At 32.6% G+C, this 72089-nt stretch overlaps 1 protein-coding gene across 2 annotated transcripts; it reads left to right on the forward strand.

The window, feature by feature from the left end:
• Window positions 1–276: 276 nt before the first annotated feature.
• LOC132756248 (uncharacterized) lies at window positions 277–32279 on the forward strand. 2 transcript variants are annotated; one of them, XM_060747267.1, is made up of 16 exons: window positions 277–947; window positions 1480–1630; window positions 3425–5386; window positions 6949–7290; window positions 9261–9325; window positions 10930–11172; window positions 11498–11719; window positions 15238–15265; window positions 15581–16519; window positions 19181–19402; window positions 19811–20527; window positions 26148–26434; window positions 27291–27407; window positions 27527–27688; window positions 28094–28308; window positions 29061–32279. In XM_060747267.1, exons 1-16 carry the CDS (start codon window positions 432–434, stop codon window positions 29209–29211), a joined length of 6339 nt encoding a protein of 2112 aa, XP_060603250.1. In that variant the 5' UTR covers window positions 277–431; the 3' UTR covers window positions 29212–32279. The 2 variants fall into 2 exon arrangements, with proteins under 2 accessions (XP_060603250.1, XP_060603249.1); XM_060747266.1 differs by having other exon boundaries at window positions 279–947; window positions 1474–1630.
• The last annotated feature ends 39810 nt before the right edge of the window (window positions 32280–72089 follow it).

Here is a 72089-nt window from a genome sequence, read left to right on the forward strand (position 1 = left end):
GGGCTACAAACTTAGCAATGCACTGGCTTAGTCACCTCAGATTTGGCAGGGTGGTTGTCCTTGAGTTCTAAATGGCCACTGTTGATTCTGACAAAGTGGTATGCGGGGGTATTCACGCCATGATAGTGGCAGTTCTAGTTTTGTTTTGCTCACATTTTCTATTATTTATCTGTACTGGTGAATCCTGTGTAATTTTTTAACTTCATTATAATGAAAAAGTCACTTTTGTTTAACTAATCCCCTATTTCCTCAACATAAATATAACCTTAGCAACTGTGACAGTTATCTGCATATATCACATTTGCCTATTTACATGTGATTTGGTTGCATACTTTATATTTAATTAGATTATACCTAAACCATTTCTTTTCACAGGTGAAACAACAAAGTGAACATGATTGATGTTGATTTTGGACAGTTTAAACTAAAGCATGATGGATAGGTCATTTAAGGAAAATACTGCACAGGGACAAGTTCATGATTCACAGGCACAAGTTCATGATGAAAATGTTCAAGCTCATGATGTAAGAGGACAAGTAAATGATGAAAACGGAAAAGTTCAAAGCATACATGGACATGATGAAAGGAGACAGGGTCGTGATGCTCAAGGACAAGCTTATGATGAAGGGGGACAAGTTTGTAATGAACAGGGACAAGTTCATTATGAAGGGGGACAAGTTTGTGATGCACAGGGACAAGTTTATTATGAAAGGGGACAAGTTCAAAGTGCTCGGGGACATGATGAAAAGAGACAAGTTCGTGCTGAAAGGAGACAAGTGCGTGATGCACAGGGACAAGTTCATGATGAAAAGGGACAAGTTCATGGCACACAGGTACAAGCTCATGGTGAACAGGCACAAGTTCATGATGCCCACTACAACAAAAAGCAAGTTAAAAGTCAATCAGATAAGAAAGATAAAGTAGATGAGAAGCAGAATGTAGATATGGTATGTTATATACTGTGTATTCGTAAACTATAACAATATTCATCATTTACATACAAGGTTAATATCTATGATATGAAAGTGTTTCACTAAATAAAGAGCCTTATTTAGCCTCCCCAGAAATAATTGTCTATGCAATTTAAATTTAATTCTTGAATTAATTTCCTTTGATATAACATTACTACAGAAATGTAAGAAAACAATATTCTTGATGGCAAAAAATTGCTTTGTTCAATTCTTAAGATTATGGCTATTGCAGTCTTTAGGTGTATTTTATTCATAAATAACAAGTAAATGTACTATACTGTTAGAACAGATGACAAAGCACAAATTTTCAGCTCTACTTTACTTGTCAAATTATTGTTATCAAATAATTTATTTTCTTTTATAATGGACAGATTTTATTGTTATAGGGGCAAAACTACACTTATGAAAGACCAACCTATTGAATGATTTAAGTATGCCCTTGTTCTGTTATTTATTTATTGTTTTATTGCTGTATTATATGATTTTTGATATTTACGTTCAGTTAAAGCTGTCAGTGTCACATATGGGAGACAAATCTCACGGTCATGAGTCAGATGTGTCACAGATAGCAGTCATTGATAGAACAAGAGTACAGCAGACAACAAAGAAGGATGACTCTTATGATGCACCAATACTACTTCCACCTGAAGACATCAGTGGTAAAACATCATACTAATAATACCCCCCACCCCAATGAAAGTTGTTATTATACCTCCCCACACAATGACAGTTGCTGCCCGTCAATCTGTTTTCTGGCCATCTCTCTGTGCTTCTTTTCTTTAACTGCTCAACCATTTTTAATGAACCTTTACAGAAATAATTGTGTAATTCTTAAGGACTTTGATCTTGACTGAAAAATGACCTTTACTTTAAAGGTTAATTGGTTAAAATATTACTTAAATTGGTTATTATTGGCTATAACTTTGTCAATAGATGTATTTAACCATACTTTAACACAACACTCTTTTAAACAATAACTTTGAGTAGTAAAGCTGAACTTCACTTTCACCTAAATTGACCTTGACCCAAAATTATTGAATTTTGCTCAATATCCTTTCGACCGCCATCCGCTATACCCGTAGGACGGCCAAAGCGTAAGAAAACGTATCGAATTTTTACATTTCTGAAAGCCAGTCTTATATTACGACAGACGTCCATAGCGTAGTTAAACGTATCAAAAATATACCTTTCTAGAATCCGTAGCGTAAATCAGCGTAAAATTTGAATTTTGTTTCACGCAACCCTGTATTAACCTCGTTTTCGTACATTCTATTTTTTTTAATGTGTTTATGAAAATCGAAATATTACAAAGCCATACCGTATAACACTGTTAATATTACGTTCAAACAGTCTCACAATCCTTGTTTTCTGAATAATGTATTTAAAACAAGTTCTGAACGTTTTAAAACGGTAAATTTTATGTTATTTACCTATATAGCATTTTGTTGTTCACGACTTGCCTGCGTCCTTTCATACCACGGCCATTAGAATACCATGTTGAGTAAAACGTCCACAACGTTTTAAAACGTAATTATTGAAAATCAATGAAAATCAATTTTTCTCAGGAAGGGTGATTGATATTATGCTTTTCAATGTGAATTGTGTAAGTTCAACTAATTTTTGTTTCAAATAAGAGAACTGCTTACAGAAACTCTGTTTGGTGTATGAATAAATGCATTTTAAAATACTATACCATTTAGAAGATTTTCTTCAATTAATTTGGATATCGATTTGATTACCACATTAATTAAAAAGTGTACAGTATATCTAAACATTTACTGTATCTGTCAATAAAGGGCACTATACAATTAATATATTTGGTGTTTTTATTTGAACAACATTAAACAGAATGAAATAAATGAAAGGTAAACTTCAAGCATTTAGTCATTTAAAACTAAATTTTGGTGGCCTTCCTACGACAAACAGTAGTGGCTTTCAGGAAGCCAAAATTTTATACTGGTTTATTATGTTATAGCCTTCTTATGACTATAGCGCCCGGCTTTTGAGAAGTCGATTTTTCGGTACGTTTTATTAGGCTGTGGCCCCCGAAAGGATATGGCCATATTTTTGTTATTTATAGATGGATTTGATTAATACTTACAAAACAAGACTTGGCATTAAATGCACAAGTATGACTGTAATCTTTAAATGACCTTGACCCTTAAGGTCAAATTGTTGAATTTTTCTAAAATTCGCTATAATTAAGCTATTAATGGATGGATTTTGAGTAATACTTTAACAAAACAACACTAAGCGTATTTAAACTCCCATATCAAGCAAATCATGTTTGACTTTGACCTTTAAACGACTTTGACCTGTAAGGTCAAATTATTGAACATTTCTTAAATTTGCTATTATAACTTTGATTTTATTGGATGTTCTGCATATATTCTTTGTCATTATTTATTTTATTAATGGAAGGATTTGATAGATACTTGAACAATCTTTTAAAGGTATTTCAGTAAGGATATCAATGTGGTTTCAAGATAGTGACAAACAGAAAAAGGTGATTGCTTTTGATGTGCCTTGTACTATAATGCAGTATATGAAATGGCAGTTTATTCTCAATTTACCTCCTTGGCTTGAGCAATTAAACATTCTCCTAAAGAGAAAAAAGATTCCAGGTACAGTTACTTCGGATTGTGTTGTCCAGGTTCAAATGAAAGTTGATAATGAAAAAGTTTTACAAGACTTAGGTACTTCTGTCTTTAATCATGCGATGGATGAACTTGGAAAAAGCCTGTGTGTAAGAGAAATGGTTACAGCATGTAACCAATTTGACATGTGCATGCAACAATTAAGGCAAGAGAAAGTAGGTATTCATGCTGAAGTTTTAAAAGACAAATTATATATTGTATATAGGACATGTGATCAGAAGTCAGTTTTAGAATCTTTAAAAGACGTAAGACTTGCAGGAGATAAAAAAATAAAAGAAACAATTGAGACATCTCTAGTTTGTATTAAATTGGCGCACATGATGGAGCTTGAGAAAACTTTAAAGTTGCTTTGTAGTTCCACCGAACTAAAAATTGTGTTTGAGACATGCCCAGATAAGTTTAAAGTTATCTTTACTGGACCTGAGAGAGCTGTGAATTTAGCAAAGCAAGAATTTAATCGGATTAGCCAACATATTGTGTCAGAAAGATGTACACTTCATATAATAGCAAGGTCTGCCATACCAGAGCTTGAAGTTGATAAGGTCCTTGATGAACATCTTTCAAAGGTAAATATAAAATGTGTAACATTACAAAAGACAGACGATATTTATATATATGCATTGGAAAAAAACAGCTTAAAAAGGGCATCAGATGAAATAGCAAGACTGATTATAGAAAAGACATGTATAATCAAAGGTGACCTTAAACATCAAAAGGATTTACTTGTTGCACAAGTTAAACAAACATGGCCTGGATTAGTAGTCCTGCACATAGAAGAGAGTGGCCATCTTTATATTGTTGGTGTGAAGGATTGTGTTGAAAAAGCAAGTCAGTGGGTGTCTGAACTGCAGAAAGGCAAACAAACATTAGAAGAATTCTTAAGCATGCAAAGTGCTGAGAAAGTTGATAAAGAGCATGATGACGTTGGTCCCAAGAGGAGGCAGGAAAAGCAAGAAGAACTGTTTAAAGTTAAGGATGATCAGGCAGCATTGTATAACAATTTAGACAAGGCAAATAAGGAGACTGAAAACAAGCTTGAAGGAAAAGGAGCTGAATTAGAAAAGACTTCTCTTCCTGATATGAAATATGCCGTTGAAGACAGTGGTGGGAAAAATGAAAAATCAATACAGAAGGATAAGAAGAAAGCCTTGACAAAAACATACCATAAAGATAGTGCACAGCATGTTTTGCATGACATCAAGAGTATTGCTGTAAAAGAAAGTCAGAAAACAAAGGAACATGAAGATATGAAAGAAAAACACATACAGGGTCATACACGTTGTTCTAATAAAGATATCATTGATGATTCAAAGCCGAAACTTACAAAACAGGAAGAAAAGAAAGTTACAATAGGGAAGACAGAGAAGAAATTTAGAAAGGAACAAAATGAAAGGAATGACCAAAAGTCAGGAGAACATCTTTTTTCATCACCAGATTTAGATACTCTAGTTATGAACATTTCTCATCCTAGTCATGTACAGTTTATGACCAAAGATGAGTGTAGATCATTTTTATCAACTTGTGCAGATGATCATAATGTTACAATACATCAGGTCATTGACTACAGGTTAGCAGATACTGTTGAGGCTGCTGAAAATGCTGTCATCACTCCAGAGGAAACAATAGAGCGCTCAGTTTTATGGAAAGTGACTAAAGTGAAGAAAATATTGCAATTGACAACAAAACAATATGATGGAAATGCAAACCCTGGGTCTCGTTTCGTTAATGTGAAGTTCAAAGAATGCAGACATGATAAAGGTATATCTGATATGTTTTACTATTTCTTGTGTGCTAAGATTCACTTTTTAGCTTGACAATTAAGTTGTCCTACTTACCCTTGTATCCTGATCAAGATTTCTGGATAAAGTTTTTCTCAGTAAATATTTTTTTACTCTTTTTAATTGCTCAATAGAAAATATTTACACTAAATTTCAAATATATTTTACTTACTTCATAAATGACAAGGTTCATAAGTATAGCACCAGAATATCTCATAGAATTTCATATCCCACTGATGTTAATACAAATTACAGCTCATAATTATTTAAGGAAACTATCCAGCTAGCTTATAGAATGAAAGAGGCTATACTCAGGTGCCCCCTAATGCCTGAAATAATGCACGGAAGGGCACCAGAAGTCTTCCTCAATCAGTAATGTTGGAAAGTCATATGACAAAGGCAAAATTTTCATTTTTTTGTTTTGAATTTTTCATTCATTATTCTGTAAGTGTCCTCAAAATGAATACACTAGGCAGTCACAGGAACAAAGCTTTTCTCCTTACCAAGAGTAAAATGGCGGTCTCCTAACTTGACTCACGTGGGTTAGGTTAGAGCATTTATATTTCATAATAGTTGTCACAGTGAACTCTGGAAACGTTAAAGAACATGACACGTGAATGACTTAGACTTGTTTCAATCATACACTATCCACAATATCTGTTATTGAGACTTCCACAGTTTGTTAAACTCACATGACTTGTTTGAAAACTATTCAGTGATTTTGTCGGCATCTAAATATTGTTCAAGATATACAAAATCCAAAATATATATAGAATTTATACAGTAATTCATGCTGAGACTTTCATAATTGTCATTTGATGGTGATTTGAGTACATAAAATGATCTTTATATTTTTTTAATTTATTTGCCTGAGTATGTGTGTATACTTTAAAAATTTGATCTTTAAAAAAATCTGCTTCACAGAAATTACAATGCCCAAGACTGTGATATTTAGCATGTAGGATCACCTTGTGGTCCTCTTCAAAACATTAATATATCATACCCTATTGAAAAATGTATAAAGTTTCATCTAACGTATTGTATTTTATGAGAACATTCAAACAATATTTGCAAATTGCCGATGACAACGTACACACTATCGTGTAAAAGTGTTGACGAAACTAAATACATTTTTAGAAAGCATCGGAAGTGCCGCGGTCGGTAGGCTATGTAGCATAATTCTAATCGGCTGGACAGAAAAATAATCACTAAAAAACTTACCTCAGCCAAGCTATTTTGGCCGTGTACGTTGACTTTTGTGGTCACATGACCAAAGTTGCTTACCCACAGTGATAAATGTTGTGTAAATCATGCCCCTGGGGTCAAAATTGGTCCTGCATCAGGGGACACTTACTTTTTATAGACTTGTGTAGGAAAATACATTTAAGCATTTTTTTGTGCAACTGCAATGCTAAGATTGTATATATTGCCTAGTAGGTCTCTAAAAAAGCTATATAAGTAATGCCCCTTGGGGTAAAAAATGGCTTATTTTTAAAGCAAAAAACATATGTTATATCAATTTTCACACAAATTTTGTTTTAGGTCCTATAATTATTTCTAATGCGGAACCAGTATCAGTGATTATACGTTTACCAGAATGGAAAGATGGCCGTGGGAATGAAGAAATTTTGACTGACTTGTTGACTCAATTTCTTTCACAAACAGAGTTTGCGGATGTCAGCCATATTGTCATGCACCTAGAAGCATGTAATGGGTGGCCAATATCTGCCTTCATCAAGTGTATTGTTTCAGAGACAGTGGAAGGCATATTTCTAAATTACATGACAAAGTTACCTCACATGGTAACCCTGATACTGAAAGAAAATGCAAAGTTTGGTGAGACTCTTCATTATATCAACAGGCGCATTCGTAAATATTTAAAAGGTTGGTTTTTTTACATTTTCACATTTTTTTGTGCCCCAACTTAAGGGGGGGGGGGGGCATTTATATTTACCCTTGTCTGTCTGTCCTTCCGTCCGTCCATCCATTCTCTTTTGTGTTGCGTGTAGCTCAAAAGTATTTGACCTAGAGTCATGAAGTTTCAGGAATGTTGATCAGCATGATTAGTTGTGCATCTAGGTATTTTTGTGTGGATTTATTTAGTATTTTTAGAGTCATTGCCCTTTACTAAGTAAAAATTTGCAATTTTCAACTTGTGTCTCACATAACTCAAAAAGTATTTGACCTAGAGTCATGAAACCTTGGAATGTTGCTCACTCTCTGAAGTTGTGCACCTGTGGTTTTGCTTGTGGATTTATTATGTTTTGTAAGAGTTATTGCCCTTGACCTAGTAAACATTTACAATTTTCAACTTGTGTCGCATGTAGCTCAAAAAGTATTTAACCTAGGGTCATGAAACTTTACAGAAATGTTCATCAGCATGTGTAGTTTTGCACCTGGATATTTTTGTGTGGATTTGTTAGTATTTTCAGAGTTATTGTCCTTGACTTAGTTAAAATATGCAATTTTCAACTTGTGTCACACGTAGCCAGAGCTTTATTCCTTCTACAGCAGGGGCCGGTATAGGGCTGCTTCCCCAAAGAAAAATTCTTCAAAATATGCAGTTTTCCCAAAAAATTGAATTTACATAAAGTTTTTTCTCCCCCTTTTGCAAATATTCTGTGTAATTTTTCGCCAAAATTTAGGACAGGGCTGCTTCCCCAAACTGTGAAATAATGCCCTGGTAGCTCAAAAAGTATTTAACATAGGGTCATGAAACTTTACAGGAATGTTGATCAGCATGTGAAGTTGCCCTTGATTAAGTGAAATTTGCAATTTTCAATTTGTGTGGTGCATAGCTCAAAATGTATTTATTCTAGAGTCATGAAACTTAAAAGGAATGTTTGTCAGCATGTGTAGTTGTGTATCTTGGGTTTTGCTTGCGGATTTATCCAGTATTTGTAGAGTTATTGCCCTTGACTTAGTAAAAACCATTTCATAATGTTGGGTTATTTGGTCCTTGAGTGCTTGAGTTAGAATCAACAAGCTTTACAGGAATAATGATCAATATCACTGAAGCTATGCACCTGGGACTTTGCATGTGTTTTTTTTTCAATTTGGTAAGAGTTATTGACCTTGACTGACAGTAGTATAAATTTGCAATTTTCAACTTGTTCGTTCATAGCTCAAAAAATATTTGACCTGTAGGTCTGAAAGATAACAAAAATGTTGGTCAGCATGTGTACTTATGCACATTGGGGTTCAATTGTGGATTAATTCAGTATTTGTAAAGTTCTTGCCCTTTACTAAGTAAAAGAGTTTTAGTTTTCAACTTGTGGCACATGTAGTCCAAAAAATATTTGATCTAGAGTTATAAGATTGACAAAATAATGGAGTGTGGGGGCACCCATGTCCTATGGACACAGTCAAGTACATAAATATTTCTGTGATTAATGGTATCAATTAATGCTTCTTCTCCTTATGTACATTTAGTGCTTTCATGATCAAATTTAAGTAAAATTGAGCAAAATTGAGGTGGTTCTACTTATGTGTCCGTTCGTGCCGGAAAAAATGCACAGAAGGGAACCTGAGGTCTTACTCAATATGTGAAGCTGGAAAGTGGCCATATGACCTATACTCTGTAGGTACGATGTAAATCCAAAAGAAAAAAAGTGAAATTGAGCAGCAAGGGTGTAATGTTCAGTCAAAGAGCATAATTGTATAATCCATACTTTTTTTGCATTAATTGTCAAGCATAAAAACTAGAATTATTTCTGGATGTTCGTTTCAAATTTCAAAATACTTGTTGATTTGTTGTTGTTTTGTATTAATAATTCAATTTAAATGCATTGAAAAAATGCATACAAACAGAAAAAATACAATTAAATTTGAGAGCATATATTATTAAATTTCAGCAGAGAGAGAAAAACAGAATAAATTGCAAGTCGTCTTAATGTCAGGAGAACTTGCCAAAACAAAGGTAAATTAGAATACTGCAGTTTTACATTTTCAACCATATTGACCATTGTTGTTCAATTGTTAATTTCAAATTGTATCATAGTTTGGGGACCTTTCTGTTGAAAATGTGTCAGAGTTAAAATCAGTACAAATCAGATAGCCTCGTGTTTCTATGCTCTTTCTATTACTTAACATTTGGGCCACCTGTTCATGCACTTGTTTACATGAAAGTTTATAAATACATGTACAAAACATATTTAATTTTAAAATGAGAACAAAAGCACTGCTGAGGTGGGAAAATAAATGTCCAAACAATGTTTTTGGTTTATTTTTTCAGAGCATTAGTTTTGCCAATCAAAAGTAATTGTTTATTTGGGGAAGAGACCCATTCACAGAACTTCTCAAAAAATGTTTTATTCTAATAACCCTCTTAAAACTAACTAAAAAACCCAAAGGGTGATATACATCAGTCTATACTACCCTCACCCCAAAGGAGGGCCAACTTTTACCTCAGGGGTATTGTTAGTATAACTTTTGGAAAAAACTACAAATTGATGGAGCATGCCAAATATCAAAGTGCCGGGCTTTTATAGCTTAGGAGTAAATATTTGACTTCATAAACTAAGTGACAAGGGTCATAATTTATGTAACTTTTATGGAGGTTAACGAAGCAATGCTACATGCCAAATAACCAAGCTCTAGGCATTTTTGTTTCACAAAAAATAAAACTCCAGTGTGGTTTCCTATATATAAGACTATATTAAGTAAGTGACCACCGTACGGAGGAAGGGGGTATTTCCTGAGAGGAATGCTTTGTGTAAGTTTTGTGGAAGTCCACAAGATCTTGCTTAAGGCAACTATGGCATTTAGTTTCATAGAGTCTTTCCTATTTAAGTCTAAATCAATCAAGTAATCGTGGGTGGTAGCCAGTTTGGACACGAGGAGCCAAATTAATATCAGTTTTGTAGAGATCCACAAGGTAATGCTACAAGATAAATCTCTAATATGTGGGCATTGTAGTTTTAGACTTCAGATTTAAAAGTATTTTACTATATAAAGTATTAATAAATCAAGTGACTCCTGGGGGTGGGGGTAAACTTGATCTTAGATAGCATAAACCTGCATTCCCACATTGGTTCAAAAGGTATAGAGCCAATGAATTTGATTCAGTGTGACTTTAACCTAAAGTCTGCACGTCTTTTTATCATGATTTATTTTTCTGCCAAATAGTGTCAGTACCCTTCAATCACTTCAAAAGAATCAGAGCATATACAAAATTGCCAAGATGAAGAGATGTCGGATCAAGTAGGGATAAAGGGCCATTTCAATTGTTATTTTCTTTTGTTATTAGAAGGCCATGGCCCCTTATTCTATTGTTCTCTTTTGTTCTGTTTACGGTAAGATGGCACTCTATCCCTATTCGGTAGTGCTGACAAATGACCAAGTGCATAACAATATTATGCCAACATGATTTTTGGCATATAAAGATAAATATTTTCAAAGAGTGTGGGTATGAAGAATTTAAAAAAAAGAAACTCACTACAATGTCTTCTTCCAAATATATATTCTTTTAGGACAAATAAGTAAAAGATTAGAAAATACAATTTTAATCTCTATTATTTATAGACTGATGTGATAGTTAACACCACTTCGAGAGACTTGGATTTGACAAATGGGAAAGTGTCATCAACATTACTAAAGGCTGCAGGTCAGGGTATACAGAGAGAATGTTGGGATAGATATCCAAGAGGCATATCAATATCAAAGCATGAAGTAGCTGTGACAGGTGGCCACAAATTACATTGTGAAAAAGTTTTCCACATTGCCTTAGATAGGTATATACCAAAACAGGAAATGAATACTATAGAGGTATTTTATGATAATGTTTTGTTGTTAGATAATTTACATTTATGCATAATTTACACTTTAAAATGTCTGAATCAATATTTCTATGACCATTTCTGTTCACACATTACGCTGTAGACTCTGACTGACAAAGCATTTGAATGTAGAGGCATTCGACTGTCCGAAGACACATTTCAAATAAACTTTTATTTTAAGCTAAAATTTGCTTTTAATGTTGTTATATTCACTTTTATCAGTCATGTTCAGAAATGATGAGGCTTCAACTTTTTGTTTGCATTTAGAAAAAAAATGAAATATATGTTAAAGTCTTAACACTTTAATTTTGAAGAGTATTCGTACATTGGTAACACGTTGCCTGGAGCAAGCGTCAGAAATGAAGTACAAGACGATAGCTTTCCCCGCTATCGGGACAGGTGTTTTGAGATATCCTATAGACCTTGTGGCAGCAGCTATGTTCGAGAGCGTTGAGCGTTTCAAGAGTGTTTACATGGATACATCATTGACAACAGTGTTATTTGTCATATATCCAGCAAATATAACAGTTATGGAGGTAGGTAATTTTTGATAATGTTTTCAAATTTGTAATAATGTTTTCAAATTTGTGAACAGACAGGGATTCAAAAGATTTCCTGACACTATATTTTTATCGGATTTAATCATATAAGTTAACTTTTAACCTCCCTATATTGAATGTTTTGAGAGAATGAAACCTAAGGTCTAGGTCACATTGACAAATAAGTCAACAATCAATTGGCTTTCAAACCCATTAACCTTGGCCAGTACACAACCCCTATTGATTTTTGGGTCAAGGGTGCAAAGGTCAAAGTCACATTGACCTTGTATATCAAAACAACCTTAATGTGTAGATGGCAGTAAAGGAAGGAATTTTTGCTGTGACCAAATTTAACAGAATTATGGCCTTTTGTTGATTTTTTCACTATATACTATGTAGAAATTTTGTGAATGCAACTCCTCTTAAACCGGATGGCAGATTTGGCTTAAACTTCCAGGGATGAACAACCTTAATGTGTAGATGGCAGTAAAGGAAAGAATTTTTGCTGCAACCAAATTTAACAGAATTATGGCCCTTTGTTGATTTTTTCATTATATACTATGTAGAAATTTTGTGAACGCAACTCCTCTTAAACCGGATGGCAGATTTTGCTTAAACTTCCAGGGATTAACAGTCTTAATGTGTAGATGGTAGTAAAGGAAGGAATTTTTGCTGCGACCAAATTTAACAGAATTATGGCCCTTTGTTGATTTTTAGTTTTCAACTTGTGGCACATGTACTCCAAAAAGTATTTGACCTAGAGTCATAAGATTGACAGAACAGTAGCGTGTGGGGGCATCCGTGTCCTATGGACACATTTCTAGTTTTCTGTGTGTTGCCAGATACACAAAAGCTTGTCCGGACTACTCCTCATAAACTACTGGTGCAATTTTATCCAAACTTTACAGGAATGATCAGTACCAATTCTAGTTGTGCACTGTCCGTCTGTCTGTCTGTCTTTCACAAAACTTGTCCCAACATGAAATTGGCCATCATGAGGCGACACATGTGATCACTGATCGCTCTTGTGATTTTTAGCTCGACTATTCGATAAGAATAAGTGGAGCTATTGTAGTCACCCGAGCGTCAGCGTCAACGTAAGAATAGTCGAGCGTTGCTGTCCAAACGACAGCTCTTGTTGAAATGAGGGCAGTTTCAAAGGTCAAGGTCACATTGACCTGACCTTGACTGTCAAAATGGTTGTTGACCAAATACTCGATAAATCATGGGGCCCCGCTCTCAAACTTTATTGGTGCATTTATGTCTTTGGTTGTAAACGACCCTTTCACTTTTTGGTTTGAGGTGTCAAAGGTCAAGGTAACTGTGATCTTGTATGCCAAAATATTTTCCATGTTGATAGTTCTGTTTATAGTTCATTGTTAAACTCAGGCTTTCTAAATCACCATTGAAAACTTTGTTTTTCACCATTTTACAATTTTTCATTGCCTGGCTGTATTATTCTTGTTTTTCTTATATTTAAACACCTACTTCTACATAATCAGTTTCTCTGTGACTTACATAATGGAAACTTATTCTTACTTATTAAAGTAGAATGTTGGAATGCCATTTTGACATTTCTTGTTTAAATCGGGATCAAGGTGATCATGTAAAACCTGGTACAATATATTGCAGGAAATTTTGATTATGATCAGTCAATTTGTGGTGACTAAAATATTATTGCAATTTTTCATTTAATGAAGTCCATGTTGAATGTAGTTTCTCTATATGCAGTTTCTTAATACCATGTACTTAATTGTTCTACCATTTTTTTATGCCACCGCAGCATCTGCGATGCGGGGGCATATAGCGATTCACCTGTGTGTATGTGTGTGTGTGTGTGTGTTTGTTTGTGTGTGTGTGTGTTTGTTATATAGATTATATAGTGAACTTAAAAAATCTTCTTGTGAAAAACCACTGGTCCAATTTCAAACAAACTTGGCAGGATTGATCCTTGGGAGAAGGGCTTCCAAAGTTGTTCAAAGAATTTCATTCCATGCAGAAATCTGGTTGCCATGGCAACCAAAGGAATTATAAGAGTGAATTTAAAAAATCTTCTTGTAAAGATCCAAAAGCCCTAGAGCTTAGATATTTTGCATAAGGCATTGTCTGGTAGACCTCTACCAAGATTGTTCAAATTAAAGCCCTGGGGTCAAAATCGGCCCTGTCCCGGGGGTCATTGATTTTCACTATATATACATATAGTAAAAACTTAAAATCCTTCTTGTAAAGACCAAAAAGGCCTAGAGCTTAGATATTTTGCATAAGGCATTTTCTGGTAGACTTCTACCCAAATTGTTCAAATTATATCCCTGGGGTCAAAATCAGCCCCGCCCCGGGGGTCATTGGTTTTCCTTATAATTATATATATATATAGTAAAAACTTTAAAAAAAATTCTTCTAGCAATTGACAAATGCTAGAGGTTAGATATTTTGCATGAAACATTGTGTAGTGAACTTCTAGCAAGATTGTTCAAATTATAGCCCTGGGGTGAAAATTGCCCCCGCCCCGGGGGTCTTTAATTTTCAATGTATACATATAGTAAAAAATAAAAAAATCTTATTGTCTGAAGGTACAAGGCCTAGATCTTTAATATTTGTTAAATGATATCATCTATAGGTACTCTACCAAAGTTGTTCAAATTTTGCCTCTAGTGTTAAAATTAGCCCTGCCCCATGGGCCATAGGTTTTCCTTATATGTTTATAGTAAAAACTTAAAAAAATCATCTTCTCAAAATTTACAAAGGCTAGAGTTAAGATATTTTTCATGAAACATTATGTAGTGAACCTCTAGCAATATTTTAGCCCTGGGGTCAAAATTGGCCTGGCCCTACCCCCAGGGGTCATTGATTTTCACTATGTACATATAGTAAAAATTAAAAATCTTCTTGTCTGAAGGTACAAGCCTTAGAGCTTTGATATTTGGTATAGAATATTATCTATGGGTCCTCTACTAAAGTTGTTTTAATTATGCCCCTAGTGTTAAAATTGCCCTGCCCCAGAGGCGATAGTTTTCCTTATATGTATTAAGTAAAAACTTGAAAAATCTTTTTCTCTGAATTGAAAAATCTTCTTCTCTGAATTGACAAAGGCTAGAGGTTAAATTCACTAGACTCGAGTGCATTGATATATTCCTACTCTGATCTTTTATTGAGTTAACAACAGATTTAACTACTAATCTGATATTAAGAATTAGATAGGTCAGGGATCTATGCATTATGACAATCTTCAAAATCGTACAGAAACAAAAAAAATATGTTCCTACACTACTATTTAGTGTTGTATTTAAATGCGGTGGCATAGCATTTTTCTCAAATGCAATCTTGTTTACATACAATTGCTTATTTTACCATATTTTACCTTCAATTACTTATTTTACCATATTTTTACCTGCATTTACTCAAACAATTTTCAAACAATTTCTTATTTTTACCTTATTTTACATACAATTCTTATTTTTACTGTATTTTTACCACTTATTTCAAAGTAATTGTATACTATGAACTTTTTCATTTAGATTTTCAAAAAGCATGAAGAATCACTAGGTATGTTTGTCTATAATATATTCCATTACCTTAACTGACACGCTAAATAGAGAATTGAAATGTATTCGAAAATTGATAGTAATAATAAATAAGATTAATATTCTTTTGAATAAATTTATTTTATTAAATGTATGCTTTTGAATATTCACGGTTCTGTACACATTAAAACATTGCTTTGCATACTTTTACCTTGCATTTTCTAAAGTATTGTCATAGAATATTTGTAGGATGGTAGTCTTGTGTTTTTGTTTTATTAAGTAAGAGTAACAACCTGACCAAATATGCAGAAAGTTGATGTGTTCTGCTTTATTACAGAAAAACCACTAGAAGTTGGCAGACAAAAAGAGGACATTCCTAGAGTTCAAATAAAAATATCTGGTCAGACTGAGAATGTTGAAAAAGCAAAGTCCTGTGTCTTGGAAAGATGTGATGACGAACTGTACAACCCATCAGATAAAATTCAAGTATGTTTCAAACAAGTCACATTGCAAGAGTATTTATTACTGAGGCATATGTATGAGAACCCTTCTGTTGAAATGGAGCACAAGAACGATTGCCTTGTCTTATCTGGTAAACGTAAAGAGCTGAAACGTGCAGCCGATGATGTTGAAGAATGTTTAATAAAAGTGAGAAGGTATGTTTTATGCTCAGTAAGTGTGCAAGGTTGCGATGCCAAGTCTGTGGAAGAAGAAATGAAACTTGTTAATACTAATGAGAGTTATACTTGTATATTTGACAGAATTAACTCTATTGTGTACATATATGCTCTTGAATCTAGAAAATCAAAATCAGTACAGAAAAAAATAGCACAAAAATTAGGTATTGATCTTCAGAAACCAGTGTGTTTCAGCAATGAACAGGCTGTCGCCCAAGAGGCCCAAAGACTTCATAGTGAAGTGAATACCACTTCAGAGAGAAGAAACGTACAAGCAAATGACCATGAGCATTCACAGCAACACCTAAATAAGTCTGTCATATTAAATGATGGCCAGGAAGACAAAAAGAAAACAACCCAGAGAAAGAACATTGTCAGGCAATTTTCATGGACACAGAACACCAAAAATATGAAAGTATATGAGATCAGCGGACTCTGTGTTAGAGTATATGAAGGTGATATAATCGGTGTTCCAGTTGACTGTATTGTAAATCCAGCAAACAGCAACCTTTCACATACTGGAGGACTGGCATTATCCATAGCAAATGCTGCTGGAAACAAAATGGATATTGAGTCAGTGAAAATTACTGCATCTTACGGTAAAACAACTGTTTTTCTTTCTTTTGAACTGTTCAGCATCTTACAGTACAATAATCTTTTACCTTTAAACTGTACATACTTATGAGTAGAAATTTGAATATGAACATTGTTTCGATTGTTCACCTTAAAGTTGTAAAAAATGAACTTCTTTCACAAAAAAATCATAATTTAATTTATCATATTTAAAGGATTGATTGAAAATAGTGCTTTATCATCCCCTGCCGAAAAGGCGGGGGGGGGGGATAATAGAAATAGTCTCCGTCTGTCTGTCCTTCCGTCCATCCGCCCGTCCGACATTTTTGTCCGGAGCTTATCTCAAAAAGTATTTGAGGTATCAACTTGAAACTTCATAGGTGGATAGACCTCATTGAGGAGGAGTGCAGTGCACAAGAATGATAACTCTTCCCTGCATAATTTTTTAGTAATTGCCTTTTGTTATTTTTCAAAATTAATTTTTGTCATGAGCATAACTCAAAAAGCCTTTGAGATATCAACATGAAACTTCATATGTGCATAGATCTCACTCAGGAAGTGTGCAGTGCACAAGAATGATAACTCTACCTTTCATAATTTTTGAGTTATTGCCCTTTGTTATTTTTCATACTTGATTTTTCAACTGAGTGGAGCATAACTCAAAAAGTGTTTGAGATGTCAACATGAAATGTCATTGGTGGATAGATCTTATTGAGGAGGAATGCGGTGCGCAAGAATGATAACTCTTTGCTATATAATTTTTGAGTTATTGCCCTTTGTTCTTTTTCATACTATTTTGTCAGGAGCTTATCTCAAAAAGTATTTGAGGTATCAACTTGAAACTTCATAGGTGGATAGACCTCATTGAGGAGGAGTGCAATGCACAAGAATGATAACTCTTCCCTGCATAATTTTTTAGTAATTGCCTTTTGTTATTTTTCACAATTTATTTTTGTCCAGAGCATAACTCAAAAAGCCTTTGAGATATCAACATGAAACTTCATAGGTGCATAGATTTCACTCAGGAGGTGTGCAGTGCACAAGAATGATAACTCTACCTTTCATAATTTTTGAGTTATTGCCCTTTGTTATTTTTCATACTTAATTTTTCACCTGAGTGGAGCATATCTCAAATGTGTTTGAGATGTCAACATTAAATGTCATAGGTGGATAGATCTTATTGAGGAGGAAGGCTGGGCGCAAGAATGATAACTCTTCCCTATATAATTTTTGAGTAATTGCCCTTTGTTATTTTTCATACTATTTTGTCCGGAGCTTATCTCAAAAAGTATTTGAGGTATCAACTTGAAACTTCATAGGTGGATAGATTTTACTGAGGAGGGGTGCAGCACCTAAGAATGCTAACCTACCCTGCATTATTTTTCAGTTATTGCCCTTTGTTATTTTCAGCCATCAGTATTCTCATAGGTTTCAAATTTGTAATCACTTCAGGCATCAGTTTTCATTACCTCTTAAAATGGAATTATTCTGCTCTACTACATATACATTCTTCCAATGAGCAAACACATTCCGCGGGGGATGGCCATGTTGACATGGCTCTTGTTGACAATGACTTTGATTGGGTGTTCTTTTTACCGGCTGTGGTGATAATTTTGCCTCTTATATGAAAGTTACATTTTTCATGTACAAAGTCCTGCAGAAGTATCAATTCTAATTATGTGTTCATGCCGATAAAGAAGCAGTGGCTTATTCCTACAGAAATCAAAAATGAATAGACAATAGACAGTTTTAATTCATGGAAGCCAAATATTCTTTGAGAGGGTTGCTATATTTTGTTAATAATATTGTTTTTATAGCTGTGTTTCTTTTTTGTATCGCCTCTACGGAATAGTGGCGATATATAGGGATCACTTCTCCGTCTGTCTGTCTGTCCATCCATCTGTCCGTCTGTCACAAAACTTGTCCGGACTACTCCTCATAAACTACTGGTGCAATTTCACCCAAACTTTACAGGAATGATCAGTACCAAGTATAGTTGTGCATATTGTCAGCATTTTCTGGTTCAATGATTTTTGTCAGAGTTATGGCCCTTTAATAATTTTTATTTTTAAAGTTTGTCCGGACTACTTCTCTTATACCACTGATGCAATTTCAATGAAACTTTACAGGATTGATCTGTAGCTCAAGTCCTTGCGCAGATTGCAAAGGTTTTCCGGTTGAATGATTTTTGGCCGAGTTATGGCCCTTTGATAAAAAAGGTGTTTTTTTCTGTGTGTTGCCAGGTACACAAAAGCTTGTCCGGATTACTCCTCATAAACTACTGGTGCAATTTTATCCAAACTTTACAGGAATGATCAGTACCAAGTCTAGTTGTGCACTGTCCGTCTGTCTGTCACAAAACTTGTCCCAACTTGAAATTGGCCATCATGAGGCGACACATGTGATCACTGATCGCTCTTGTAACATTTGATGTTCAGGAAATTAAGGATTTGGTTATGTATAGACGCTTTGATAAATACTATGTGCAATAATGATGCATGGTGCACGGATCTTTTATAATGTAAACTGAGTGTAAGTAGACACATGAAATGACTTGAAAAGATTGGTTTTTATTCAAGACCTTCATTGATTGTTTTTATTCAAGACTTTCATTTGAATCATAGGATATTAATTATATATTTTTCTGCCACATAATCATCTTCATTTATTATGCATATTTTCACTAGGAGGAGCTTTACCAGTTGCAGAAGTTGTTAGAACAACAGCAGGGCTGCTTCCATACAAATGCATATTTCATGCTGTAGGGCCATGTTGGTGTGACTATTCTCCATTAACAGAAGAAAGTATTGGTGACTGCTTGCATCAACTTAAATCGACAACTATTAAATGCTTCCTAGCAGCTGAACAAGAAGGCTTACAGACAATAGCCATTCCTACTATTTCTTCAGGTGAATTATGTATTTTCAACCATTATCCTGCTGAATTTTTTACATGCATGTGTCCAACTTCCATTTATGGAATCATGTATAATATTTTGGGATTTGAAGATGAAAATTTGAAGTAAGTCAGCCAACAGAATAGAGCCTGTTCGGACTACACTAATGGCCTAGCTCTTGTCACATTTGGTTCCAGCAATGTAATGGTTAATGGTTGGAATTTGAAGGCTGTTGTACATAAATTATATTTTATATTGTCCATTGGAAATAATTTCATCTATACCTTTTAAGTTTTCATTGACTGAGAAAATGCTTAAACAGGGATAGATCATCACTATTTATGCACATAGCACCATTAAAAGTAGACATACAACCCATATCAGTTTAGGCATATTTAAATTTATATCTTGTCTGTTGCAGGCTTATTTGGTGTGCCAAAAGAGTTGTGTGTGATACAGTATGCAAAAGCAGTTATAGATTACAGCACAATACATAATGGACTGAAAGAAATACACATTGTTGACATCAAACCTGACATGATAGATATAATACATCATGTCTTTGACATGATGATCGTCCAAAAACAAAATATCAAACTTGATGTACAGAGGTATTGTCAGGTAGTAACTATGGCCAATGCAGAAACAAAACACAATTCCAAAAAGTTAACAGAAGAAATACATGTTAGTAGTCAAATTCATAGTGAAAGAAGTGAACATACAGAAAAAGATATTGGTTGGAATGTAACATATGCAATTGATGGTTCAAAATTGATATGTGTATTTTCGTCCAACAAAGAAGTGCAGATATACCATGGTGATATTGTAAAATTGCGAGGTATTCAAGCTCTTGCATGTAGTGAAAACAGAAAAGGTGAAGCGAAAGGGGAAGTTGCAAATCACCTAGCGGAAACAAATGGAAAAGATTATCTAAAGGAGAAATCAGAAATGTTCAAGTCCAGTTACAATTATGGGGATATTGTTTTTACTTCTGGTGGAAAAAGTTGTTTTAAAGGCATTGTACATGTGATTACTCCGAGGAATGATATAAAAGCACTACATATGATGTACATCAACTTACTTGAGAAACTTGCAAAAGAAAACATTAGCAGCATTGCACTTCCACTTTTTGGAACAGGTATTTCTCTACTTTTAAACAATACAATGTCTGTATGTCTCTTTTTATGTCCTTCCTTTTGAGACTGGTTTACATTGTTGGCAAACAAAATATAACAGACATAATTTGAATACTCATTTGTATAACTGATAATTATTACTGTTTCTTAATAACAAATCTACAATTATTAAAGTCGTAATTCATTAAGATGTGAATACTTTTTAGGATAACTTTAGTTCACGTCAATATGAAAATGACATTTGTTTTACTTCCTCACTTTTACTTCTATGTGAGGAGGTAGATTAGTATTGGTTGTAGCTAAATCAATGGAAGACTTTAGCTTACCTGAGTAGGCTCAAGTTGAGCTTATAGAATCCTTAAATGTCAGTTGTCAGCGATCCTTCCATAATTAGTTCGTAAACACTCTAGTGGTCACATTTTTGCCTCAATTGTCGCCAAACTTGGTCAGGATGTCTGTCCTAGTAATTGCTCGAACAAGCTTATACATAGGTCATCTTTGTCACAGGAGCCAAAAATAGAAAAATCTTGTTAACATTGCAGTGTCAATTGTAAAGGTCAAACTATCCAGGAAATTGGTCAGAAAGATTGTTAAGATGATTTGTAGCTCAAGGTTGAATATGGGTTACCTGGGGTCAAAAACTAGGTCACACAGCCTAAATATGGTTAAACCTTATTAACACTTTTGGTGGTACTGTTTCAGTCCAAATATCCTGGATATTGGTCAGAAAACTTATTTAAATGGTTTCTAGGTAAGTTTGAATAAAGGTCCTCTGGGGTAAAAAACGAGGTCACACAGTCAAAATATGGAAAGCTTTGTTAACACTCTAGGAGCTACTTTTTTGGTCTAAATATCCTGATTTTTTTTAGCTCACCTGAGCATGCTCAGGGTGAGCTTTTAGGATCGATGATTGTCCGTCGTCCGTCCGTCGTCCGTTCACATTTAGTTGTTAACACTCTAGCGGTCACATTTTTGCCTCGATCATCATCAAACTTGGTCAGGATGCTTATCTAGTTGATAGCTCGGATGAGTTCGAACATGGGTCATCTCGGATGAGAAACTAGGTCACAAGAGCTAAAAATAGAAAAACCTTGTTAACACTCTAGAGGTCACATTTTTGCCTCAATCATCATCAAACTTGGTCAGGATGTTTGTCTAGGTGATAGCTCGGATGAGTTCGAACATGGGTCATCTCGGATGAAAAAATAGGTCACCGGAGCTAAAAATAGAAAAACCTTGTTAACACTCTAGCGGTCACATTTTTGCATCAATCATCATCAAACTTGGTCAAGATGCTTGTCTAGGTGATAGCTCGGATGAGTTCGAACATGGGTCATCTCGGATGAAAAAGTAGGTCACCGGAGCTAAAAATAGAAAAACCTTGTTAACACTCTAGCGGTCACATTTTTGCATCAATCATCATCAAACTTGGTCAGGATGCTTATCTAGTTGATAGCTCGGATGAGTTCGAACATGGGTCATCTCGGATGAAAAAGTAGGTCACCGGAGCTAAAAATAGAAAAACCTTGTTAACACTCTAGCGGTCACATTTTTGCATCAATCATCATCAAACTTGGTCAAGATGCTTGTCTAGGTGATATTTCGGATGAGTTCGAACATGGGTCATCTCGGATGAAAAAGTAGGTCACCGGAGCTAAAAATAGAAAAACCTTGTTAACACTCTAGGGTCACATTTTTGCATCAATCATCATCAAACTTGGTCAGGATGCTTATCTAGTTGATAGCTCGGATGAGTGTGAACATGGGTCATCTCGGATGAAAAAGTAGGTCACCGGAGCTAAAAATAATAAAAACCTTGTTAACACTCTAGTGGTCACATTTTTGCATCAGTCATCATCAAACTTGATCAAGATGCTTGTCTAGGTGATAGCTCGGATGAGTTCGAACATGAGTCATCTCGGAAAAAAAACTAGGTCACAGGAGCTAAAAATAGAAAAACCTTGTTAACACTCTAGTGGTCACAATTTTGACTGAATTGTCATCAAACTTGGTCAGGAAACTTGTCTAGGTCATTGCTGGGAAGAAATTGAACATGGGTCATCTCGGATGAAAAAGTAGGTCACCGGAGCTAAAAATAGAAAAATCTTGTTAACACTCTAGTGGCTACTGTTGTGATCCAAATATTCTGTTAATTGGTCTGAAAGTTTGTTTTGATGATTTCTAAGTCAAGTTCGAACATTGGTCATCTTGGATGAAAAAAACTAGGTCACACCGCCCAAATATGGAAAAACCTTGTTAACATTCTAGTGGTCACATTTTCGACTCAATTATCATCAAACTTGGTCAGGATGCTTGTATAGGTAATTGCTTGGATGAGTTCGAAATCGCATGTGGAACTAGGTCACCGGAGCTAAAAATAGAAAAATCTTGTTAACACTCTAGTTGCTACTGTTTTGATCCAAGTATCCTTGAAATTGGTCTAAAAGTTTGTTTTGATGATTTCTAGGTCAAGTTTGAATATGTGTCACCTGGGTAAAAAACTAGGTCGCACTGCTCAAATATGGATAATCCTTGTTAACACTGTAGTGGTCACATTTTTGACTCACCTGTCATGAGACTTGGTCAGAATGCTTGTCTAGGTAATTGTTTGGATGAGTTTGATAAATCAGGTGAGCGATCTAGGGCCATCATGGCCCTCTTGTTTGAAGGTTGTTAAAATGATTTTTGGCACAAGTTCGAATATGGGTTATATGGGGTAAAAAAAAATGGTCTCGCAGCAATAATATGTAAAAACTTGTTAACAAATTTAGATGCCACTGTAACGTTCCAAATATCCTGGAAATTGGTCAGAAAATATTGTTAAGATGATTTTTAGCTTAAGTTCGAATATGGTTCATCCGGGGTCAAAAACTAAGTTGCACTGCCTGAATATAGAAAAACCTTGTTTCAACTGTAGAGGCAATATTTTCAGCCTAAATGTCCCAGAAATTGGTCAGAAAAGTTGCTGCGTTGATTTCCAGCTTGATTTTGAATATGGGTCATCAGGGGTAAAAAACTAGACCACAGACCCAAAATATGGAAAAACCTTGTTATTGTTAACACTATAAATGCAAAATTCATAGCCAAAATATCATGAGAATTCACTAAATGTCAGCATGATTGTTTAAATGATTTCTAGCTTAAAGTTTAAATATGGCTTATCTGGGGTGACAGCCCATATATGGAAAATCTTGTTTACATTTACAAATTTTCAGTTGCAGATATGACGGTTATGAAATTGCCTAGTGGATCCCTACATAAGTTATACAAGTCATGCCCCTTGAGAGCAAATTGGCCTCGGGGATTCTGTGGCCGAATGGTCAAGATTGTTGACTAAAAACCACTTGCCCCACACAAGTGTTGTTTGAATCCCGCCGGGGACTTTGAATTCTGTCATGTGAAGAAGCTATTCCGCTAGCGTACGGAACGTTGGCTGTTCAAATCAAGAGCCTGTGCATCAACAATTGGGTTGTTAACACTCTAGCAGTCACAGTTTTGATTGGATCATAATCAAATTTTGTCAGAATGTTTGTCTCAATAAAAAACAGGGCAAGTTCGTATATGGGTCATCTCGGGTCAAAAACAAGATCACAGGCGCTAAAAATAGAAAAAAGATTGTTAACACTCTAGTGGCTGCAGTTTTGATCCAAATATGCTGATAATTGATCAGAAAGATTGTTTTGATGATTTCTAGGTCAAGTTTGTATATGCGTCATCTCTGGTCAAAAACTAGGTCACAGAAGCTAAAAAAAGAAAAATCTTGTTAACACTTTAGTGGCTGCAGTTTTGATCAAAATGTCCTGGAAATTGGTCAGGAAGGTTGTTTTGATGATTTCTAATAGGTTTTTTTTAGGTCAAAAACTAGGTCACAAGAGCTAAAAATAGAAAAATCTCGTTAACATTCTGGTGGCTGCAGTTTTTATTCAAATAGTCTGGAAATTTGTCAGGAAGGTTGTTTTGATGATATCTATGTCAGGTTCGAATATGGGTTGTCTCTGGTAAAAAACTAGGTCACAGGAGATAAAAATAGAAAAATCTTGTTAGGAAGGTTGTTTTGATGATTTCTATTTCAAGTTTAAATATGGGTCATATCCGGTCAAAAACTAGGTCACAGAAGCTAAAAATAGAAAAAGCTTGTTTACACTCTAGTGGCTGCAGTTTTGATCCAAATATTTTTGAAATTGATCAGGAAGGTTGTTTTGATGATTTCTAGGTCCAGTTTAAATATGTGTCATATCTGGTCACAGAAGCTAAAAATAGAAAAAGCTTGTTAACATTCTAGTGGGTGCAGTTTTGATCCAAATATCCTGGAAATTGGTCAAGAAGGTTGTTTTGATTATATCTAGATTAAGTTTGAATATGGGTCATCTCTGGTTAAATACTAGGTCACAGAAGCTAAAAATAGTAAAATCTTGTTAACACTAGTGGCTGCATTTTTGATTGAAACATCTTGGAAGTTGATCAGGAAGGTTGTTTCGATGATATATAGGTCAAGTTTGAATATGGGTCATATCCGTTCAAAAACTAGGTCACAGGAGCTAAAAATAGAAAAAGCTTGTTCACACTCTAGTGGCTACAGTTTTGATCCAAATATCCTGGAAATTAATCAGAAAAGTTGTTTTGATGATTTCTAGGTCAAGTTTGGTTATAGGTCATCTCCGGTCTAAAACTAGGTCACAGGAGCTAAAAAAATATTGTTAACACAATTGTGGCTGCAGTTTTTATCCAAATATTCTGGAAATTTGTCACAAAGGTTGTTTAAATTATTTCTCGATCAAGTTTGAATATGGGTCGTCTCTGGTCTAAAACTAGGTCACAGGAACTAAAAATAGAAAAATCTTATTAACACTCTAGTGGCTACTGTTTTGATTCAAATATCCTGGAAATTGGTCTGAAAATTTGTTTTGATGATTTCTAGGTCAAGTTCGAATATACATGTAGGTCACCTGTCAAAAAAAAGGTTACACTGCCCAAATATGGAAAAACCTTTTGAATACTCTAATGGTAACATTTTTGACTTATTTGTCATCAAACTTGGTCAGGATGCTTATCTAGATTTAATTGCTTGGAGGAATTTGAACATGGGTCATCTTTGATGTAAAACTAGGTCACAGGAGCTAAAAATAGAAAAATCTTGTGAACTCTCTAGTGGTTACTGTTGTTATCCAAATATCCTGGAAATTGGTCTACAAGTTTGTTTTGATGATTTTTAGGTCAACTTTGAATATGTGTCACCTGGGGTCAAAAACTAGGTCACACTGCCTAAATAAAGATAAACCTTGTTATTACTCTAGAGGTCACATTTTTCACTTAATTGTCATCAAATTGGTCAGGATGCTTGTCTGACATTGCTTGGATGAGGTCGATGGGTCAGTGGAGCGATCTAAGGGCCATCTTGGCCCTCTTGTTGATTCAATTGATCTGAGTTTCCAGATATTGACTTGCTAAATGGTAGCAAAATCAGTGACATTGATATTTATTTGTTCTTCATTTTACAAAATTACAAATAAAAGGAAAGTAGCTTGCTTGATATGTGTTTTGAAATGTAAATTAAGTCAGACAGACTTTCAGATCTGCATAAACTTCTAAGCATTTAAGTTATAAATAAATTTCTTTTTCAAGGTTCAGGCAACTTTTCACTCAGTATAAGTGCCACAGTGTTCCTGGAAGAATGGAGAATGTTTGTAAGAAAATACCATGGGTATGCCTTGACGATCCATCTTATTCTTGTTGATAAGTATACTTCAGACCTTGTTAAAGATATCTTCAGACAACACATTAATGCTTGGAATGGAAATTCTGGTGGGCCGTCATTTGATGCTCAGCAACAAATTGAAGAGAAAAATAAGAGAAGGGAGGAGGACAAGAAAGATTATGAGGATAGTAAAGAAAAGAAAGAGAACAGTGATGTAAGCGTTGATTTAAATGTGTTACTACATTAGAACAAACATTTCGTGTTTGTATTATCTAATTAAATAATACCTCAATAATGTTGGTGCATAGTAAAACAAAGCACAAAATATATACAGTATGAAAATAGCTTTGAATAGCCACTCAAAGCCGCTTGATAATTGTTCTTTCAGTAAATTTCATTATCACATAAACCGCGGCGCAGGAGTGTAATAAAGCCATTTAATAAAAATGATATTACACTAGACAATATTACACAAGTGTAATAACACTTTGACGTGACGTCATTTGCGCTATAAACATAGTGTTAAAGCGCGCTTATGTTAGCGTTACACTATAGACGCGTCAAATAAAGATGACACTTATTAACAGTTTACCGTTCTTATTTTATATATGTGATAAAAAGAATATTATATTCATGTAGATTTAATACTAAATTTATCGAACTCGTTGAATTAAACAATATTATGCTCGCCAGAGGCTTGCATAATATGATTTTATTCAACTCATTCAATAAATTTAGTATTAAACCTACACTCATTTAATATCCTCTATAACCTACACTCATTTAATATCCTCTATTTAATTAATGTGAACAAAAATTTCAATTACTATTGATGGATCCTCTACAATTCTGTTCTTTAATACATATACTGCAAAGTATTTTGACCTATGAATGATTTAACATTCGATTTACTTTATGCATTGTTGTTCATTTTATCTAGTTTATTTGGGGATTTGCAATTTGGAGTTGAAACTTGATCTATTTCATATACCCGAAAAGTGTCATTATTGCCCCATTGTTTCATATCAGTATCATTAAAAGTTATTTCAATCAGATGATTATATTTAAAGGCCGTTTCTACAGAAATTGAAGATGATTGCGTTATATGTATGGACAAAATTGAGGAAGCAGCAAAGCTGAAATGTGGTCACCAATTTTGCAAAGAATGTATTGAAGGATATTTCAAGGTAAAGTTTTACAACTGTTCTCTCGTCTAAAATATTTTGTAATTTTTTTATTTTTTTTTTCAAAAAATTGAAAGAACATTTGACAAGTTATAGAATATTTGTGATATGTATATTTACAGGTTAAACAAGTGTGTCCGACATGTGGACAAGTATGTGGTGTTATCATTGGTGATCAACCTGATGGGACATTAGATGTTGCTAAGATACGATCAAGTTGTACAGGATACGAAGGGTGTAAGACCATAGCGATGTCTTATAATTTTCCTCCTGGCAATCAAGGGGTAATTGATTTTTTTGCATCTTTTATTGTTTAAAAGAATGAGCGTATATAAAGTTCTTACGTCTTTTAAGTACATGTACAAGCAACTGTTTATTTCATAATAATCCTAAATTAAGTTTTTAAAAACCAGTGGTCCTTTTTTCTCAAATGAGTTTGAAGACATATGACAAGTGTTGACGAGTTTTTCTTCCCCTTACATTTAAAACAGACATGTTTAAAAGAAGGAATAGTATTTCACAACAGTGAAAATATATTATACATGCTTTTTGACATGTAATTACCTAAAGTAAACTTTAAATAGCAATACAACTTAACATTATTTATGCCACTATGCAAATATGAAAAGGAGGAAATTTGAATGCTCCTGATGAAATGAAAATTTCAATATCTTGACCTGTTTTAATAGCAAATGCATCCACGACCGGGGGCATACTACAGAGGTATTTGTCGAACTGGATTTTTACCTGACACAAAAGAGGGAAGAGAAATATGTGCCATGTTGAAAGTTGCATTTGAAAGGAGACTGGTATTTACAATTGGAATGTCTAGAACTACAGGGGAAGAAGGTGTTATTACATGGAATGATATTCATCATAAAACAGATCATAGACCTGGTACTCAGTAAGTATCAATTGTATAACTTCTCGTCGTTCATTTGCTATAATTTATAGTTTAGAAATATACCAATAAATCTCTTGTTGATATTGTTTATCACCAAGATGTTTGAAAAAAAAAGGTTATCGTAATTATGTAAGTATCTTATTCACACATAATAATGCTTTCCAGTTGCACTCATATTTAAAACTTTACAAGAAGACAGGGAAAAAGGTACATGAATTTACAAATTTTACAAATGATACCATTTAATGTTACAGCTTTATATTTTAGTTTAAGTAACAACTTTATATTTTAGCAATTTGTCATACATTTGTGGACCAAAATACTGTCTAATATTAGTCAGGTACTTCATACACTAAGTGAGGCAAAATATGTGTCCCTTTATCAATTTGCTAAATGTTTTAAGTCTGAAAATATTTTCAGCTATACAACAAGCAGAATATGTTACAAAACAGCACTTACATTTTGTAAATGAAGGTGTGCCCTAATATCATTTTATTTTGAGATTAATGGCATAAGTTATATTTATTACAAAAAATTGCACAGAGAAAGACTTTTTGCTGACATTGTTCAATTGAACCCTGAATGTAATTTTGATATACTTTTATCTTTTAGCACTTACACTTGATTAATTTTTTTATAAATAACGATTCAATAAAATTTAATAGCAAAATTTAGAACAAACACATTCTTTTTTGTTCAAGTACATCTTACTCCTTGCTGGTTTAAAGCGTAAATATTGATGATATTTACAGGTTTGGCTACCCTGATGATACTTATCTACAAAGAGTGAGAGAAGAACTTGCAGTGAAAGGAGTAACAGAACAAGACATGGACAGAAAGCTTCTGGAAGAGCTTAGCAAGGAAACATTTCGTGCTACGTATAAAACAGACACAACAGTATGATACCTGAGCATGTTATGTTTGTAGAAAAGTGAAATATGAAAGGAATTAGATGTTACATACAAGATTTTATAGACCGTTTCGTTTTTTAAACTAACAGGCAATATAACTTCACAAACACAATCTTTGTTCATAATGAAATGTTATGAAATCAGGATTAAAAAATTCATCAGAATTTGAAATTGAGAAATGGTCTTTATGTGTTCGTTTATTGTTGTTTTAGTATGCACAATGTTAGCAAGTGTGTTTTATGAAATGTTATTTTTTTAATCCTGTAAGGATTTTGTTTTTATTATTTGATATTATTAATTCAAATTTTTAATCAATTGGTTTTATACTGAATGTTCAATGTATATGATTCAAACACATTGATTATTGTATTATTCATTACCTAAAGGTTTTTTGGAGACAATACATTGATGAATACAGTTATTTTGTACTATCTGTGCCAGTGTTCACTAATATTTATTCATGGACTTTCCTGTGTTATCTGTCAAACATATTGACAGACTATTTGTATATGATTGATAGAACAACTTTTTATAATTACTAAGATTGATGATGTAATGTTTAAGTGAGTTTTCAATATTATTGGATATAACGATAGATTTATTGATTATAAATTACATACTAAGACATTAAAAGTCCAAATTAGCACTTTGCAAACGATTATTTAAATCTTATTATCTACTTGATGTGAAATTTTACTAAGATAAATGCATTCTTCTTACGTGTTTTTTGTCTTTAAAAGGGTATTTAAAAAGGATACACTGATATTTTTTGACAACAGGACTGGAATGTAATGCTCCATTGGATGCGAATCTTGTCCACTTGTGTGCGAAATGCCACATCATCCACTCTCTACATTTTTTCCAAGATAATTATTCAAATTGTGAAAAATTGAACCAAAGATGTATAGCACTGTAAGGCATTTCACTCAATTCGGGCTATAAATAGCATATAATACGATTTTCAATTCATTTCCGAGTATATTTCTTAATTATCTTTTACTTAGCCTTTGTTTTAAGAGCCCCAGCTGTTCGTTGTCAGAACTTCAAATTTTATATTTTCAGGTCTCAAAAAAGGGTCTCAGTTTAGTTCCTTTTAGGGGTTTTATAAAAATATATATTTTATAATTTACATGGCATGACATGTATATATAGGGAAATATCATAATATCTTTTATCACTTGTTTATATTATTATGCCACCGCAGCATCTGCGATGCGGTGGCATATAGCGATTCACCTGTGTGTGTGTTTGTTTGTGTGTGTGTGTGTTATATAGATTATATAGTGAACTTAAAAAATCTTCTTGTGAAAAACCACTTGTCCAATTTCAACCAAACTTGGCAGGATTGATCCTTGGGTGAAGGGCTTCCAAAGTTGTTCAAAGAATTTCATTCCATGCAGAAATCTGGTTGCCATGGCAACCGAAAGGAATTATAAGAATAAATTTAAAAAATCTTCTTGTAAAGACCCAAAAGGCCTAGAGCTTAGATATTTTGCATAAGGCATTGTCTGGTAGACCTCTACCAAGATTGTTCAAATTATAACCCTGGGGTCAAAATCGGCCCCACCCCGGGGGTCATTGATTTTCACTATATGTACATATAGTAAAAACTTAAAATAACTTCTTGTAAAGACCCAAAAGGCCTAGAGCTTAGATATTTTGCATAAGGCATTGTCTGGTAGACCTCTACCAAGATTATTCAAATTATAACTGGGGTCAAAATCAGCCCCGCCCTGGGGGTCATTGATTTTCACTACATGTACATATAGTATAAACTTAAAATAACTTCTTGTAAAGACCCAAAAGGCCTAGAGCTTAGATATTTTGCATAAGGCATTGTCTGATAGACCCTTACCAAGATTGTTCAAATTATAGCCCTGGGGTCAAAATTGGCCTTGCCCCGGGGTCATTGATTTTCACTATATGTACATATAGTAAAAACTTAAAATACCTTCTTGTAAAGACCCAAAAGGCCTAGAGCTTAGATATTTTGCATAAGGCATTGTCTGGTAGACCTTTACTCAGATTGTTCAAATTATAGCCCTGGGGTCAAAATCGGCCCTGCCCCGGGGTCATTGGTTTTCCTTATATGTATATAGTAAAAACTTTATAGTAAAAAAAATTCTTCTAGCAAATGCTAGAGGTTAGATATTTTGCATGAAACATTGTGAAGTGAACTTCTAGCAAGATTGTTCAAATTATAGCCCTGGGGTCAAAATTGCCCCTGCCCCGGGGTCATTGATTTTCAATATATACATATAGTAAAAAAAAAAAATCTTATTGTCTGAAGGTACAAGGCTTAGAGCTTGAATATTTGTTAAATGATATCATCTATAGGTACTCTACCAAAGTTGTTCAAAGTTTGCCTCTTGTGTCAAAATTAGCCCCGCCCCATGAGCCATAGGTTTTCCTTATATGTATATAGTAAAAACTTAAAAAATCATCTTCTCTAAATTTACAAAGGCTAGAGTTAAGATATTTTGCATGAAACATTACGTAGTGAACCTCTAGCAAGATTGTACACATTATAGCCCTGGGGTCAAAATTGGCCCCACCCCCAGGAGTCATTGATTTTCACTATGTACATATAGTAAAAAAAAAAAAGAAATATTTTTGTCTGAAGGTACAAGGCATAGAGCTTTGATGTTTGCTCTATAATATATTCTATGGGTTCTCTACTAAAGTTGTTTTAATTATGCCCCTAGTGTTAAAATTGGCCCTGCCCAGGGGCAGTGATTCTCATTATGTTCACATAGTAAAAACAGAAAATAAAACAAATCTTTTCTGAGTAGGAGAAAGCTACAGCTTTGATATTTGACTTGAAATGTTGTTTGGTGGACCTGTATCAAGATTGTTTTGAATTAAACCCTTGGGTCCAAAATTTTGCCTTGCCCAAGGGGACAGTGACCTACTTTCTTGTCCTTTGATGTACAGCAATGAAATTTTGACCATGTGCACAGTTTTAGTTGTAAAATTGAACTTTGATATCAGGTGAACTAGATTTTGATGATGTGACCTACTTTCTTGTCCTTTGATGTACAGCTATGAAATTTGAACCATGTGTACAGATTAAGATGTTAAGTGAACTTTGATTTCAGATGACCTAGATTTTGACAAAGTGTCTTACTATGTTGTCCTTTGATGTAGTCATGAAATTTAGGCTGTGTGAAATATGACCTTCACCACCAAATTCACTAGACTCAAGTGCATTGATATATTCCTACTCTGATCTTTTATTGAGTTAACAACAGATTTAACCACTAATCTGATAATAAGAATTAGATAGGTCAGGGATCTATGCATTATGACAATCTTCAAAATTGTATAGAAACAAAGAAAATCTGTTCCTACACTACTATTTAGTGTTGTATTAATGCGGTGGCATAGCATTTTTCTCAAATGCAATCTTGTTTATTTCTTAGTTTTACTATATTTCTGTTTGATTCAAGGTGCATCTAATTTTTTTAGCCATTTTTGAATTAAGACATGGTGTTTATTGTTTTCTCGATAAAAAACTTAGTCACCGAATAGTAAATCAAGCATAGTGTCCACATAGAGTGTTATAAATATTGACAATTGTCATGTTGAGTTATAACTAGTGTTGGGAATCGGACTCAAAAATCACTATCGATAATCGGACAACCAAAATCGATTGTCTGTCGATAGTATTATCGAGTTTCGCATCTTTTATGGTTTTTTTTCTTTTAAGGTATCAATCCTTGTGTGTATTTTTTATACAGTAGTGAGCACATTTTGAGAATAAATAAACTCTTGTCTCCAAAATTAAAGTAAGATTAACTTTTTGAATTTAAAACAAACAACACCTTATACCTAATACAACTTTGTGACAGGCAATTTTTGTATAATATATACAACTTTATGGCAGTCAATATTAGTAGTCAATAGGTCAAAATATTGTAGATCACTGATTTAAATACATTATATATGTAAGTTTATAATATTATGTTATCACACTCTATAAATTTCTGAAGTAACTTATTAACAATAAAGTATAGGCAATTCAGCGGTGGTAGAATATTAAAAATTAAATAATCGATTTTTAAAAAGGACTATCGATTGTCGCCGATTTTGGGGTGGTCCGATTAGTTATCGATTTTCAGACACAATCGGGACAACACTAGTTATAACCATAAAATAAGCTGCGTTAAGTGAAAACTGATGTGCTAAATAGCTTCAGCAATCTTGGATACATAAAAAGTATTTGTATTTTTCCGGCTAGATGAGCTACAAAGCAAATTTATTTTCTTGAATTGTAGATGTTAATTGTGTAAATTTGAACATAAACACATGTAAACTTTGTTATATATTACTTTTTAGCTCACCTGTCACAAAGTGACGGGGTGAGCTTTTGTGATCGCTTTTCGTCCGTCGTCCGTCCGTCCGTCGTCCGTCCGTAAACTTTTACTTTAAATGACATCTCCTCATAAACCACTAAGCCAATTTCATCCAAACTTCACAGGAATGTTCCTTTGGTGGTCACCTTTAAAAATTGTTCAAAGAATTTAATTCCATGCAGAACTCTGGTTGCCATGGCAACCGAAAGAAAAAACTTTAAATATCTTCTTTTAAAAAACCCTAACAGCTAGAGCTTAGATATTTGGCATGAAACATCTTCTAGTGAGGGTCTACCAAGTTTGTTCAAATAAAAGCCCTGGGGTCAAAATTGGCCCCGCCCCGGGGGGTCATTGATTTTCCCTATATGCATATAGTAAAAACTTAAAAAATCTTCTTTTAAAGAACCCAAAGAGCTAGAGCTAAGATATTTAGCATGAAACATGTTCTAATGGGTGTCTACCAAGTTTGTTCAAAGAAAAGCCCTGGGGTCAAAATTGGCCCCGCCCCGGGGGGTCATTGATTTTCCCTATATGCATATAGTTAAAACTTAAAAAATCTTCTTTGAAAGAACCAAAAGAGTTAGAGCTAAGATATTTAGCATGAAACATGTTCTAATAAGTGTCTACCAAGTTTGTTCAAATAAAAGCACTGGGGTCAAAATTGGCCCCTCCCCGGGGGGTCATTGATTTTCCTTATATGCATATAGTAAAAACTTAAAAATCTTCTTTTAAAGAACACAAATAGCTATGGCTAAGATATTTAGCATCAAACATGTTCTAATAGGTGTCTACCAAGTTTGTTCAAATAAAAGCCCTGGGGTCAAAATTGGCACCGCCCGGGGGTCATTGATTTTCCTTATATGTGTATAGCAAAAACTTAAAAAATCTTCTTTGAAAAAACCCAAATAGCTAGAGTTAAGATATTAAGGATGAAACATCTTTTAGTGAGTGTCTACAAAGTTTGTTCAAAATAAAAAACCTGAGGTCAAAATTGGCCCCACCCGGGGGTCATTGATTTTCTTTATATGTGTATAGCAAAAACTTAAAATCTTCTTTGAAAAAACCCAAATAGCTAGAGTTTAGATATTAAGCATGAAACATCTTCTAGTAAGTGTCTACAAAGTTTGTTCAAATAAAAGCCCTGGGGTCAAAACTGGCCCGGTCCCAGGGGTGTCATTGTTTTTAACTATATGTGTATAGTAAAAACTTAAAAAAAATCTTTTTTTAAAAAGCCCAATGAGCTACAGCTTAGATGTTTAGCATGAAACATCTTCTTATGGGTGTCTACCAAGTTTGTGCAAATAAAAGCCCTTGGGTTAAATTGGCCCTGCAACGTTGTGGGGGGGCCCTATATACAGGTGAGCGACCTCAGGGCCATCATGGCCCTCTTGTATAATTTTGTTATAAATTTTTTGATGTTTTAACACATATGAGTTAGTGCTAAAATAAGTTGGAGAAAAGCGTTTCCAGTGCTTATTGTTAATGTAGTTAACTATTAAAAATGTAGCAACCTGCCCAGTCCGCAAGTTTTGTCTGGTGATGTCTATATATCTTGTTTTTATTTCTGATTATCATAAGAACATACTTGTAAGTAACGTATACACATGTAGCTTTACATAGTTTTAAGTAGCAAACTGGGAAATTGTTCAGCATCATACCTTGTATAGATTATTTGTTCTACGTCACTTTTCTTTTTGAAATTATCAAATTTATAAAACGTCTATAAATTTGAAATCAGGTTTATGTACTGTGATTATGCCTCAATAAATATAAACATATTAATTTTCATACACTGTGATATACAACTTTTCTTATTTAGTAATAACATATCATAAGAGTTTTTGTTAATCATATAATAAGTGAACGTTGTATAAAATGTACAGTTTACTTTAAAAAATGATATTATTCCTATCCAAGGGGATGTACATGTAATTAGTGAAGAGGTGAAAGTCAAAATAAATTTTCCATTTGCCATTTATTCCTTTCAATTTTAAATTTTTTGGCATGAACGATAAAAAACTCGCGTTCTGAAAAAACTGTTCGGAACTTACATATAACGCTCCATTTAAATTTATAAAAGGAGAGGGCAATTTTTTTGTGATAAAGGCAGATTTTTATTTATCCTTGGCATTTTCAGCTGTTAGTCAATTACCTTTACAACAGTCAATATTTTAGATATAGTCAATTCAGCTTTTCAATGTAGCATGATGTCACTTTAAGATAAGAGCATATGAAAATAATGTTTCCAATGGTATGATATACAGCCATTCATATTTTCTAAAATAGCAATCAGCTTTTCGGTAGATATATGTTACTATTATTATTATTTGACGATTGTTATAACTGTTATATTAAAGCATATTTAAAAAAAAACAAGTGTTATTTATCAATATTTGCATATTTTTGGTATTATGATTCAGCACAGAATGTTTTCGAAAATTTTCCACTACATAATTTAATGCTATAATGCCATTCTTAACTAAACCAGCATCATCATCATCATAAAATGAATAGCAAAGATGCCGAGCGTTGATCTTGTTTAGTAATAAAAATACAGTATTTGGTGTAACATTACCCATTCATTAGGTGTAGTACACAGACAAAATATTGAAAATTGTCTGATCATTTTGTTGAGAATATAGTATTCATACAATATGCACACAAGCTCAAATATTGACCTTTTTATATGAACTTTTGGAATATCTTGATTAAATTGAGACTTGATAAATTGTTTTCATGACAGGCATTCAATTCATGAACTAAATAACTGGTTTTAGTTTTTATATTTGTAGTTACATATTTTAGTTTACAGCTTCTTTTCTATCCTACAATACTTTCTTTTAACTACCTAAAGGAAAATATATGTTGTTAAAACTTTAATTCAAAAAAATTAGTTCCTAACAAATAAAGTGCTTTATATGAGCTGTTGTGATACCCCAATGTCGGTGTCTTTCGTTGACACTTCAACACAGGTCAACCACATCTTCTAACCCGTTTGGCCAATAGTGTTGAAACAATACAGGAATTATTATGTTGGGGATGGTCCTCACTAAAATTGCGCAAATGGTTCCGGTCTGATGGACAAAATGGCTGAAAAATAAAAAGATTTAAAAGATCTCACCTAAAACACTTGGTACATATTGAAAAACTGTTTCATTTTTTTTTCAAATAGTTTTGGTCTGTTGAACAAGATGTACGTCAGAGCTGAATTTGAAATAAGCTTTAGATGACATCTCATCTCCTCGGTCGATTTGCAAATATGGATGAGTTTTTACAGGAATAAGTCTTTGAAAGTCCTTTACGAAGGATTTTAGCCCGAGAAAGCACAGGACATCAGACCCACTGCATGGAGTAAGACGGCAAGGTCTCATAATTTCTACAATTCGGGTAATGTTTAAGGCGCCATGACTTAGTCTGTATAAAGTTAACTGCCGATGATAATTCACTAAACATAATTCACTTGCATGTTGCCATTCTATGCCTTTATTCAATCATCATCCGTGGACTTTAAATGATTATAAGGCTACAAGTTTTGAAACGATGAGATACTACATTTCCTAGAAAAAAAGAAAAAACTCACCAGGTTACTAACTGTCTGAGGTTAAATATTTTTCAAGGAAGTAAAAATTATTGATAAGACTATAATCAACGACAAATAAATTTTACTGAAGGGATTCCGATTGGCATAGGACAGTTAAGCTGCTACATTACCACTTTTAAATTTTCAAGTCAACATCTGATAGAGATTTTGATGCGACTAAATACTACTACAGACAAAATTCTGACTGCTGTCTTTCCCAGTAGTGGCATTTACTATTACATTAGTAACCTTAATACTTGCGTATGACTTGTCAAGAAAAAACTTTTAACAATAGTAAAATTACAACCAAAATTGTATGAACCCTTTCGTACATAATTTTATATTTTTACCATACTGTATAGTTATATTTTCCCACTTTTACCATTTTTTCCATAATAATATTTAAATGAGTCAAAAGGTATGTATGTTGATTATCAATTTAACGATTTAACAAAATCAGAGGATGTTCAAAGTCAACTGTAATGCAGTTGACGTATGTGACATTTTTAACAGTTTTATATGAGTTGAAATATATTTGTACCAGCAAGAGTTACTTCTCTTTATCTGCTGCTTTCGTGAAAATCGTTTACAAATTATAATCGCGTTAGAATGTAAAAGGATGCGTGAGAATGTAAAAAGAAAGTGAAAGTGTGATGTTGTCGTTAACTGTTGCAAGTCATGGTGCACAGCATTAAACGTGTTGTGTACGTTTTATCGTTTACATTTCTACATGCCGTAAATTTGAAGTTATACTTACAATTTATCTAAGTTGCATGTTAACAGCTTCCATTTTATTAAATCGATAATAATCATACAATAATCTACAAGAATTGGTCGAATACTTCCGACCTAATAAAAATATTGGTCACAAGAGCTAGAAAAGAGAAAATAAACATTTAAATCTCCTCCTCAAACTGTGCTCTTTAAAAAGTCCTTTACAAAATTGTTCAAGTGGTTTCGGTCTAATTAAGGAACAAAATGGCCACCAGAGTATAGTACGAAAACGCACATGATGCAGGTTAAACAGATTGAACACATCTGCTTGATATATTTGGCATACCGTATTTCTTGCTGACAATTACAAATGTTTTTTTAGTATGCATCTTTTTATGGTAAATATGACAATCAGAAACACCCTTAATTACCTCCTTGCAGTGAAGAGGTCCGACCTTTTTACCTCTCAGATGACCGATTCAAGGTTCACTTGACCCTCTTTTTTATGAAAATATTAACAGTTAGTTTAACGGGAAACTCTGAAACCCTGTCCTTTGATACGAACAGCCTATGTATTTCTGAAATGCAATCTCAAATAAATGTACAGACAGAAAAACATTTTAATTCTTATGCTTATTTTGTTTTCTTTGAAAAGAAAAGCATTTTTATTTACCTTGCAAGTTCGACGCAACTATAAGAATAGCTATAATGAAATTGATGAGATGAATCAAATATGGCGTAACAATTCTAAAGATGTTGACCTGTGATCAGAACCATGGCATGTCGTCCTAAGCAATGTGTCATTTTATGAAATGTGAACAGAGAAATATTTGACAATCTTCATCTAAACAATGAATGTTTATCCCTTGGGAATTTTGCGTATTTATCAATGTCTATTTGGGAAGTGTAAGACAAACTGCTTCATTGTTTTCTGGAGGGCGTCACTAGCCGGTTGTTGACTTCAAACCCTTCTCTCTTCACCACTGTAGGTTCAAATCCTGCAAGGGACATAGGATTCCTTCATGTGAGGAAGCTATCCGGCTAGCTTTTGGAACGTCGGTGGTGCTACTCAGGTTCCCGCTCATGCCTGAAATAATGTCAGGTGGGCACCCAAGGTCTTCCACCACTAGTAAATGTTGATAGTCGCCTTATGAACTATACTGTGGTGGTGCGACTTAAAACCCAACCCACATAGTTGATAGAACTTCCCATAATGATCTTTTCTGTCATAAACATGTAGATACTCGTATATACTAATACGCACTGGTAAACTTACTTTTTCGAAAACATTTTTTCTTGTGATAATTATGGCTTTAATTGTTTTCAATTTTACGTGCATAATACATAATATGAAAAACATATCATACATAGTTTGTTAATTAGCGAAATAATTTATGAACATAAAAAAGCCAGAAAGCATACAAAACAGAAGATTGAAAAATGCTAAAATTTAGTAACCTAGGCATAAGAACGGTACGAAAATGCTAAAATTTAGTAACCTAGGCATAAGAACGGTACGAAAATGCTAAAATTTAGTAACCTAGGCATAAGAACGGTACGAAAATTCAAATGGCAAAGTCGCTCAGTGCTTAATATTACCCCTTTAATCCGTTCACCAAAACTAAGAATAATAAGTCATTTAAAATTCTTGTTTACCGTGGCATGTCACTCAACTTATATTATTTAATTTTTACAACACACATTTTAAAAATCATAAAAACACTAGTTACAGCGTTCATATCACTGATCAAAGCACTGTTTACGTCCGTGTTAACAATCAGCAGAAACATTCTTGAGTTTGGTCATGCATGTTTTACTGAGATAATTTACTATTTGTAATTACGTTGGAAATAACCCATAAACAGTCGATTTGGTGTTTGATATGCACTGTAATAGAAGAAGTTATATGATGGGAGAGGTGAAATTTATTCAACAGGACCCGTTTGACTTAAAATGATATAAAACATTATTTTAACAATTATGTGACTTTGATTTATAGTTGATTTTTTAAAAATCTAAAATAGAGATGTTACTCATGGATTTACCGGATGCAATATCCTGCATCAATACATACTTTCTTTTAACTACCTAAAGGAAAATATATATTGTTAAAACTATAATTCAAAAAATTTAGTTCCTTACAAATAAAGTGCTTTATATGAGCTGTTGTGATACCCCAATGTCGGTGTCTTTCGTTGACACTTCAACACAGGTCAACCACATCTTCTAACCCGTTTGGCCAATAGTGTTGAAACAATACAGGAATTATTATGTTGGGGATGGTCCTCACTAAAATTGCGCAAATGGTTCCGGTCTGATGGACAAAATGGCTGAAAAATAAAAAGATTTAAAAGATCTCACCTAAAACACTTGGTACATATTGAAAAACTGTTTCATTTTTTTTTTCAAATAGTTTTGGTCTGTTGAACAAGATGTACGTCAGAGCTGAAATAAGCTTTAGATGACATCTCATCTCCTCGGTCGATTTGCAAATATGGATGAGTTTTTTTTTACAGGAATGAGTCTTTGAAAGTCCTTTACGAAGGATATTTGCCCGAGAAAGCACAGGACATCAGACCCACTGCATGGAGTAAGACGGCAAGGTCTCATAATTTCTACAATTCGGGTAATGTTTAAGGCGCCATGACTTAGTCTGTATAAAGTTAACTGCCGATGATAATTCACTAAACATAATTCACTTGCATGTTGCCATTCTATGCCTTTATTCAATCAACATCCGTGGACTTTAAATGATTATAAGCCTATAAGTTTTGAAATGTTTAGATACTACACTTCCTAGAAAAAAAAATGGAAAAAAAAACTCACCAGGTTACTTACTGTCTGAGGTTAAATATTTTTCAAGGAAAAAATTATTGATAAGACTATTATTCAACGACAAATAAATTTTACTGAAGGGATTCCGATTGGCATAGGACAGTTAAGCTGCTACCTTACCACTTTCAAATTTTCAAGTCAACATCTGATAGAGATTTTGATGCGACTAAATACTAATACAGACAAAATTCTGGCTGCTGTCTTTCCTAGTAGTGGCATTCACTATTACGTAAGTAACCTTAATACTAGCGTATGACTTGTCAAGAAAAAACTTGTAACAATAGTATAATTACAACCAAATTGTATGAACCCTTTCGTACATAACTTTTTTATTTTTACCATACTTTATAGTTATATTTTCCCATTTTTTTCCATAATAATATTTAAATGAGTCCAAAGGTATGTATGTTGATTATCAATTTAACAAAATCAGAGGATGTTCAATGCAGTTGATGTATGTGACATTTTTAACAGTTTTATATAATTTGAAATATTTTTGTACCAGCAAGAGTTACCTCTCTTTATCTGCTGCTTTCGTGAAAATCGTTTACAAATGTTAATCGCGTTAGAATGTAAAAGGTCGCGTGGGAATGTAAAAAGAAAGTGAAAGTGTGGTGTTGTCAATCTAAGAGTGTTAAGTGATGCAAGTCATGTATAGAGGCTATTCGTTGCCAAAAATCCAGCCTTTGTCACTTGACAATGCATACTTCGGTTCTACTAAACAGATTAGTAAAAATCTAATTGTCGATCCGAGAGTTACCTACTGCACTGGTATTAAGCATTTTGATTATCTCGATTTGATAAAATGAAACTGTTAACATGCAACTTAGATAAATTGCAAACTCTATTTATAAATGTATAACTTCAAATTTGCGACATTTAGAAATGTAAACGATAGAACGTACACAATTACGTTTAATTCTGTGCATCATGACGTTGAGAATGTAACTGCATCAACTTGACACACTCAGGTTTACAACACCACACTTTCCTTTTACATTCTAACGCGATTAACATTTGTAAACGATTTTGCAACTTCCATATATGGAATTATCACGGAAATAGACGAAAATTAATAGGCGGAGCCAATTTCACGAAAGCAGAATATAAAGAGAGGTAACTCTTGCTGGTACAAAAATATTTCAAATTATATAGAAACTGTTACATCAATCTTGACTTTGAACATCCTTTAATTTTGTTAAAACGTATTCTAGTACAGGATATTCAAGTAATGCAAAATTGGTTAAGATATAGTGTAAAAATGTAACAACGTATATACTGATAATGAGCATAATAATATGCAAAAACTAAAGTTGGTGAAATAACATAAGGAAATGTTTCCCATATATAACAACACACACCACATTTATTGATATCAATTATAGGGTTTTGTGAGCCACGGCAATACTCTCAAGCATATCTTTTTTTTACCTTCAGCAAATAGTAGAATGCAATACATGGAAGGCACTTTTGGCAACACGAATAAAGAGAATTGAACAATAAGCCTGTGCCTTCTTTCTTTAAAGGACTATGATGGATTGTAGAAAAACTCATATTTTTGACCAAGTGTATAACCACGAAACAAAGCAAAGTTTACTATCGATAATTCCGTTGTATAACCAAAACTTGTGAATTTGTCCCATTTTAATGTTGAAATAAATATTCAGTGTATCCTGGCAACTCTGTTTACCTGCATTGGGAGGTATTTTGAGTCATAGGATGTGATTTAGCCTTTTATTGTTAAATATATGTAAGCTGGCGTAGGTTAAGGTCTTTTTATGCATTGTGCTGAATCAATAGCACCTCTAAAATATGTGTATACATGCTGTCATTAGCTGTTACCTAGATTTGCTGTGTAGATTTGCTGTCAAAAACAGAGAACTACTTTTATGTACATGAAATACAACACAGAATATTCATTAAGTTTTGTAAGTGATGGCTTTCTAATAAACAAGGGTATACATAAATTGATAATCAACATACATACATTTGGACTCATTTAAATTTTACTTATTGAAAAACAAAATGGGAAAAATGGGAAAATATATGGTAAAAATAAAAAGTTATGTACGAAAGGGTACATACAACTTTGGTTATAATTTTACTATTGTTAAAAGTTTGTTTTTTCTTGTCAAGTCATACCCTAGAATTAAGGTTAGTAATAGAATAGTACTACTAGGAAAGACAAAAGCCAGAATTTGGTCTGTATTAGTAATTAGTCGTATCAAAATCTCTATCAGATGTTGACTTGAAAATTTGAAAGTGGTAAGGTAGCAGCTTAACTGTAAATGTTACTCATTCCTATGCAAATTGGAATACTATCAGTAAAATTTATTTGTCGTTGAATATAGTCTTTTCAATAGTTTTCACTTCCTTGAAAAATATTTAACCTCAGACAGTATGTAACCTGGTGTTTTTTGGGGGTTTTTTTTAAGTTTCTTTTTCCAGGAAATGTGGTGTCTACAACGTTTTAAAACTTATATGCCTATATTCCTTTAAAGTCCGCTGATGTTGATTGTAGGCAATCATGCAAGTGAATTATGTTTAGTAACTAAACACCTAAAAAGTATGATAAACGGAAACTACGCCGCTTCTTGTCGCCGACGGTAAATACCGAAAATGAGCGGAAAATACGTTTATTTACGATAATGTAGTGGGCGGGAAAATGGGCGGAGCTTATTTTATCTCCTATTGAAAAACGTGTAAACCTGGATTATGCTGATTTGAATCATGATGGTTCGGCAATGTAAAGCTAAGAATGTAACTTCTGTTTTGAGTATTCGAACACTTGGTATTGCTACTATCAGTTAATGTTTTGTCGTTTAACAAAATGTATTTTGTTGAAATGCATGTTTACAATGTTAAATCGGCAAACTCAATCCAAGTATGCAACATTGGAGTTTACATACAAAGAAATACAATTGTATTTTTACCATTGACAAACTGTTCAACTCAGATCAACAAGGCTGGATTTTTGGCAACGAATAGCCTCCATAGTCATGGTGCACAGCATATTAAACGTGTTGTGTACGTTTTATCGTTTACATTTCTATATGCCGCAAATTTGAAAATACAGTTTACAATTTATCTAAGTTGCATGTTAACAGCTTCCATTTTATCAAATCGATAATAATCATACAATAATCTACAAGTATTGGTCGAATACTTCCGACCTAATAAAAAGATTGGCCACAAGAGCTAGAAAAGAGAAAATAAACATTTAAATCTCCTCCTCAAACTGTGCTCTTTAAAAAGTCCTTTACAAAATTGTTCAAGTGGTTTCGGTCTAATTAAGGAACAAAATGGCCACCAGAGTGTAGTACGAAAACGCACATGATGCAGGTTAAACAGGTTGAACACATCTGCTTGATATATTTGGCATACCGTATTTCTTGCTGATTATTACAAATGTTTTTTTAGTATGCATCTTTTTATGGTAAATATGACAATCAGAAACACCCTTAATTACCTCCTTGCAGTGAAGAGGTCCGACCTTTTTACCTCTCAGATGACCGATTCAAGGTTCACTTGACCGTCTTTTTATGAAAATATTAACAGTTAGTTTAACGGAAACTCTGAAACCCTGTCCTTTGATACGAACAGCCTATGTATTTCTGAAATGCAATCTCAAATAAATGTACAGACAGAAGTACATGCAATTCTTATGCTTATTTTGGTTTCTTTGAGAAGAAACGCATTTTTATTCACCTTGCAAGTTCGACGCAACTATAACATTAGCTATAATGAAATTGATGAGATGAATCAAATATAGCGTAACAATTCTAAAGATGTTGACCTGGTGATCAGAACCATGGCATGTCGTCCTAAGCAATGTGTCATTTTATGAAATGTGAACAGAGAAATATTTGATAATCTTCATCTAAACAATGAATGTTTATCCCTTGGGAATTTTTCGTATTTATCAATGTCTATTTGGGTAGTGTAAGACAAACTTCATTATTTTCTGAAGGACGTAACTCGCCGGTCGTTGACTTCAATCACATTTCCCCTCATCACTAAAGGTTCGAATCCCGCAAGGGACTATGGACTCTTTCATGTCAGGAAGCTATCCGGCTTGCTTTCTGAACGTCGGTGGTTCTATTCAGGTGCCCGCCCGTGCCTTATATAATGCTAGGAGGGGACTAATAAAGGTGGAAAAGTCGCATTATGACTAATACTGTGTTGTGCGACGTAAAATCCAACCGCCACATTTGATCGAGCTGTTCATAATGCTCTTTGTTGTTATACATGTGCGTAGATATACACGAGTACTATAACTCTTTTATTGTGCTAATTATGTCCTGTTTTCAAATATACGTGCACAATTCATAAAATGAACGAAAATTAGACATGATTTGTTAATAAGCGAAACAATTTATGAATATAAAAATGCCAGAAAGCATACAAAACAGACAAGATTGAAAAAGTCCTAATAACAAATGACATTTATAGAGGATCACATTTCTGTGAAGTTCGTTCTCAGTCCATTAAATGATTTAGAAGATGTTGTTTAAAGAACGAATGAAGGATACACTGCCATCACAAAAGCTCATCTCACCTCCCCTCAGTCCAGTACTTTTATATGTTTTTATGATACAATCTTAATTTTTTTTATCTATTTTGTAAAAGCATGAACATGAAAAAAAATTACAGTCAAGCTTTAATGATTCGTTTTGTTTACAAATGATATCTATTCTCATGTTTTAATGAGTTTGTCTAGGTTTAAAACATGTAATTGTTAATAGTAATTTTAAGGAAATCGAAATCAATTAATGTGTATTTTCTGGTCAGACTATATTTAACGTTAGGCTGTCTTGGTGTAATACTGGTAATATATGCTTGTCATTATCGCCATTAGCGTTCAAATACTTTGATTTCATGCTAACAACACGTATTATTAACGTGAACTTAACTTAATAACTAAATATTTTCTCACTTTCTATGCTTATCGTTACATATCGCTCAATCTGTGTATGACATAGTGAACCATATAAAAATACTTAAAAGTCAAGATGTGTTTATAATTATATCAATTCGAATTAAACTTGACAAGAGTATTCCACCTAGTTCATACCTGGAGCATTTTGAATGATTTATATTTGTCAATTTCTATGCCCTGACAGTGGCAAAAATATAGAACTAAGAGTTGTTTGAGTATATAAAGAATCTAAAACCACAAATGAGCCGTGTCATGACAAAACCAACATAATGGGTTTGCGACCAGCATGGATCCAGATCAGCCTGCGCATCCGCGCAGTCTGATCAGGATCCATGCTGTTCGCTATCAGTTTCTCTACTTGTTATACGGTTTGTAAGCGAACAGCATGGGTCCTGATCAGACTGCGCGGATGCGCAGGCTGGTCTGGATCCATGCTGGTCGCAAACCAATTATGTTGGTTTTGTCGTGACGCGGCTCATTTTTCTGACCATTGTGAGATCTATCATTATCAGAATGATGGTCAGTTTGAAATGTTTTCAGATACGAAACAGATAATAATGTTTGGCATTAATGCATGATTAATATGTTTGAAAAGAATTCATGATTATCCTATCACAGAGCTTGGTTTAAAAATTCTCTGTTCATTATACAGCATCCATCTTTTATGTTCCTGTAAAGTCATCTTTTTGGTACACTCTGACTTTTGTACGAGTATCTCAAAATAAATTGGACTATCTATCGTTTAAGCTTAATACGATTTCTTTTGAACAATGTATGCTCCCTAAGGTAGAACCAATTTTGCATATATATAATTTTACTATAATCAGTCGATCATCATACATGTAGTTTAAGATTGCAAATCTGTGTGAAGCATTGTAAAATCTCTATTTTCCTTAAACATCTCTACTCGTAGTAATTGTTCTTTTAGATTGTTTTTCGAAATAATAAAAAACTATTCTGAAAATGCCTAGACTATTTTAAATCATAAGTTGTCTTTGAATTGTATATACATATATTTTTTTCTGTGACATATCTCGTGTTTAGAGGCTTTATATTGAGAAAAAAAATATTTTATCAATTTGAAAGCAATAAATGTCACACAAATATGTGATCAAAGCATCATATTTAAAGATGACGACCTTTATAATAACCCAGGGCCAAACAGTTTTATAATACATATCAACAAGACAGAATAAGACAGAAGCTGTGATTTGTTCGCCAAACGTGGTTATAATCATTGTTATCAATAGTTATAATAAAACTTATTATTGTGTTTTTCTCCTCGTGTCTGAGGGGTTGCCTTTACTTTGAGGCATCAGCATTGCATCCATCGTTTATCCCTGCGTGATCATAAGAGTTAGGTTAATGGGTCACAGTACTGGAGTTCATGATTCCCTTACCTGCAGCAAGTGTTGTGGTTTGACCCTTGTGGTTGCATAAAGTTTGTAACACCCGAGGATAGCCAAAATAATCTTCCCGGTTTCAGCACCATGTGACCTGAATTGTGTTGGTGAGCCGTAAAACCAAATAAAGATAAGAAAAAAAAAAATAATAATAAAAAAATAATAATAATTATAATAATAAAAAAGATAATAATCCTACATCTTTTCTCTATCATTATGTTGATGATAGTAAACTTTCCTGAAAGTAAACTGATGATATGACTGATATAATGATGTATATAAAGTACAGACAATTAATAGTTAGTTTATCTGTCAATATGTTTCTTCCTAAACGTTGCTTACAATAAAAAATCAAATAAAATAAATAAAAAAAAAGTTTCACAATTTTTTAGGGGATTGAATGACATAATAGATACAAAATTAACATCAAACAAAGTATTGACCAAATAAAATGTCGTATAATTATGTCATTAAATATATCGTCAACACTGAGTAATGACTGTCAAACGCCATATAATAAAAGACGATACATTATTCAATATGCAATACTGGTGAAAGCTTTTCTTTACTCATGTATTGAAAATGCTAAGAACATTGATTGTAAAATACAATGAAGCTTTGTTTAAAAAATCAACTTAATTCGAACATGTTGCAAGTACCAAGGTCTCCCCTAATCCATCTTTATCATCTCACGAAGATACTTAGTCTAGTACTCTATCGTAACAGATTTTGCAAATTTCGTTTTTGAAAGACTTTCCCTTCTAAGACATTATGAGTATTGATTCAAATCAAATTGTTTAATCTCAGAATTGAAATGATGCCATAAGTGGTAAATAATAAATATTTGACAATTTTTAGATTCCAAGTCTTCTTATTAGTGATATTATGTGTTTGGCGTTTTTGTTAGATCGTAAATTATCTGAAAATCATACATAAATTTACATTGTCACATATGGAGATTATTTAATATCAGGTTTCATAATTAGTCCGATGTTTACTATTTAAGTCTCATATATTGTCACACTGATAAATAACAAGTAACAACAAAAGCACAAGGTCGAGCAATATCATTTAGCTTTATCAATCAGGCAACAGCTGATCTCTATGCCACCTTAAATTCCAAGTTTTTTTCATTAGTGATAGTCTGCATTATTAAATCGCTAATTATCTAGAAATCATATATTAATTTACATTGTCACATATGGAGCTAATTTGATAACAGGTTTCATATTTAGTCCATTCAAGTCTCATTGACATTAATAAACAACAAATAACATCAAAAGCCTAAGGACAAGCAATATAATGTTGCTTTATCACATCTCTTGGCACGCCAGATTCAATCATATCCTATCGTAATTAATCTTTATAACAGTATTTTAATTAAGTTGTCACATATATTATTTAGTTAAGTTGTACCATATATGATATTCTTGCATGTTTTCTGAATATAAAATCTTTAAATTAAATAGCTTCCGAAGTATCGTCTACAAAAATACACTTAATTTCTATGGAAATGCATTGTATTTAGAAACCAACGAGAAAATGAGTATGTGTTTATTCCAAAATGTTAGCCAATATCATACAACATGTACAACTCAAAAGCTTTGACTGTATATTTCACTTTGGTTTCTGATTTCTTAAGGAAATTATCGTCAAACAAGACTTACTTAAAGTTAAAACTTGTACAATGGAAATGATAATACAAATGTCATGTGAAATGGAATATAGTTTGTATTTTTTTCTTTCTCACCATGTCTCCATCTCATTTTAACACTCTGCTTTCCATGATTTTTCGTTATCTCTATCTCCTACCTGTCATTTACATCTCTCTTTCTTTGTCTCTATTTAAGCTTCATTAAATCCTTGTCATTTTGACTGAGCAAAAAGTCGGTAAGTCTTTAATGCCTGCTGTATTGTTTTTCAATCACACGTTGTGAATTTCACATTCTTAGAGACAAACAATTAACCGAGATAAATTTATGAACCAACTTTGAATAAAACCATTAACATCTTTCCTACGGTCACTTAAACGATATCTTTCATTGTCACGTTTTTCTTTGTATTGAGATAATGAATTTGATATCGAATTTGTAAAAGGAGCATACCGCTTTAATCTGATATTTACCCTTAAGGTTAATTCTAAAGAAATCCATTAAATGGGAACGTCTTTACATATTACATTTTTTGTGTATTCATAATCGAGTAAACCTAAATTTTTTCATCTAATCTATTTAAGTTCATTTTCTTTACTTTAAGGCTTATCTGTTTCACTCTTACAATTCATGGAATAAAATACCTTTTTCCTATCTGTAAACAAGTTAGTGTTGATACTGTGTATCCTAAGCGCTACTCAGCTCGAAAAATGTTCTAACGTACACGCTTTTTACATGCGCTCACATACTGAGTTCATTAGAAATGCCAATCAATGATTTCTTTATTGAATAGTACTTTTTCCAAGTAGGCCACTTTTCCTTTGAAAGGATGTATCTTCTGTCATAATTATACACTTTAAAGAGTTTAAATAATGGTAGCAATTTTATATCTTAGCTTTGTTCAAGGAAATCAATTTACATTTGGAAAGGTCCGATTCAACATTGTTCGACCAACTTGTCAACTGTGAACAGATTTGTATTCATAATTTTGAAGAATACAAAACAATAGCATCAATTTATTGTATGTTTATCGGTACCAGTGGGAATGACACCATCACGATAGTGACACTTTTCTTACATCATTATGATAGACAACAGCACAACAGGAGACTTATGTTCATGACGTGTCACAGACGATATAAATGGTATCTTTCACAATTTGTTGAAAATAAGTTCAATGTCCGTAAAGGTAAACTACGTGTGGAAAATATTTACTATATTTTACTATTTTGTATAAGATTTCTTTTCTATCAAAACAGTAAATACGAAAACACCAACGAATCACATAAACAGAGGCTGCTAAAATGTAACAGTTCAGAGCAAACACCCTCATTATTCTTAAAGTTAAACTGAGAAAATTCACCATAGTCTAAAGTTATGGCACGCAAATTGCAATAATTATCCTCTGTAGACATTATTATAAATCCGAATGATTAGCTAACATTAAGTGAAACAAGTCTCTTTTTGATATAATAACGTTCAGAAAGTGCAGCTAAATTGCCACCAAACGTGCTAGACGAATAATTTGTTTTTTTCTAGTGTTTGCTTCTACGTCTATTTTCAATTCTTAATAAAGCTCACGAAAGTATACTTTGAGTAAGATTCTCCTGGACAAAAAGAAAATCATTTTTGTAAACATTTTGTAACAAATTTGGTGGTGGTGGTGTTTCACTCCGGATCACGACAGTAAGCCACATTGAATTCACCAGAGCAAAGTTCAACTACCGCATCGTTCCTGGACAGGTTGTCAAGCAGTTTCCAGTACTAATTGCCTTCATTTTCGCAAGGAACTGAAACTTCTGTACATGCCAGAGCAGAGGTACAGTGCGAATGACCGTAGAAAGGATCAATCACAACGAAAGTGACCTGCGCTGTTCGGGAATCGGAACCGGGTCGCCCGATTCACAGTCCAACGCAGCTAACCGGACGGCTAGAATATGGCACATAAACTTGAACTTTTATATCTGGACATATGACAACTGTGATGGACACTAATGATTGCTTTTAAACTGCGTTACCATAGTGACGAAAAATATTTCAAGAAAGAACTGGTCATATGGGGGTTGCGTTCATTGAACGCCGCCTTTCCTTGTTGATCTTGTTTTTCATATTTTGTTGATGTGTATGGATATTTTAATTAAGTATTTGCCTATCAGGTTCCGGTTTTAAATAAAACAACCTTAAGTTTAAATAATGTTTATACAAAAATAATTATGTTATTAAATTACACACAAGACTTGAAAGGTGATTTGACTCTGGTAAAAAATTATTGCACTTGCAAAAATGGAGACGAAATCTTCAAGAAAATTGTTAATTTTCACGACCACATCTCAAAACTTATTTGAAAATGTAATAAGTGGTCTGTATATGCTCACTGTTGTAATTTAAAGAAATACTCTACTAGATTTAAAAGTTTGCCTTGAATAAAATAAATATTTACGATAAATTGATGTTGTTTTTGTTAATAGATCGCTATTATTTGTGCATTGCCATGCAGTTACGCGATTATACCAATAGCTGTTAAGAATAACCTTTAAATACCATTAATGAAGTAATAGAAAGAGCATCGAAACACGAGGCTATCTGATTTGTACGAGGGGCGTTGCCCCCCGAGTATTAATCAGATTGCCGAGTGTTTTGATGTTCTTCCTCTTTTGTATCATAGTCAAACATAAAAACACGTTCCCTGTTGTCTGTTGTCACAATGTGAAACCCAGAAAAAGGAACCAACGAACGAGCATCTGAATATGATATTTCTGTCGCTTTCCCTTTCTCTGCCGTCACAATAAGTAAATCCCAGCATAAATGAGCCAATCAATGGGCATGCTTTGGAGTGCGGGTAACTAATACCTGCACTCCAGTTAACGCACTGTGCATGTATATGTATACGTTTTAACAACAGAAAGGTCCCCAAACTTTGATACAATACTTACTTTCAAGATATATCAAAACTACATAATTATTTTATTTTACCCAGAAAAAGGAACCAATGAACGAGCATCTGAATATGATATTTCTGTCGCTTTCCCTTTCTCTGCCGTCACAATAAGTAAATCCCAGCATAAATGAGCCAATCAATGGGCATGCTCTGGAGTGCGGGTAACTAATACCTGCACTCCAGTTAACGCACTGTGCATGTATATGTATACGTTTTAACAACAGAAAGGTCCCCAAACTTTGATACAATACTTACTTTCAAGATATATCAAAACTAAATATTTTATTTTACGTCTTTCGCCTTCTTACATTTTGTGGCTACAAAAATATTTGAAAACCATGCCTCCTTTACTTATTATCAAAGAAGCTTTTTGACTTATTTATCAAACAAGAAAATAAGATGGAATCTCCGTTAAGTTGTTATCTTACATAATCGGTTCAAACTTCTAGCAGTTAGCACAGCTTTGTATTTAGTGAGAATGGATGCTATGAAAGAGATTTTTCATTGATTAAAAAAACAAGGGTTTAGATTGATTTTCTTAACCTATTTAATTAGAGCCTAGGATGCGGGCGTTGTTTGTTGGAATTGTAATTTACTGCTTTATAAATGAACATACATGACAGGGGATTAAAGAAATAGGAAATAGTCTGTTATATTCAAAGAGTTTAAGGGTCCAATAGGCATGAGAAATAAATGAAGAAAGATTAAGCTGTGTTTGATTATTTTATAGTTATGTATTTAGAGCTACTTAGATACTTACAACATTGCGATAACAGCGATGAATGTAAATGATTTGTCATAAAAGTAGCAAAACATAAAAGCATCTTGCCTGCTTCTTAAATTTGTCTTTTGACAGCTTGTCTGTTATATGCAGGAAACCCTCTTTCTAAAATCCATTTTGATTAGTTCACGTTTAGGGCACATGCATTTTTTAGCTTGAGGACCATATGCTAATTTTCAAGGAATGACACCTACGTGGCACTTTGAAGATTCCTTGATATCCGCCGTTTAAACACATCTGCGATGTTTCTTAACAATTTACCATTCCATGTTGAATGTTTAACTTTGCTTAACTCGGTGCTAGCGGGTGTTGTCGGTAGCTTGCACTTTCCGTTCATAAACAAGCTCAATCAAACCGACTCTTTAGCGATCCTTAGGGATTTTTTCTCTATCTTATCTTCCATATGTAATCTTGAATCACTATTGCTAGTGAACAAAATCAAAAGATGGTTCAGCCATATGACCAAAAGATAAAAATATTAAATGATAATTGCATTAATTGGATTTATTATTAATCTTTTATGCACAATGTTACATATCGTTCAATCTATGTATTAAACGCTTTATCATATCACGTTTACAAGAAAAAAACTTCTACGCTCAATGTAGTTTTAAATATTTTTTATCAATCCTCTATTTTATTACCATGTTAGAATGGAAATAAATATAAACTTTTCTTGCAAATGCACGCTTAATCGTTCAAATGCTTTGGAATTAATCATTCAAGCCTACCGACCTTCGTGGTTATATCCTTGTGAATTTGAACTCGATCAGTACATTATTCAAAATTAATGCACTCAAAGTTTATATATATCACGTAAATATAAATTTAATGTCAAGATGTATTTATAATGATATCAATTCAGATAATTTGACAGGAGCATTCCAACTGGCGGATATTAGTACCATGTTGAATGATTTATCTTCCGCGGTCATTAAACATACAGAATCAGATCCGTTTAATAGTTTCATATGTTTTATGAACATTGCAAAATCTATCAAAATCAGTAAGATGATCATTTTGAGATGTTTTCAGATATAGAACAGATAAAAATGTATGACATTCGTGTACATCATTTACATGCTTGAAAATATCACTAGGGTAACAGTGTGATAATTATTTATTCATGTCACGTGATGATTAACTCGCTTGTTTATCTTGTTTGTACTGTTATTGTTCATTTTTCAGAAATCTTTGATATTGTATTATAATTTCATTTGTCGTTATAACTTACAAAAACATTTAATGTATAAATTTCTTCCTGTATGTATAGTTAAATTCATCTGTCATACAGAAAACAAAACGATACTTCAAAGTAAGGTTATACTAAAAACAAATTATTTAAGGAACACATAGCTCTGGAAAAAACGGCTGGCAGACAATAATAACTTTTTGATCAGTTATTTTTAATTCGAATGTATTCTGGTTTTGTTCTTCAAAACGGTTCAAGATGGCTGAGATGAGATGTGTCTTGAATTCGAACCGCGTTAGCACCTATAAATAATTAAAGTTTTACTGCGCGCACTACGTAGCAAATAGGTGTATTCGTAAACCTTTTTTTCTTGAAACTTATATTAACTAAAAAGTAACTTTTTTCGTTTTTCCAGAAGTATAGAATATAATTTCACTTAACATGATAAAATTCCATGTATAGAATTTTATCATACTTCATGAAAACATATTTCATATTTCACTCAAACTAAAAATATTCTCTTATTATTAGCATACACCAGGCGTTAAGGTGACAACAGACACTTTCCGTGGTACTCACATAAATGTCATTTAAACCAAGTTATTTTAGTAATAATTGTTATTCATTTAATCTTTGTGCATTAAATGTCGTTGATCATCATAAAAAATAACATATTTGAAAAAATGCCTTTGTAAATGATTGTTTTTGAATAAAAATCCTAAAATTTTAAATCGTCATATCAAAGTGATTTTTTATTTTTTTTGTCATCAAACTTTTGGAAAATAACCATACTTATATTATCTGGGGAACCGTGTCTCAAATTTTTTATATCTTTTCTCAAAAAAATATTACGTAACGTCAAACAAAATATGCGACTTTTTTCACCATACATATTACGTAATTAAAGATAATTAAGTCGCTGATTGAGCAAACAAAAATCCCTGACACGGTTCCCTCCGTAAATGAATTTCCTTTCATGTGCTTTAAACCGCATGTTAATTGCTTGATTATTAAAAAAGTTATGCCGATTCAAAGTTAGTCCGACCCGCATCAAACGAAGTGTCATAAATCGGCTGTTCTCTCTCGGACCCCTACGTTTCACGCTAAATAATTGCATAATACACAAATATCGCACCAGAGAGTGTCACAAGTTGCGGTAACATACTCTAACAACATTTTATGACCCAGTGACATCTGACCAATTAAAAAGCTGCTGATTAATATCAGTTTATAGCCGAAATTTCTTCAATTCTTAACGTGATTTACTGTTCGTCTGGTATCTGTCGCACATGTCACGTGACTATCGGTAAAATTTGAGGCACTCAGTGGGGGCAAATGGAACGCATTTGCGCACCGCTAGCGGGGTATTTAATTGTTTCCTATTTGAAGTTTATTATAATTATCATCAGCATTATTATTGTATTATACCAGTGTCACTCTGCCTGTGTATTCGTGTATGAAATCCCGTTTAAATATAAAATAAAATAACAAAAAACTGAGCTTCTGTCAGTCTTTAAAGTCCATGGTAGATGTACAAATAAGAACGGGATAGTATATATTTTTTCCACCAAATTGATAATGCTTCACATATTTTAATAGAAATAAAAGGCATTACTCGATCATTATGATGTGGCCTTCTTGACTTCTATTATCATGAATATCATCTATGCACGGCATAGAGATCCAGTTTCTACCGGGATAGACAATAAATTTCATACTTTGTCCCAGATTTATTAGTACTGTGTCGGATTTACTGGCGAACAATTTATTTTCACTGAGAATATATTTTAATATCTTTTTTTATTCATAGAGAAATAATCATCCTTAGACAATCTAAAATGGTTTAGAAATTTGTCAGGGACACCTTACCACAAGTCATATAAGCGTTCACATAAAAAATGTCGTCTGTTGTTGTTTTACTTGACATTGTTAGAAAACGAGGTTGAATGTAAAGTAAGCCCTTGAATCTGTACAAAAGTCTATCAACTCAATGTTATATATATCAGATTAACGGGATAGACAAATTATTTTCACACATTATGGATATTTAAGCAACTACATTTTTAATCAACCCCGTGGTCGTGCGATTTGCCGCTATGCTTAATTATTTATGTTTCATACATTATGTTACGTACATTGGCCGACAATTTCTTAATTTATAAAAAAGGCTAAATGTTGAGATATTCATAAAAGATGTACGGTAGATGAACGATACATGTATTACGAGAAGTATGGACCAGTATGGACCTGTAATTCACGGATATATGGAACTACCGATTTCCCTCATTGATGCCTCAACAGGGGGCGGAGCGTTATCGATAACCGACAGGTCACGCGAATAGCAGATACAAATAGTATAGGTACCGTTTTAAATCGTTTAAAAACACATTTTTTGGACTAACTGCTTCCAAAATTAAATCACGAATGTGTTCAGAAAAGGTTGTAAATCTACTTAGCAAAAAATCTCATTTTAGGTATTTTCAGTGATAATTGACTCCGTTGTCACCTTAACCCTAAATGGAATGTACCCTACTTAGTTAAAATAACAATTAAAATGTTTTAAAAACTTACACAAAGAAAATTAAGCAAGATGATGACCACTATGGTCACATATTATAACAATAGTTAACATAAAACAGAATAAATTTTATACAAAAAGGGGGAATTACACACACTTTTAAATAAGAAGCTGCTTTAATTTAATTTTTGAAAAGCTGGCCTAACAATTAAATGCACAAATTATTACATATTAATTCATTACATTAATGTTGGAACCTACTTATTTAAAGGGCGATCACGTAGTATACTGCCGTAGCTTCTATTTTTAATTTTATGATTACACTCACTTTAGTTATTTTCTGTTTTATTCTATAAGAAAATATCTACTCATTGGAACCATTGTATGTATTCTTCTTATGATACTTGTATCCAACTGCTTTGATAGCATACATCTTTTGTCACTGACAGCTTAATGTCTAATACTTCTTTCTTTACATATAATGTAAATGGATTATCCAGTGAAACTAAACGAACGAGCGTTTTTCATTGGTTAAGAAAAAGTTGATATATGTTTACTTCAAGAGGTACATTTTAAAGCAACTTGCAAAGATGAATGGGAAAATGACTGGGATGGTACAATTATATGTAGTGGCAATTCGAATAATCAAAAAGGTGTTGCTATCTTGTTCAGAAATGATTTAAAAATACAAATTCTAGAAAAATATGAAATTGAAATTGGTAGATTGTTGGCAATTAAAGTAAATATTGAAAATAAAGAAATAATAATAATAAATATATACGGTCCAAACAAGGATGATGTAGACCTCTTTCAAAAATTAGAGTTATTTTTAAAAGACAAAATACAACATGTTTTTATAATAGGAGGAGATTTTAACACAATTATTGATCCTAATATCGACAAACAGGGGGGAAATGCTTTTACTCATTTAAAATGTCGTCAAAAAATTACAAATATTATACAAACATACCAGCTTTTAGATATTCAGAGGATCCAATATCGACAAAGCAAACGATTTACATGGCGATCGAAAACACATGCAAATATAGCATGCAGGTTGGATAATTTTCTTGTTTCAAATGACTTAGTAAATTTTGTTAAAACTACAGGAATCAAAACCAGCTTTAGATCAGATCATTCAATTTCATTTTTCAATATCAGTTTTGATTTAGTTAAAAGAGGCCCACGGGTTTTTAAATTAAACAATAGTCTTCTCTTTGATAAAGAATATCAAGAAAAAATTAAAAAAATCCATTACTGAAACACGACAATTAAATATACTAGCAAATCAACACACCAGATGGGAAGTAATTAAAAGTACTATTCGAAATGAAACAATTAAATATTCAAAGTATAAAAAGAAAATCGAAAGAGAAAAACTAACCAAACTTGTCATAGAAATTGATGAAATAGAAACTAAATTAGAAAATTTTAATGACAATTTAAAAAAGGAACTAGATATCAAAAAAGCAGAGTTGGATAACTTATATACTGAAAATATTAATGGTGTTATTACTAGAATAAAAAGTTACAAAATAAATAATGGCGAAAGAAATATAAAATTACTTAAAGGATTAGAAAAAAGAAATGCGGAAAGTAAACTTATAAAATGTTTAAATGCAAATGGTAATATTTTAACAAATCAGAGAGACATTTTAAATGAACAGAAAAAATACTATGAGAATCTATATACCATTCAAGACGAAACTCCCTCAAATTACAATTTTTTCAATGGCGAAACAACACCAAAGCTAAATGAAAACGAAAAACAATCTTGTGAAGGAATTATTAATTTTCTAATATTCTTCAAACATTCGAGTTTAAGCGGGTGAGACGAGGTGAATTTAGTTGCAAAACAGACTATTTTATTGACTTTTTAAGATAGAGTTTTATCGATTGTGAAAACCGTTTGGTTTTGCAACAGTTTACAACTTTAATGTGAGGGTAGGATCTTTCACACGAGGAGCAGAGAGTGTATTGACTTTTACCGGTTTTCGCAACGGGGAATTTGCGATAATTTTCCACCTTGCGTACTGAATTATCGACAGTTGGCCTGGACAATGGCAAATAAAACCCCTACTAATAGTACGGACGGTGTAATCACCCCAGAAACAAGTCTTTGTGTCAAGTCTGATACAAATGATGCCTGTGAAAATGACATGTCTGCGAATTCTCATGATAAACATTGTACTACGCCTATTAAGACATTGAGAAATAGGAAGAGAAATCTGTCGTTACCTACACTTTCTGATAGTGATGTGAAAAAGATAAGAAAGGAAATTGAAGGAGTCCCTATTCAACAATCTAAAGAAGTGACTCATATGGACAGTAAACAAGCTAACGGTGAACATTTACATGTAAGTAAAGAAACAATTGACTCAAATAATAAAAATGGAAGGAGAATTTCTAGGGCGAAACGTAGTTTGATGAAAGATACTCCTAAAAAAGCACCAGCAAAATTGAAAACATGTAAATCAGTGACGTCAAATGCAAGCACAAAATATGATCAGAGATCTAAGCCAAAAAACTCTAACACAAAGAAAACATCTCAAGCCTCCCCTAAATCCAGTATTCTGCCATGTGTAAATATCAGTGATTGTATATCACCTGAGAAGGGTGTTGATTTAGTGTCTGTTCTCAATAAGTTTGCTGATGGAATAAACCATTTGTCAACCACAATGAATCAAATGCGTGAGGATGTGAACGAAAAAATTGATAAAGTTGCTGAAGAAGTGGAGAGAAAGCTATCGCATAAGTTTAGCAACATGTTTGACAAACGTATTAAAACAGAAATTGTAAAAAACAAGAAAGAAATTGATATAAGTGTGAAGGAAGTCCGTGATGAATTGAACACTGATATAGACTGCCTACAACAGCAAATAGATAAGATTACAGAAAATCAAAATGGCTCACGAAACTTAGAGATGAATATATGCATTGTCAATCACCCACATCGTGAAAATGAAAATCTCAGTCATCTAGTGTCGGATCTTTTTATTGAAGGTCTAAGGATGAGAGACATTGAATTTACAACAGCAGTCAGAAAAAATGGAAGTGATGGCAAACCTGGGGTAATCATTGTTACTATGAAAACTGTTGAAGACAGAGATAAAGTGTTGAAGAATAAAAATATATTGAAAAATAATCCTAGGTATAGAAATGTATATATCAACAAGGACCAGTCTGCAGAATCTAGAGTAAACAGTAATAACCTCAAACTACTTGTTTCATCACTCGGTATATCAGGGCTTAAAGTTCGAGGCAATCGACTATTCTTTGAGGATCAAAATTCAGATAGAAACAATGGAAATGATCAAGCTGTAAATACCCAAAGTTCTCATTATTCTAGACGAAATAATTCAAGGCAAAAAGTTGATTCTAATAGTGCTGGGCATAATAATCCCAGAGATGATAATATACAAAATGGTCAAACTTCAAATATACGTGAAACTTCTGATAATAGGAATTCTGGTCATAGAGCAAATCAATATTCCTATAGCTCTAGGTATGACAATCATCATGTCAATAGGAGCAGAAACCCAAATTGGTCTGGCCATAGTCCGGCCTACAGAAAGTATAGTGACACCCACAGAGGTGAAAATAACCAAGACTATAGAAGGCATCATGACAGTCGTTATAACAGAAGAGACAATTATGAACACAGGGACAGATACAGTAGAAATAATGACAATTATTACAGTAATTATAGGTCATAGGTTAAAACTGGGTTTTGGAATGTCAATGGTTGGTCTGCAAATGAACTTTCAGAAAATTCCACGTTTCGTGAAAAATGTATAGATAGTTTGAATCTCGATATTGTATGTATAGCAGAGACACATTTATTTAGAAACCAATTATTGAACTTACAAAATTATGTCTTTTTTGGTAACTCTAGAACCTTATTACATGTAAATGCCATATGTGGGTCTGGAGGAGTTTGTGTTTTAATTAAAAACAGCTACTTAGTATTTTTAACATTACAGTGTTAGATCAGTCTTATGAAGGTATTTTATGGATATCGCTGCAAGATAAAATTTCCGGAGGTATTTTTAATGTATGTGCAGCTTACCTACCTCCACAAGGTTCAAGTAGATATGTAAATGCACAAGATTTTTTCGATCATTTACTAACCAATATATATGAATTTCAAAATTCAGGCAAATTTATAATATGTGGAGATTTTAACAGTCGTATTGCAAACATGACAGATTTTATACAAGGAATTGATGATGTAAATGAAAGACATGTTGTTGACTTTAACAAAAATTCATATGGTGAATATTTCATTAAATTTTTGATAGATAGTAATTGCTGTATTTTAAATGGGAGAAACTATACCACAAATGATTATACGTTTGTCTCGACTCGGGGGAAATCTGTAGTAGACTACATTATTATTCCTTACGAACATCTTGATAACTACCAAGAATTTGATGTTATCAGACCTACTGAACTACTAAGCAGAAATGTTTCTGAACTAGGTATAGAACCTCGTATTATACCGGATCATTCTATTATTTCATGTATTTGTAAAATAAGTCAATTGAATAATATATATAGAGGTTGTAGTGATAATGACACAAATATTGGTAAAAGAAATCACCCTTTAGTGTTGAATTTAAAGAAATATGATGTAAGAAATATTCCCCAAGGTTTTTGTAATGATCTGCTAACGCACAATGTGTTAGAAACTGTTGAAAGGCTTGATATAGAAAATAGAAATCAAGAAGAAATAGACAATATTTACTCACAATTTTGTTCATTAGTTAAAACTGAAATGCAAGATAAGCTTTCATGCAAATGTTCTATAATTAAATATGGAACAAGTAATAAGCACAGGAGATTGCGAAAGCCTTGGTGGAATAATGATTTACAAGAGTTATGGAATGACTTCTGTGATGCTGAAAAAAGTTGGCGCAAATGTAATAATGGTCATTAAAATAGATTGAAACATAAATTTGTTAGCAAACGTAAACATTTTGACCGTAAAGTTCAAAGTTGTAAAAGGTCTCACTGGTTTAGTGTACAAAATGAATTATTATCACTTGCTAAAGATAACTCTCCTGATTTTTGGAAGTCTATTGGTAGAGTTGGGATAAGGGATAACAGAATAAGTGATATCCCTATGGAAGTTTTTGATAATAATGGTGTACTATCGCAAGAAAAAGATGTCGTTTTTGATAAATGGAAAAATGATTTTTGTAATTTGTACAATACAGGTAATGATATAATTGTTGATAGTGAAAATGTTGATGTTAACTTGTCAATCAATCCTGATATTGATAATAGTGTTTTTATACAAGATTTTACCGAACAAGAAGTAAAATTAGCTGTACTTAACATTAAACGAAACAGGGCTGTTGGTGTCGATGAACTGCCCGGTGAAGTATTGAAAAATGAATTTGTAATCTCCTTTTTGCATAAATTATTTAACAAATGTTTTAAATCAGGATTTTTGCCACAGATATGAAACAAAACTTTTATTAAACCAATTCCTAAGTCAAATACTAGTGATCCAAATGATCCTTTGTCTTATCGGGGTATAGCAATAACACCAGTTATATATAAGATATATTGTACATTAATAAATAAAAGACTAAATGCATGGTGTTCTGAAAAAGATATAATTTCCGAAGGTCAGAATGGGTTTAGACCAGGTCGGAGTACAGTAGATCACATTCAATCTTTAACAAGTATTATCGATACTAGAAAGAAGCAACGTCTGTCAACTTTCTGTGCCTTTATAGACTTTAAAAAGGCATTTGATTCAATAAATAGAGAGCTTTTATACATTAAATTGTCTAAACTTGGTTTTCACAATCAACTTATAAATGCTGTAAAGTCAGTTTATCAAAATGTACTCTACTCTGTTAAACTGAACAATTTTAACACTGATTGGTTTTATGTGAACACCGGACTTAAACAGGGTTGTTCCTTGTCACCTTTACTATTCAACCTGTATATTAATGATTTGGCCTTGAAATTGAAAGCCACAGGCAGTGGGGTTGATATTGATGGTGAGAACGTACCAATCCTGTTATATGCCGATGATATTGTTCTTATAGCAGAAAGTGAAAATGATCTTCAAAGTATGTTAAATGTTCTTCATAATTGGTGTATTACAAACCATATGAATGTTAACCCACTAAAATCTAACATTCTTCACTTTAGAAATCCAACTTTAACTTGTTCAGATTATGTATTTAAAATAGGAGATACAACTTTAAACTATGTTACACAGTACAAATATCTCGGTCTTGTTTTGACCGAACACCTTGACTATTCTATTACAGCTAAAACTGTTGCTCAGGTTGCTCATAGAGCATTAGGAATGTTAATTGCTAAAACTAGAGTTTTTGGAGGTATTCCTTATGAAGCATATACAAAAATGTACGAAGCTACTGTTGTTCCAGTTATCACATATGCATCGTCTGTTTGGGGCTGTGATACTTTCTCTTGTATTAATGCTGTGCAGAATAGAGCTGCACGCTACTTTTTGAATGTTGGAAGATATACTCCAAATGCAGCAGTCTGTGGAGATATCGGTTGGAAACCTATAATATATTTTTGTTGGAAAACTGTTTTAGCAAATTGGAGTCGATTAAGTAATATGAATATAGGGAGGTTAAATAAACAAATATTTTTATGGGCAAGTAATAAGTCAGGTAACAGATGTAAGAATTGGAATTTTAAAGTCTGTACGTTGTTTAAGAAGTATAATATGGAACGATTTTGCAATGTTGAAAATCCGATACAAAACAAGAGTTGTTTAATATTATATTGCCTAAAGTACTGGAAGATTACATTCATAATTGGAACTGTACTGTTAATCAAGAATCGGGCCGAAATGGCTCTGGTAGAAACAAATTAAGATTATATAAAACATTCAAGAATAACTTTGAAACTGAAAATTATTGTAAGTTAATTTTGAACAGGTCGCACAGGGGTGCCTTAGCTAAATTTCGCAGTGGCACAGCTCCAATTGGTATAGAGTTAGGACGCTACAATGGTTTGCCAGTGGAACAACGATTGTGCTCCCACTGTCAAACTATTGTAGAGGATGAAAAGCATGTATTATTATATTGCCCTCTATATGATTCCATTCGTAACGACTTGATTCGAGAAGCACAAATGCTAAACGATGGTTTTGATGCCCTCTCAGACACTGATAAATTAGGATATATTCTCTCAAATGCAGACATTGTATTTTTAACTGCCAAAACCTGTTTTAACATATTGAATAGAAGAAAACTAATTTTATACAACTGACATTATTTTAAATAACTTTTATGTGTTCTTAGATATACATGTAGAAAATACCTTTGCTAATAATCTTCTAAACCGGATTTTGATTAAATTTAACCACAACATAATTTCTATATAGAATTTTTGGAGGTACTTTGCCACCCCAATATTTTAAATTACATCAGTGGATTCATTTTATCATATGTTCTTCACAACTCTGGTTTAAATTAGCAAGGGTATTTTAGATTTTTAGAATTTTATATGTAAATAGTAAGTCAACCTTTAGTCTCTTGTAAATCTTATAGATTGGCAATGTGCATTTATATTGTATTTTATATGTATTTTAACTGTGTACATTGATGAGACTGTAATAAACTAATAAATAAATAAAATACGCAAACTGAATGCGAAACTGCCATCAAAGATATGAAAAATGGAAAAAGTCCAGGTTCAGATAGTTTAAGTATAGAATTTTATACAATATTTTGGAATTATTTAAAAGATGATTTGATAAGTGCTCTGAATTTTTCTTTTGAAATTAATTGTCTCAGTCAGCTACAAGCACAAGGTTTAATAACTCTAATTCCAAAACCAAATAAAGATTTATCAATATTGTCAAACTGGCGACCAATAAGTTTACTGAATGTAGATTATAAAATACTTACTAAGGTTATCGCTAATAGAATTAAACGGGTATTAAATACACTCATTGATGATAGTCAAACAGGTTTCATTAAAGGGCGATACATACGTGAAAATATAAGATTGCTTTATGATGTGATAGAGTATGCAGAAAAGAATGATAAACCGGGACTTCTATTTTTTGCTGATTTTGAAAAAGCATTCGATAGCATAAGCTACAAATACGTATTTAAAACATTAGATCTTTTTAACTTTGGACCAAATTTAAAAGCATGGATTGAACTTATTTACAAAAGACCCACGAGTTGCATACTTTACAATGTTTTTTTGTCTGAGTCATTCCCTATAAAAAGAGGAGTACGACAAGGATGTCCATTGTCTCCTTATATATATATCCTAGCAATTGAACTATTGTCAATAGCTATAAGACAAAATAGGAATATTTAAGGTTTTAAATCTTTTGATGTAGAAGTTAAAAATAGCATGTTTGCAGACGATGCAACTATAATATTAAATGGTAAATCAAGCAGCTTTGAAGAAACTTTGAACATATTTGAACAATTTCCTTTATTTCTGGTCTTAAACTTAATTACAAAAAATGTACAGTTCTCAGAATAGGTTCACTTAGAAATCAACATGATTTAATCTATTGTAGAAAAAAATATTCAAATATAATTTGGACCTCAGAATGTGCAAAAACATTAGGCATAACTTTCCATTCAAATGTGACTTAATAACCAAAATAAATTACGAGAATAAATTAAACCAATTTAAAGCAGACATCAATAGATGGAGGGCAAGACGTTTAACAACAATTGGCAATATATCAATTTTAAAATCCTTAATCATTTCAAAAATAACCTTAATAATATCTGTTCTTCCAAGTCCACCAGAAGAAATTATGAGAACAATTACACAAAATTGTTTTGAACTTATATGGCACTCAAAAAGAGACAAAGTTAAAAGGGATACAAGACTTTAAATATGGAGGCTTAAATATGATAGACTTGCCGATTTTTATGAACTCGATTAAATCAAGCTGGATCAAAAGAATATTTGATGAAAATAACCATGGATTGTGGAAAGAGATAATAAAGAAAAATTTACAAAAAATAGGTGGAATCGACATATTTAAAAGTAATTTATACAAATATGATATACAGAAACTTAAAATCGAAAATACTTTCTTAAAAGAATTACTACTGTCATGGAGTAAAATAAATTTTAATAAAAATCCACAAAATCTATTAGACAAAATAATATGGCAGAATTCACACATAAAAAATAATGGATCTTTAATTCTTTTTCCAAAATCGAAATGTCGAAATATCAATAAAATAAAGGATATTTTTAACACTGAAACAAAACAATTTAAAACCTTTGACCAGCTGAAACTTACTTTTGACACTCCTGATACAGAAATATTTAACTTTTATAAATTAATTTCATCAATACCCAAAGAATAGAAACGTAAACTACAACAAATTAATGAAACTTCAATGCCTAAAGAAATAAGCACTTTTGATATCATAGAAAAAACAAACACGTCCAATATTAGTAACAAGTTAACACAGATTCAAAAACAAATAAGACTCTGTAAAAATAAAAAAAACAAAATCGCAAATAAAATGGGAAGAACGATTTCCTCATAAAGAATTTCAATGGCAAAATATTTACGAAAACGTTTTTGTTTATTGCAAAGATAATATTTTACAAAACTTTCAATATAATTTTTTACACAGGAATATTGCAACAAACAAATTTCTCCTTCAATGTAAATTAACCGAATCTAGTCTCTGTGATTTTTGCTGTATGGATGTTGAAAGTATAGAACACCTATTTTCGGACTGTCAAACAGTACAAATTTTCTGGAATAATTTATTCAAATGGCTTAATGAAATAGCAATAAATGTTACGTATGATAATTTTACATCTTTCTTTCATGCTAAAGATAAGAAAACATCGTATATTTTTCTCTTTTCAAAATATTACATTTATACCAGTAAATTAAAAAAACAAACTCCAGATATAAGTACCTTCAAAAGAAAATTTTTAAACAGATTAAAAATTGAAAGATTTGTTGCGTTACAAAATGATACATTAGAAGAATTTGAAAATTGCTGGATAAATCTAATTGAATTGTTTGATTTCTAAATAGTACATGCAGAAAAAAATGCTACTAAAGCAGTTTATCTACTTTTTATTTTTTACTTTTTATTTACTTTTCAACCTTTTGCCCCTTTTCTTGTGTAATTGTATAAATAAATGAACCTCTTAACTTTTTTAAAATGTCTTATATATTCTAACTAAAAACATAACAAAATAAATTTATTTTTAATTATCTACATATCAATGTTAATACTACAGTTATCATGGTTTGTATTCTTGTATTGTATTATTTTTTTCTTTAATAAACGTTCCAAAAAAAAAAAAAAAAAAAAAAAAATTCATTACATTTCATTGTACAACTTTATTGTTAGGCTTTTCGACCAGCTTACATCATTAATAACAAATATATTAAATAAAATTTAAAAATAAGATTTTAGGCTGACCCAACGAAAATTTGATTTTTTTTTAACTTTAAAATAAAAAGAACAGTTTCTGTCATACGAACATCTACAAGTACAAAACATTGTTAAGCTTGCCTAACAAATTTCAGAATTTAAGTTAATGTATATCATAACATTCAGATCTTTTTGAAAAGACAAAGATTGTAAGTATTCCTAATTATAAATATTCAAAAAATAATGTTAATTTGGCCGGACACAAATTTGAATTACCACAGTTAGGCTACCTCGATAAACAGATTTTGTTTCCAAAAATGAAAATCATAACTGTTTACCAAGCATTCATTCATAATTATAAATATCAAAAAATACAAGACGCAGACTGTCCTAACAAATTTCACAAATTAATGTCTAAAATAACTTTCAAAACTATTTCGTCAGCATAACAACTAAAAAGTGTATTGATAATAAAAAAATCAATACTTTAGTAATGATTTACAAAACATGTACACTCAAAATAGAAGGTTTTTTTATTTCGATTACTTTTAGAGTTTTATCATTTAACAAAAATCTCTGTTCTTCTGTTAGTATTGCTTAAAAAGTTACTGACCGAGAAAAGATTTCGGTTAGTAATTAATTACAAATTCTGTAAAGTTTGATGTTTTTTATGTATTGTAACTGCAATGCATACATATCAAAGTGTTAATTTGTAACCAGTATTACAATATCAGTTCAGTGACCGTAAACAATACAATAAATAAATAAAGAAAAAAAAGATACAGCAAAGCAAGAAGTTATCACTGTTGAGATTAACACGATGGCATAGCCTATCTGCTGTACGGTATGACCATGACCTTGCAGATTATCTGCTATACATATGTGTATAAAGATTAACAATAAACTGATAGCAATATAAAAGAAAGGAAGATGGACACGTTCTGTGATAACTGTAAGCCAAGTATTTGAGATACAGCATTACCACATGCAAATATTCTTAACGACACAGATACGCAAGGAAAATATTATTTTTCACTACTCGCATGGCATTCTTTTGCGCAACTATCTCAAGAAATATGGCAACAAATTTAAGGCTTAATCTTGGTCGATCGAGATTTAATATAATGGTGTCTTGTTCTTTTTTCTGACAGTAGTTGTCCATCATTTTGTTATGTTATGTTTGTAAATTTCATGATTGTCATGACTTCTGTTCGTAATACCAAGAATACAAAAACATTGGGTTTTAAGTCTCTACACATTAAAAACGTACGGCGAATTCATCTCATTTGTTTCTCCTTTTCAAACATAGTAAGAGAGCAGTCAAGATCCAAACGCTGTTCACATTTGTATCATTTTTTTAGTTTTAAAACAGATCAACTATTGTGACAAACATTCATTATTTACAATTTTAGAACTACTGTAATACCCGTGTGTCACATACGAATTTTTGTCTTTTTTTACAACGTTGTTTTTAAAATGATCCAGCAGCAATAATCTTGTTTTTTTCCAGATACTCTCCATGTGCACGTGATCTTTTTCGTGTGTTTTCTTTAATTTGGCTAATTAGTGAGACCATTGTTTAACTCTTGTCTACACGAAACAATCAGTCAATTCACCGGCAAATTTCGGTCAAAACAGCATGGACATAGTCTACACCAAAATGATATTGAAAGGATTATATCGGACAGTAACACGTCATTTATTCACTGAATTGCGCAAATGATGTCACTGCTCTGTTTCTCTGGCTTGACACGCATATGAAAATAGAGAACAAAATCTCTAAAGAACGCCCACAACGGCAAAATTGAAAATCTGATTAAGCCTGTTCATGGTCGGGACTGGACAGTGCAGTTATCGTCCACGCCTCTAGCACCGGCTAATGCAGAATTGAATATTTAAACAAGAAAAATGTGAAATTTTGAATTTATAAAGATTCGCAGATATTAAGACTTCGTGACATAAAAATTGCGGACTTTTGAACATTCTATCATGTTAAGCGTCCTTCTGTTTTAATTTTTATATGGAAACATTTTGCATTAGCTTTCTTGTCTTTTTTATCTTTGTTGCCGATTTTCGCTTCCATCGTTTCACTACAGCCGTAAAATCGTAATTAGTGGATAAAATTTTACATTAAATTCTTGTATTACAATTTTACGCACCTAACATAGTTAGCAATGTAAAGCCTGCTATCAAAAGCATTGATAAGAAAATGATTGGTATAAAATTAACTTGATTAAGGAACATTGCTTAGATGAACTTACTGATCGTTATATTTGAAAATAAGTTTGGAAGAACGCATGTAAAGTTTGATAACATCAGTGAAATGAAATGTGAAGTTCAAAGCTCGAGTGAAAGACCTCTTAAGTGTGATCATATATGAGAAAAAAAAACTTTTCCTAAACTTTTGCGCCTGCAAGTCTTGAAATATCTTCATAACTACATTATCATATGATTAAAATAACCCTTTTTATATTCCAGACTCAAGGTAGTACGTGTACAATGCCAGGTCGCATATAACTCTTTCCGAGAAATGTCAAGGCACATTACATTATTTTATTGATATTAATAACGTGCACAACATTTTCATCAAGGAAACTGCAATAAAAAGGATACACAGATAACATATATATAAAATGTCAATAGAAGTGCGGCTCGATGAAAAAAAAACCACACACTGCTTGTATATAAAAAAAAATCTAATTTTATATCTTGTCTGAAAAGTGAAAACTATAAAACGCACTTCTATTGACATTATCAGCTACTGAAAAGAAACTTTCCTTTTTAAGCATTTGATCCGTGTAAGACAAATGCAATAAAATATATGAAAAGATACTGATGTAAAATCCTCTTCACTATCAATATTATCCTATCTGCAAACACAATTCGAAACACAGCTTAATAAAGTATTTTGGTCTATAATAGACACATGGTCCATAAATGTTTTTAAAAAGTGAATTGTTAGATTTATATAAATGATGAAATATGATCATTTTTATAAATGATAACACTTTTATGGTTGAGTGCAATACTGAATTCTATTTGACGAATGCGCAGTGGGCGAGGCGCTAGGCTAGTCTGATATAGGTTTTGCAGATGTTTACGAAAACGAGGCTATATGGGGTGCGATATGGATTTGATAGTAATATTTCGGAATCTTGAAAACGAGGCTATATAAGGTGTGATATGCATTTGATAGTAGTCGCCCCTAATTTGTCTCCCTATTACTGTAGCAGTTGGTGCTTACTTTCATTTAACGAACATACTGATTTTAAATGTTTTTCTTACTTTACTTTGCTTTTCTGAGTCTTTAACTACATTTAAGAACTGCTGCCATCAGACTTTGAATATATGTCAGATTTCTTAGTCTTCCAATAAGTTTACCTCAGTAAAGTGCCTGTTCTCCAGCTATCAATATCAATAATAAATTTGCATAAGAATTCAATTCTGACATGACAAAATACAAAAAGCAATGTTGCTCACTTCTTAGTTTATATACTTTTTAGGCCTCCGAAGGCTTTGTGTGTATCAAACATATACTTATATGCATGTTTATAAATTACGTAATTACATGTATACTAAAACATACATTCAAAAGTTTTATAAACAATCAGGACATACTAATTTTAACAAAAGTTCAAAAACCTTAAGATGTCAAGTACTTGAAATATCAAGGGATTATTTTTACGTTCTTGGATCGTTCATTGTCTGAAATTAATAGATATATTATTTCTGTTGGCATATATGATCTCGTTTGCTGACACAAAGGTTTTATATTTACTCCAACGTTTACAATCAAAGCAAACAGCAGTCCCTATGAAAGTGATAAAAGTCCAGATTTGTATACGCCGGCAATGGTTCAAGGTTATACAGTATGATTTATCTGCATCAGTCAGGCAACAGCTGATTCATTTGTACGTCACATTCATTCATATCCGATACTTATCAATCTTATTTACAGTATAACAGTTCCGTTCTCAGATATCTAGCTTATCCTAGCGGTTTTCAGAATATAAAATAGTTTTATGTATTTTAAGATATTGTCTGCAAAAATAACTATTTAGATTCCATTGACACACATACATGTATTGATGCTCCGAAATATATTTATGAATAAACTTTGACACCTCTCCTACACTCACATAGCTTGATTGAAAATGTCTGTAGAAATTATTACTTTGCCATGTTTTTCTTTGTAAATCTGATTTACCATTAGTAAACGGACAATGGGACAAAACTGTTTTTGACAAACGACATATTCTTAAATTAATTTTGAGGAAAAATGTTGTCTTGAATATTTATAAAAAAAAAACAACATCGTAATATAATAATTAAGCAATATTCTAGATGAAAGTGCGTGGTACGAATCATATTGCATTTATGATTTTCAGGTATATTAACATTCCTTTTCAACTCAAAATGGGTCGAGCATTTGTATGTATTTATGTATTTACTAATTATGTGCTTATATCTGGCATAGAATAAAGCAAGTACATTATGTGATAAAAAAGAAGGATAAATCTTATGCAGGTAGTACCTGTCAATTTACTCAATACTTTATACTTATCTGCTTATAAATACTATTTTACTGTTCATTTATAAACATGTTTCTGTCTTATACGCATGTTTCTGTCTTATACGCATGTTTCTGTCATATACGAATGTTTCTATCATATACGAATGTTTCTATCATATACGAATGTTTCTGTCATATACGAATGTTTCTGTCATATACGAATGTTTCTGTCATATACGAATGTTTCTGTCATATACGAATGTTTCTATCATATACGAATGTTTCTGTCATATACGAATGTTTCTGTCATATACGAATGTTTCTATCATATACGAATGTTTCTATCATATACGAATGTTTCTATCATACACGAATGTTTCTGTCATATACGAATGTTTCTGTCATATACGAATGTTTCTGTCATATACGAATGTTTCTGTCATATACGAATGTTTCTATCATACATTGTACAGACGAATTTTAAAGTGGCAGACGAGATACTGTTTATAATGTCATATTGTCGGAAATCTATCTTCTGAGTGCACGTTGTGAGCAATACCACAGTACTCCAATGCCTAAAGTTTTGACGCTCGTACTAGTTTTCTCTCAGACTTAAAGTGTAAAGGGTGTTATTTTTTGTCAAAGACCAGAATCAATTTTGACTGAAGGCCAAATCTTTGTATCTGTCATGAATATAAACAACAATATTCAACATTTCAGAGGTTCTAAATTATTAATATTATTTGTTTAATGTTTTGAACAAAGAAGGGGCTTTGCATGTATTATTTTGTTAAAACTTCATAACAGTAACACTTCTATTTATCAAATATATTTAGTATTGATTATAGTTTAATGTTTTGTACAAAGAAAACTATAGATCATCAATTAGCCTGAATCTATAATGTAAGGCAAAATGTCAACTTTGAACAGATAAATTTATTCTATAAATCTGTAGAAGTACACAATACAAACATTAATTCACTGCGTGTGAAGCAGTACATTAAGTGTGAATGGCATCTTCTGGATAGTGTAGTGACAATTTTCTTAGATCATTATAAT

This window comes from Ruditapes philippinarum, unplaced genomic scaffold (assembly GCF_026571515.1).
Source record: "Ruditapes philippinarum isolate M1 unplaced genomic scaffold, ASM2657151v2 ctg4119_1_1_1_1, whole genome shotgun sequence".
Classification (NCBI taxonomy): Eukaryota; Metazoa; Mollusca; class Bivalvia; order Venerida; family Veneridae; genus Ruditapes; species Ruditapes philippinarum.

Excerpts from the sequence above, each read along its gene's own strand:
- LOC132756248 (XM_060747266.1), top strand. The coding sequence starts at position 432 with ATGATGGATAGGTCATTTAAGGAAAATACTGCACAGGGACAAGTTCAT. Across the intron at positions 9,326-10,929 it reads GAGAACTTGCCAAAACAAAG|ACTGATGTGATAGTTAACAC; the intron begins GTAAATTAGAAT and ends TATTATTTATAG. Across the intron at positions 20,528-26,147 it reads ACTTCCACTTTTTGGAACAG|GTTCAGGCAACTTTTCACTC; the intron begins GTATTTCTCTAC and ends TTCTTTTTCAAG.